The 72,089-nt window shown below is 34.1% G+C and overlaps 5 protein-coding genes across 6 annotated transcripts in view; 4 read left to right on the top strand and 1 right to left on the bottom strand.

The window, feature by feature from the left end:
- The window catches only part of LOC126697377 (uncharacterized), a 16,203-nt gene extending 14,894 nt beyond the window's left edge, over positions 1-1,309 (bottom strand). The window contains exon 1 of the mRNA XM_050394359.1: positions 891-1,309. Within this exon, the coding sequence (XP_050250316.1) occupies positions 891-1,043 (153 nt within the window). The 5' untranslated portion in view covers positions 1,044-1,309. The remainder of the gene's footprint in view (positions 1-890) is intronic.
- Positions 1,310-24,361: 23,052 nt separating this feature from the next.
- On the top strand, positions 24,362-27,932 carry LOC126697376 (chalcone--flavanone isomerase-like). The gene is made up of 4 exons (XM_050394358.1): positions 24,362-24,570; positions 24,975-25,133; positions 26,255-26,478; positions 27,344-27,932. The coding sequence occupies exons 1-4, from the start codon at positions 24,465-24,467 to the stop codon at positions 27,554-27,556; spliced, it is 702 nt and encodes a 233-aa protein (XP_050250315.1). The 5' UTR covers positions 24,362-24,464; the 3' UTR covers positions 27,557-27,932.
- A 7,103-nt stretch (positions 27,933-35,035) lies between these two features.
- Positions 35,036-38,331, top strand: LOC126697375 (receptor-like protein kinase HERK 1). Its single transcript, XM_050394357.1, has one exon. The coding sequence runs from the start codon at positions 35,654-35,656 to the stop codon at positions 38,096-38,098; it is 2,445 nt and encodes an 814-aa protein (XP_050250314.1). The 5' UTR covers positions 35,036-35,653; the 3' UTR covers positions 38,099-38,331.
- A 4,308-nt stretch (positions 38,332-42,639) lies between these two features.
- LOC126697374 (protein RDM16) lies at positions 42,640-48,033 on the top strand. 2 transcript variants are annotated; one of them, XM_050394355.1, is made up of 6 exons: positions 42,640-43,398; positions 44,768-45,052; positions 45,245-45,697; positions 45,790-45,984; positions 46,072-46,232; positions 46,857-48,033. In XM_050394355.1, exons 1-6 carry the CDS (start codon positions 42,748-42,750, stop codon positions 47,728-47,730), a joined length of 2,619 nt encoding a protein of 872 aa, XP_050250312.1. In that variant the 5' UTR covers positions 42,640-42,747; the 3' UTR covers positions 47,731-48,033. The 2 variants fall into 2 exon arrangements, with proteins under 2 accessions (XP_050250312.1, XP_050250313.1); XM_050394356.1 differs by lacking the exon at positions 42,640-43,398 and having other exon boundaries at positions 44,768-44,851; positions 44,934-45,052.
- Positions 48,034-56,613: 8,580 nt separating this feature from the next.
- Positions 56,614-59,367, top strand: LOC126697373 (ABC transporter G family member 6-like). Its single transcript, XM_050394354.1, has one exon. The coding sequence runs from the start codon at positions 56,903-56,905 to the stop codon at positions 59,144-59,146; it is 2,244 nt and encodes a 747-aa protein (XP_050250311.1). The 5' UTR covers positions 56,614-56,902; the 3' UTR covers positions 59,147-59,367.
- The last annotated feature ends 12,722 nt before the right edge of the window (positions 59,368-72,089 follow it).

The following is a 72,089-nucleotide window of genomic DNA, read 5'->3' as shown; positions in this document are numbered from 1 at the left end:
GTTCAAATAGATGGATTTACTTCCACTGTTCTTAGGTTCCCTTTCCTCTTGTACATAATTTTCTGTTTTCTTCTTGCTGCTTGTAAATGTTTTCTTTGCCTACTTCATTATTTGAATGGAGTAGTTTTCTCTTAATACAATTTTTCACACCTATCAAAAAAATAAAGTTCAAATAGTGTAATGCAAATCTTCCTCTTATATCTTCCTTTACAAAATAGTGATCCATGTGGGCTTCCCAAATGACTCGCCTTAGAGTGCATTTGGCACGGTGGATGGAAATGGGAAATGGATTGCTATTTTCACTAGTTTTTTGGAGTATAAAAGTGGAAGAAAGGAAACAAACGAAAGATGATTATTTCTATCCAAACTACCATTTTTCATCTTGCCAAAATGGGAGCAAAATAGGAGAGAAACCGTCTTACATAGGCGACTTGACAGTTTTATCCCTCTAGTTTAATCAAAACAATTCAATACAATATGCTTTGTTTTCTCTTCGCTATTCTATCCCTCCTACCAAACACATATAATGAAAAATCTAATATCTTCTTTCCTTTTTTGTCTTCTCATCCTCGTTACATTTTCCGACAAAATTAGAGATTTCCAGACTGTCAAATTAGATGCCATTTTCAATTAACTTCCTAATTCGGGTTGCCTCCTCTTCAATTTCGACTTAAACAAATATTCAAAACCCTAAATGCAACAACAAAGCAATTCCAGCTATACAGTACGTAACTAAACCAAACAAAGCAGTGACTATTACAAAATTGCAACACTATCAACAACAACAACAACAAATCAAAACCGATACTGTGAAAGTTAGCAGAAATAGAAGAAAGCGAAAAAAAAAAAAAAAAAAAAAAAAAAAGGTGAAAGAGGAAGAGTAATTGTACAATGCGATCTTGAAGGATTTTAGCGCCTTCAGCGACAGCTTGGCCGGCGTGGTGGACGACGGTGTCGGCGTAGTTCTTGACGGTGCGAGTGAGGTTGTTCTTGTTGCCGACCTCGACGGCCTTGCTCACCGCAGATCTTATCCACGACGACATTTTTTTTTTTCGCGATTCACAGGGTTCAAGAGGTTGACTTACTATTTCGAGGAAGACGAAGAGTGTGTGTGCGTGTGTGAGTGACACAGAGTGAGAGTACTGTGGAGAACCTGAAATCGTGCATGCAAGGTGTTTGTTAATTTGTTTTGTGTTTTGGGTTTTTACTTTAGAGATTAGAATTTAGAAATGGGGAATTGGGGGAAGTGTTGTGTTTGGGAGCTGTGTTGGACACAGTTTTGGCGTTTTGGATAGCTGTCTGTGTGCGAGGAATTTTTTATGGATTTGGAAAGTTTTGGAAATGGAGTGGTGTCGTTTTACGGCTAATGGCTAGTCGTTTTACCCGGGACAAAGTACAAACTGCCTACCTGCCAAACTACCAGTCCACTTTAATATATTGGGATTTTTTTTTTTTTTTACCGGAAAAATATTGAACTATATGATGTTTCTGAGTTCTTGTCTTTCACGAGAGTTTGGCATCCATGAAACCATACACTCTTCCTTTGTGTACTTCTTGTTATCTTTTCTTTTCTTTTCTTTCTTTTTTTTTTTCTTTTTTTTTTTTTTTTAATAATAATTGATAATTACTCAGAAGTGGCCTTGAGCTTAGGAAGTATTGGGCCTGGTGGGAAGATTGGCCCATTTCCTCTTGACGAAATGGGGTTACAAGCCCGATAGAAAGGCACACATTAACCAGACTCTAGATAAAAACTTATTTTTTGAAAGATAAATAAATAAATAAAGACTTTTAAGTATAGAGTGATGGTACTGAATTGACGTTTGAAATCAAAACTTTAAGTTTAGAGTCCATAAACTCTAACTTATTTTTTGAAAGAAAAATATATAAATAAAGACTTTTAAGTATAGAGTGATGGTACTGAATTGACGTTTGAAATCAAAACTTTAAGTTTAGAGTCCATAAACTCTAACTTATTTTTTGAAAGAAAAATATATAAATAAAGACTTTTAAGTATAGAGTGATGGTACTGAATTGACGTTTGAAATCAAAACTTTAAGTTTAGAGTCCATAGACTCTATGATGTGACTACTTAGTTCTCAGTAAAGCTGCTTTCTTATTGATGAATCTGTTATGGTAAGATTCTTAGGTGATTTTTTGTTAGGTTGCTTTATTAAATGGATTTTACTAACGTGTGCAAAATTTTGGAAAGGGTCCGGTTAATATGTGCTCTAATAAATTCATTTTTGGATAAGTTTTATTGGAAATTGAAAAAGTTGTCAAAACTTTTTCAATTTCTGATAAAACTTTTCTAAAATTGGTTTACTATTGTGTGTCCTCAGGGCACACACTAAAGAATTTATGAAAATTTATGAGAAAGCTGGGAAGCAGTTCTTAAGAGATCTGAAGTAGGATTTGAATCAGAAATACTTCATTTATGAGAATAGGCCGTTGGCGGATAGAGGAGTAAATATGAATCTAAAGAATTTATGAAAATTTATGAGAAAGTTGGGAAGCATTTGTTAAGAGATCTGAAGTAGGATTTGAATCAAAAAATTTATGAATCTAAAGAATATGAGGTAGAGTCCAAATGAATCTGTTGTGAATGAGGGAGAGAGAGGAGTTTGAAGAGGACTCTGCGTGACAGAGAAGCTTTAGGCATGAATGATAGAAGGATCCGGTTAATGTGTGTCTTAAAGACACATATTAAGTTTTCTATTTTTTTGAAATATTTTTTTGGAAATTGAAAAGGCTATCATTACTTTTTCAATTTTCAAGAAAATTTTTCCAAAAATGGAAATTAAATTCTTAGAGCACACATTAGTAAAATTCACCTTCAAATTGAAACTTTAAATTTCAAACAAAAACAAGAAACAAACAAACAAAAAAAAAATCTACAGCGTACTTCATCTTATTTAATTAAAAAAAATTACTATTTCCAAACAATCCACTCATATGTGATGGTGCCAAACAGCCTTGGTATTTAGAGTGATGAATGACGGAAATTGAGTGACCAAAAAATGGTGGCCAAACAGCCTCTAAGTGCTCTCTCATATTATAAAACCTTAGTGCTCATAGTGCTCTCTCATATTATAAAACCTCACTGAAAGTTCAAAAACGTGTATAAACACCTTTGAACGTTTAGACCCCCAAATTACAATTTAACCAATTCAAACTTTATGTCAAACAATTAGTGTGCGGAAACTTAACATAAGCTATAAACAGAATTGGAAATCAATCTAAGCCAATTATAAATCACATCCATAGCAGAAAATAAAAGGCAAAGATAAAGAGAAGAGAGATGCAAACACAAGGACAACACGCGATGTGTTATCGAAGAGGAAACCGAAGCCCTCGGCGTAAAACCTCTCCGCCGCCCTCCAAGCGGTCAATAATCCACTAGAAAATGTAGTTGGGATACAAGGACAGTAATAGACCCTCCAAGCCTAATCTACCCAGTGCACCTAAGCCCTCCAAGCTTCTTGCTCCAACGAGATTGCGCCGAACCTTTTTATTTTCTAGCTTACCGGATTCCGCTACTAGACCGTAGCATCCGCCATCCTTGGCATCTTCCAATGCTTCCCAAAGCTCCAAAAACACTCAACACTCTGAATGGGTGTGGGTAGTGTTTGGATAGAAATCTCCTCTCAATAGGTATGACAATGAGAGAGGGAATGAGAAGAGACTACAAAGATTTCTCTAGGAATGAGTAGCTCTCTCTAATTGGGTGGGTGTTTTGAAGAAACCTCTCTTAGGGTTTTTCTTTCTGAATGGCCACCCATATCTTGTGGGAGTGAGGGGTATTTATACTGGTGTGAGAATGGAATACGAAGAGTCAGTTTTTCCAAAAACAGGGCTGGCTGGCGACTTGACCTCGCGACTTGACTGAGTCGTGAGTTTAAGTCGCGAGCTAATTTAATGGCCAGTCTGGATTTTTGTCGTGTAGTGCTCCAAGTGGCGTGACTGTTCAGCTCCCCTGCATGCTCTGCACGAGAGCAACTTTTGGCGGCTTGCAAGCCGCGAGCCACCCGCGAGTCCTAGCCGCGAGTCTCTGCTTCACTGCACTGTCTTGAGCATTTCTTCACACTCTCTCACACACTACCCTTACATGATTCCCACCTAAATACAAGGTTTCTAAGTGCTATATTACAAGCAAATTTGTCATGAAATAAAGCCAACACATGGTTGATTAATTTCAACCTTACAATCTTCCCATTTGGCTATTCCATGACAAAACACCCTAAAACAGACTCTAGACTTAAACGTGAGTTTGGAAACAATGGCAAAACTCACTCACACCTAAATCTAGAAACTGTGCAGCTCTTGAATCATATGAACATGAATCTCCTGAAACACAACAATACACCATGATCATTGTAAGCAGAAAATTATAAATGCATATGAAACAGGCAATATGTGATCAAGCAAAGATGGAGTTAAGAAACAAACCATGACTTGATCAACCAAGTGAACACCACAAGGTAGTGATCACAGTGCTCATTCACACTTGGAATGAACACAAGGACATACAAGTTAACAAGCACAAGGCAAGACACTTGTATGCTCAACACTTAACCAATGCATAACACACAAGGCATATGCATCTAGGAACAATCCTGCAAGGGCACAAGAGTGACAGTACATAAACCAAAATACAGAACATTTAGATTAAAGTACTGATTTCAACATAGCATAAAGGCTGCATTAAGCAAGGTACATACCATAAAGCCTACAAACTATGCATAAAACATTAACCCTAAAAACTTACAAAAGCACATGGGTACAAACACATTATATTGAATAAAAACTTAAACAATATAAACTAAAAGTGCTTAAAGTTTCTCCCCTTCAAAATGATGAGAAGTTGTGATTCACTTGGAACATATATACTTGTAACCTGAAATACTTGCACAAAACACATTAGACCCTCAAGATAAAGCAAGTAATAAAAGGACAAGTATAATGTAACAAGTAAATTGCAATCAAGTAAACATGATATGAAACATGTGAGCAACTTGATCATACACCAAAATAGTCATATAGAAATGACTACAATGATCTCATAGCAAAGCAAAAGATCATCTGAACATGCATTCAAAGAAGCACAATAGCATAGGGATATATGCATGTCCAAAGCACAAACATGATGCAATGAGAACACCAAAGCATAACACAAAGCACCATAAAGCCAACAAGAAAACAAACAGAACAAGGTTTTCTAGTTAACATAATGTCTTCTCCCCCTTGGTATATGCATCTCCCCTATGGAATATCTCTCCCTCTACAAATGTGCATGAGAAATAGAATTTCTCCCCCTAAGGATGTGCACAAGAGTCATATAGAAATGACAAAATACTCCGAAACATACTCTAGAGTATACTCTCCCCCTTTTTGTCAGGAATAGACAAAGGGTCAAGAAGAAACGAGGGCAAGAGATGAAGGTATGAACAATGCTAATGATGCATGAGGGGTGCAAGATGAATGAGAAAATGAAGCTCAAACCTAAGACAAAGTAACATGCTACAAAGCATAAGGTAAGCATGACATACTAGGATGAAGAAATAAGGTAAAGACCAAGGCATGACAAGGGTAACAAAAGTGTGTGCAAGAGGTGGCTAAGTGCAATGCATGACCAATGTATGAAAAATGCACATGTGGGGCAAAGAGTGCAAAATACACAACTAATGAACCAAACATGTTCCTAATGAGGAAACATGAGAAACCCCAAAGTTTGGTACTCATCGGAGTCCAAACAAGCGAGAAAATGTCTAAGAGGCATTTTATCAAACACCTAGCATGCACACTATGAACAAAAATGTGAAACAATGCATGAACATCATGAAATCCACCCTTAATACATGTTCTATCTGCCACAAGGGGCCAACATCCAATGCATATCAACAAAAGAAACCAATCCCATGAAGAAAATTGACAAAAAATAAGTTTTCCCAACCCCTATGATGAAAATCCCAACCAAGAGCACAAAACTCTCCAAAACATAATCTAAGGATCAAAATCAATGAAAAGAGTTTATAATTACCTTAGAGATATTAATGGATTGAAAAACCATTCAAATTGGTTGGGTTTTGATGAAAAAAAATTGAAAGAGGGGTTTTAGAGAGGATGGGAGAGGTTTAAAACAAGTTTCCCACGAAAAAACTCTTTAAAAAGCTGATTTTGGGCGACTCGCGACTGGCGAGTCGCGAGCCAAGTCGCGAGTGAGCCGCGAAACCTCTCTGTATGAACTCGCGGCTTAGACTCGCGGCTTGCAAGCCGCCAAACCGAGTAGCCAAAACTGGCAGCTCACGCAAGTAGCCAAAATGAGTGGCCAAAAAATCTGACACTTGTTTTTCAAACCAGAACATGTTTAAACATTGAAAAACAAAGTAAGCACTAAACATAAACACAAAAAGTGATAAAAATCACTTCCAAAAACATATAAAATGATCAAAAATATTTTTGGATTAATCCATACAAGATTGAGCACACGCACATCACATTTAGACAAGTACAATCTAACAAATGAATAAGACATTCATTGAACATTAGGCAAGTGTGTTGTGTGTGTATCAAATGTGGAATAGTCCTTAGTCTAGAGTGAAGTTTCAATGATCAATTCAATCAAGTCATACACAACTAGTGCTAAGTCAAGTGGTCTATCTCAATTATAGAAATGAACATATATGACCTCCCACAAGAAAATGATTACATAAGATTGAAGCTTTTCATTTGGCTTCTTACAATTCATATCATTTGATCATTTTGAATCAATACAACTCATTTTGAGCAATACATCTCATTTTTTAGATTGATGCCTGAAATTTTTGATATTTCAAATTGATGAACAAGCCTTTGGCTTTTTGGGCATCATACATTTTCATATAAGTCGCTTTCCCTTTTTCCTAGTCGAATACTAGTATATGCGACGGCTTTTGCAGCTCATTATCTCTTTTCATTTTGAGATTTACATTTATTGAGCTCTTTAAGCAATAAAAATAAAAGAGTGGGAAGAGATATAAGCACAAGTCTACGCATGTATCAAAACCAACATGACTATTGACAAATCATTCATGACAAGCTTGAAGATCGATTTACAACAATCACACAAAGATGCCAAGATTATTCTCACAAAGATATAAGTGCAAAAATAACAAGCTAAGCTCGTAAATGCACAAAGCCATTTGTACAAAGGTACAAGGCCAAACACACATGTGATATGTGCTCAAACATATACGATCAAATTTTTTGAATTTTTCACTTTTTATGTGGTTTTGGATTTTTTACTCACACAAAGCAGAAACATAAAAGTAAAATCAAGAACAAAACAATGCATACAAAAAAATGCAAGATGCACAAAATGCATGATGATATGACATTTTGATGCATGGAGGGTCCTACAAAGATCGAAAAAATTAGATCAAGGACCAAAAAGAGCACAAGCTCAACCATAGGAACCCTTCCTCATCCAAACGGAATGATTGTTTGGAATGAGTGTCTCATGGGAAGTGAGACGAGGGTTGGAAGAATGAAAACCGGAGATGCACATAGACAAGGAGGTAAGAGCATTAACCACTTTCTTCAACAACTTACCATTTTCCATCCAATCCGGTTTAGCTTTCAAAGCACAACTTCCAAAAAACTCAAGTTTCTCTTTTCTTTTGATTCTCTTAAGAGCTTGAAACTTAGAGCAATGAGGTCTTAGATGACCAAAGGCACCACAATGGTGACAAGCAATGTATTTAGGTCCATTAGGTTTTTTGGGAAAGGATCTAACAACAAAGATTTGTTCTCTTTTTAACTTGAGGCATTGGGGTCTTATGTGACCGATCACATCGCAATGGTGGCAAGTAGGAACAAACTTAGATCCACTCAAATCCCTAGATTGGGACCTAAACAGAGGCTTAGGCTTAAGAGCCTTTCTCTCCACTTTTTTATTTTTTTTGTGTGGAGGAATGTACACCGATTTGTCCTTTGAGGTAGAACATACAGTTGGCACAAAATCGGGTACCACAACATGATTGCAACATATATTATCTTCCATTTTAGTAACATGTTCAGCAATCAAACACTTGGCATGCATCTTAAGAGATTCATTTTCAGATTTAAGATCATCAACAAGTTTGTTAGACAAAACAAGTTTAGCATCCAAGTCTTTATTTAAACATTCAAACTCTTTTAGCTTTTCAAGAGAAATTTCAGCAAGATTCTTTTATTTCTTAACCAATTTGTTGGATTCATTGAGTTTAGCAATCAAATCATCATTTTCACAAACTAACTTGCTCAAATTCTTTTGAAACTTCTTAGCTCCTTTCTTCAAGAGTTTGTTAACAACACCCATAGATTCAAGTAACATGTCATCACAATTATGAGGATTAACACTCATAGAGGCATTTTCATAAACACATGGCATGTTACAATCAACAATATCCATAGAAGCATACAAAGCATTATCCATGGCAAAATACACAAGGGGTCAATGATCACACTTAGGTAATAAAACCAAAACAAGTGTACCCGCTCTGATACCAATTGAAAGTTCAAAAACGTGTATAAACACCTTTGAACGTTTAGACCCCCAAATTACAACTTAACCAATTCAAACTTTATGTCAAACAACTAGTGTGCGGAAACTTAACATAAGCTATAAACAGAATTGGAAATCAATCTAAGCCAATTATAAATCACATCCATAGCAGAAAATAAAAGGCAAAGATAAAGGGAAGAGAGATGCAAACACAAGGACAACACGCGATGTGTTATCGAAGAGGAAACTGAAGCCCTCGGCGTAAAACCTCTCCGCCGCCCTCCAAGCGGTCAATAATCCACTAGAAAATGTAGTTGGAATACAAGGATAGCAATAGACCCTCCAAGCCTAATCTACCCAGTGCACCTAAGCCCTTCAAGCTTCTTGCTCCAACGAGGTTGCGCCGAACCTTTTTCTTTTCTAGCTTACCGGATTCCGCTACTAGATCGTAGCATCCGCCATCCTTGGCATCTTCCAATGCTTCCCAAAGCTCCAAAAACACTCAACACTCTGAATGGGTGTGGGTAGTGTTTGGATAGAAATCTCCTCTCAATAGGTATGACAATGAGAGAGGGAATGAGAAGAGACTACAAAGATTTCTCTAGGAATGAGTAGCTCTCTCTAATTGGGTGGGTGTTTTGAAGAAACCTCTCTTAGGGTTTTTCTTTCTGAATGACCACTCATATCTTGTGGGAATGAGGGGTATTTATACTGGTGTGAGAATGGAATACGAAGAGTCAGTTTTTCCAAAAACAGGGCTGGCTGGCGACTTGACCTCGCGACTTAACTGAGTCACGAGTTTAAGTCGCGAGCTAACTTAATGGCCAGTCTGGATTTTTGTCGTGTAGTGCTCCAGGTGGCGTGACTGTTCAGCTCCCCTGCATGCTCTGCACGTGAGCAACTTTTGGCGGCTTGCAAGCAGCGAGCCACCCGCGAGTCCTAGCCGCAAGTCTCTGCTTCATTGTACTGTCTTGAGCATTTCTTCACACTCTCTCACACACTACCCTTACATGATTCCCACCTAAATACAAGGTTTTTAAGTGCTATATTACAAGCAAATTTGTCATGGAATAAAGCCAACACATGGTTGATTAATTTCAACCTTACACTCACAACGCTCACAGTGCTCTCTTGTATTTTTTGGGTAAAAAAAAAAATGAATACGTGGGGTAAGTTTTGTAGATTGGAGGAGTTTTAAAACTAATAAAAGCGTGATCCTATTTTGTAGAGAGTTAGTGAGTAGAGGTAGGAATTTAAATCAACGTAGAAGTAGGAGTTTATTAGAAGCAAGAAGATATTTCAACGTAGAAGTATAAATTTATTATTTTTATCAATTTACTATTTTAACCCCATTTTTAAGTTTTAGGTAGGGGTATTTTTGAAAGTAAATAAAGCAATAACTAACTTTCTTTTGGCAATTTACTATTTTAACCCCATTTTTAAGTTTTAGGTAGGGGTATTTTTGACAGTAAATAAAGCAATAACTAACTTTCTTTTGCCAATTTACAATTTTAACCCCATTTTTAAGTTGTTGGTTAATTAATTTAGGGGTATTTTTGACATGAAAAAAAGTAATAACTAACTTTCTGAATCCTCTTAATATATACAGATTATTTGAAAATCCTAACCATTTATAGATTTCCATTGAAATATTTGATCATGCCATAATCACATGAAACCTTACAATTAGACATTTTTGAATGTGTTGTATCAATATTCTTTTGTCAAGTCAGTCGATTGGATTCTTCAACAATTCAATTATTCACATGATTCACTTGATTGGAATTTTCAATAATTTAGTACTTGAATTATTTTTTTTTTTTTTGTTAAATTACAAATTATACTCTCTAAATTTGTTTAAAATTCAAATCAATCAGAGAATTTAATTCAATACTAGAATTTTGATTTTGTTCAATTCAATCCTCTAACTTTTAACTTTATTCAATTATTAATTCAGTCCCAAAACGACGTCATTTTGATCTTTTATAATTTTTAAAAAGATTCAAAATTATTAATAAAAAGTCCACCCATTGAATAAACTGTCTCATGGTTCATGGCAATGTGGTATGACTGCACTCATTCTTGGGCCAAGAAAGAGATGAGCTCCCACAAATTTTATTGATGAAATGAGATAGGTCCACCTGATATCCATTGGGCCAGTTTAGCCCAATTAGCTGTTACAAATAGGGCCGATAATACTGGCCCGTGCATTCTAAATGGACTACTCATTCCTCATATGCGTCTCACACAGTCATATGGATCGTATTTTATTAGGCCTAGCCCCGTGAACATAGAACTTTTTCTTCTTCTTTTTTAAATTTGTTTTTTTAATGTCACTAATTTCAAACTCTCGACAATGGAAGGTGGAGAATTTAAACCCCACTTTTCTCGAGGAATGAGAGCATACAAATACAGTGTCAACAACAATAGAAGGGTGAGGTCCCACATGTTTATTCGATAATCACACTTTTAACGCCACGTCACACACCTATTGGGTATTTTATTATTAAAAAAACCTAATCAATGCTTGGATAAATTTATTTTAGTTTCTAGTATTATTACCATTAGTATGTAGTCTCGTGCATATATACGGATACAATTAAAAATAATTATAATTATACAATTAAATTTTTTTTTTTTTAGAAGATGTTTAAATTATACATGGTATTAGCTTATACTTTTTTTTTTTAAATCATATATTTCTAAAATATGTAATGATTTCTCATTTTACATATATATATATATATAATTGGCTTTAGATTCTTTGATTTTTGCACTCAATAATTCATTTGTCACAAAAATTAAAAATTTAGATGAACACGTTGTGGAAAATTGGACTCTAATTAAAATCCAATTTAGAATCTAATTGAAATTGAACTCTTTGATTTTTACACTCAATAATTCACTTGACACAAAATTAAAAATTAAATAGGAAACGTGGCACAAAATTGAAAATCCAATTAAAATCTAATTGGATTTTCTCTAAACTTTGGCTATTAATTTTATATACAGATGCGATGTATGGCTTGATAAAAATTCATATGTAAGTTGTATTGTTTATAATATAATTGAAACAAAATTATTAAATAAGTAGTATAATAAATTATAAAATAAGTAAATATTTTTTGTATAGGCTAAAAACCAAGAAACCCTCTTTGGGCTAGGCCTCTATCCCAAATTATTAATTTGCAAGAGATGAACCTTTGGCTTAACAGTTAAGCAATGAAAATAGACTCAGATAAGGAAAAGAAACTTTGGAATCAGGACAGATTAAGGACAAATAATATCTTGATATTTAGGGCCTGTTTGGTTTTTTTTTTTTTTTCATCACTCCTCACTTAATTTTCGTCACTCATCACTCATTACTTAAAATACCCCAACTTCCTACACCCTACTCGTTTGGCACACGTTTTCAACTTCTTATCACTCAATTTTTTCTACTTTTTGTGGAACCCATACCTGAGCACCATGTCAGGCATTCTTATTAGCCTACCCGCCTTACACCATTTCCTCCAAAAACCAGAGACTTCAACCCAGGCATTCCTTTTTTTTCTTTTTTCTTTTTTTTTTTTCTTTCTTTTTTTTTCCCTTCAGCCCCCAATACCCACAACAACCACTTCAGTTCTGAGCTTGAAGCACAAACCCACAAAATTCATTAGCATCCTTAAAGCACCCAAAAAATTCACAAACCCACAACAACCAATTCATTGCCCCAATCGTTGATTTTTATTTTTTTATGGGTCTAAGATGAGAAAAGCCAAAAGAAAGAAGAAAAAAGAAAGAAAGAAAAATCGGAGCTTTGACAATCTCCACCATCACCAGCGGCAGCACCATTTTATGGGTTATGTGATGAAGAACAAAAAAAAAAAAAAAAAAAAAAAAAAAAAAAAAAAAAAAACACCCAGGAACCCAAACTCACCGAACCTAGAAGAAAAGAAAGAAAGAACTGCAGCGAAGAGTTCATGGGTTCTGTGATGAAGAATAAAAAAATAAATAAATAAAAAAGAGATGAAGAAAGAAAGAATTGAATGGAGTGCAACGTAGACCAGAGAAAGAAGAGAGAAAAAAGAAAATGTTTGTGGAGAAGAGAGCCATTAAAAGACCATCAAAAGCAATGCCTCACGTATGTTGCACTGACAGTGGGTCCATGCATGTGGGTTTAATTACGAAAATGTCATTGGAAACTGAAAACACCTAAAATGTGTTTTCAGTTTCCATAACTCATCACTCAAAAATCAGAGAATTGAGTGATGGAAACAAAACAAAAAACAAATCCAAACAGACTTTTTTTTCGTGGGAGCCACATATTTTGAGTTATGAGTGATGGAAATAGAGTTATGAGTTATGGAAACAACAAATCTAAACACCCCCTTATTAACTCCCCTCGGAATAGCCGATGAGCACTATTACAATGGCATGAATACAAGACAAAATTCCCCCAAGTGTAAACAACGTTCTCTCTTTCTCTTTTATAAATAATTATAAGGTCTTCATGGTGAACAAGTGTTGTGATCTACCATTCTAGTAAAAAACTCTAATCTGTTTAAAATTGTGGAGTTTTAAATAAAAATTGAATACTGAATTATAAATTTTAAATAGGTATGAGTCTTTTACTAGAATAGTGGACAAATGACATGATCCATCACGAGGACCGTATAATTTCTCCTCTCTTAGGCTTGGTAATTCTCAACTCCACTGCATGTGTGATCTTTTCCTATTTATAGTTCTAGTGCTTCCATCTTAGTGGTCCACTTGTAGAGTGGATGACCCTTCAGGTAAGATAGTTGTCTCAGACTTCCCTTTCCCTCATCTTGAGGATGAGTTGAGTAGTTAACAGGCTATTGGGGCACTTTTCAAAATGATCATTCAGTCATTAATGCGGCATGATTAACTAGTATAGTGCATTTAATGTGGAGGAGACAATGACTTCATCAGGAAGCTTACATAAACGAAACAAGAACTTAAATTAGTGTCCATAATTTTTTTTTTTTTTTTATAGTAAACTTCATTTTGCATAATATCTTGCACACAAATTCATAAGCAAAAAACAATAAGTAAAATAAATTTATTAGGTTAAAAAATAAGTGTAAGTTGCATATTGGGAAAAAAAAAGTAAAAAAGAAAAATACAACAACATGGAGTGCATTGTGTGGGATTTAATTATAGGGATGACTTTATTGGTTAAGAGAGATTATATCGAAAAGCCATGACATTATATATGTAATGTGTGTGTGTGTGTGAGAGAGAGAAAATTTTGATAATACACTATTAGTTGGAGTAGAATTTAAATTTCTAAAATGTAGATGATAAAATTTTATCTAAATTAAATTACTGTTAAATCTTTTATCCCTTAGTCAAAAGTCATGTAACTTAATATTCTAATATAATATTAATTTAATAAGATGCAACTTGAGGAAAAAAACAAAACAAAAACATGAGTCGTGTGAGATTTAAGCTTATAAAATTTTGATGGTAGACTTTTAGTTTTATTTAAATCAAATAGTTGTTAAATGTTATCCCTTAATTTGAGAAAATATCATAACAAATAATATAAAATTAATTTACTAATTAGTTGTACTTAAAATATTGATAATAGACTTTTAGTTTGAGTAAAAGTCAAAACATAGGTTTTTTTAGAAAGAAAACATAGGTTATTGTTTGGGATTTAAGTTTATAATTTTTTATAATAGACTTTTAGTTTGAATAGAATTTAAATGATAATGTTTTACCTAATAGGAATGGTAATATACTCAAACCAGCGTGGGACGAGTGGCTGAGTAAAATATGCTCACGTCACACACCACTTATTAAATGGAAGAAGAACAGTATTAATTGCAAGTTGCAACACGTCACATCAAATGAAGAGAAAGCAACAAATAAAAAATTAAAAGGAACAAACACATAAACGTGAGGACGTGTGATCGAAGGAATGAAGTAACTATTCCCACCATCGCACACCCTTGGTGCGATGGTCACTCTATAAGTATAAGTGCTTATGGAGTGTAGGGGGTAAGGGCTGGGGTTCAAGTCTCCAGGAGGGAGTTTCACATATATATATATATACACATAGATTAGATTATAGTAGAATTCTATATTGTATAAAAAAAAAAAAAAAAAAAAAAAAAGTAACTATTCCCCATCTTCCTCCAAGCTTTAATTAATTCAATTTAGTACTTTAGTCTACCAATTTTTTTTTTTTTTTTTTTTTTTTTTTTTTTTTTTTTTGTCAACAAAGAACTATCATTAAACTTAAGAATTTATAAGTCTGTTACAACGAACGCAAGCTTTATTAGCTGCTAACAAACTATCCACCACAGGCGGCGGGTACAAAAAAATTACAAAAGAGTCTAAGCTATTAGCTCCAAGCTTGGCCAACGCATCAGCACATTGGTTAGCTTCCCTATAGATGTGGATTATCTGCTTGTTGGGAATCTCTTTCACCAGGTTCCTGCAATCAGTAAGCAACGGCTCCATTAACAAATTGTTGGTATTGTTATTCATGAGTAGAACAATACTTAAAGCATCTAACTCAATGATGAGGTTGCTTATCCCCATCTCCTTAGCTACTAGGAGACCATCCCTTAAAGCCCACAACTCTGCCATGCAGCGGTTGGTACACCCAAGAGGCCTAGCATAACCTTTCAACCAATTCCCATCATGGTCCCTAATAATGTCGCCACCACTTGCACGACCAGAGGAACCAAAAGCAGCCCCATCTGAGTTAAGCTTAGCCCATCCCATAGGAGGTTTCTCCCACCCTACTGTAATGAGAGTTTTAGCTTTAGGCATCTTAGCATTCAGCCCAACAGAAAAATAGTCTACCATTTTAATTAATTTAATTGAGTCATTTACTCTACTATTTTAATTAATTTAATAGACTATTGACTTTACCAATTTAAATAATGAAGTCTTTGAATTTACTAGATTAAATACATCTATAGAATCTTTGACTCTACCATTTTAAACAAGGGAGCAGTTTGGGCTTTAATTAATTCAATTTAGTACTTTAGTCTACCATTTTAATTAATTTAATAGAGTCATTTACCTACTATTTTAATTAATTTAATAGAGTATTTGACTTTACCAAATTAAATAATGAAGTCTTTGAATCTACTTGATTAAATACATCTGTAGAGTCAAACTCTACCATTTTAAACAATGGAGCAGTTTGGGTCTAGTGCTTCCATTGTACTGGATCCGTTGAGATAATGACATGTGTATGGACACATGTCACAATCCCAATGGGTCTAGTGTCACCGGATACTGGACCTAATCCAAACCCTTTAAACAATAGAGTTATTAACTCTACCAATTTAAACAATTGGGTTTTTGACTCTACCAATTCAAATGCATCAATAAAGTCCTTGACTCCACCAATTAAACAAATAAACGGAGTTCTTGACTCTATCATCATGAATTAATTCAATAGAGTCCTTGACTGAGTTGACTCTAACAATTTAAATATGAGAAATGCTAATGGATGTGTTTAGAGCAATTGTTAACAATCTATTTAAAGAAAGTTTTCATGGGAAAAAAAAAAAACAATTAATATTTTGACAGATTTTTTCATTTCCAATAAAAGTGGTGTCAAAATTTTCCTAAAATGGATTGTTAACCATTACTCTAAGGGCACTCGTTAACATAACCCTTTAAATATTAGAGTACTCTACCAAATCAAATACATCAACAAAGTCATTAACTTTACCATTATGAATTAATTCACTGAAGTCCTTAACCAATAAACACAGGTTAATGGAGTCCCAGACTCCACCAACTAAACAATTTGGAGTTCTTCACTTCACTAATTTAAAATGATACGATTCAATGGAATCCTTGTTGTCCAAATTATTTTTAATGGAGTGGAGTTTCTAATTGCTTCGCATCAATTCAAATGGAGTCCTTGATTCTACCAATTAAATAACTTGGAGTTCTAGATTCCACCAATTTAAAATAATATGATTCAATGGAGTCCTTGACTCTCCAAATTATTTTAAATATAGTGGAGTTTCTAATTCCTTCAAATTAATTCAATGGAGTAATTATTTCCAATATGATTAATTCTTTGGGATTCCTAATTCTTCAACCAAAATTGGAGTTTCTAATTCCCAAAATAAAATGATCATCAAATTGATTTGAGATAAATTTCTAATTCCCAACCTCTAAAGATGTGCATGAATATAAAATTGCTTCAAAAGATTTTTCTTTCTCTTAATTAATTTTAGGGACTTCAATCAAAATATCATTTCTATCTAAAATTCCTACCAAGAAGCAAATGAAAGAAATGGAAATTTGTTTGGACATTAAATTTTTCAAAAAGAGAGTATTTGGTTCAATTTCCATACAAACATGGGCCCTTGACTTATCCTTGAGATTAAAATAAATTATCTCACCCAAAAATAAAATTAATTCAATGCTTAATTAAATAGAAAATATTTTATTTAAATGTTCATCACTTGAAATTGAAAAAATCATATTTGAGGTTTTTAAATCTAAAGCCTCAATTTAAGAACGAATTGGCTTGATCCCCGCCAAGGGTACGTAAGCAACCTGAATGCATTATTAGGTGCAACAACAAATAAATAAAAACTCATACCCCTAAAATGAAAAAAATAAATAAACTTATGTATAAAGACAACGTGGTTGGAATCAAAAGGTCTTCTCTTGAAATAAGGGATTGTAATTAATAGATATGTTATCTTAAATGGGCACTACTCACATTAATAAAACATTTTTTTAGAGAGTTTCAACCTATGACGTTTGCTCCTGATAATAACTCTTTATTATCAGACCAAGACACCAATTAGTTTTTGGTGTAGGCGAAGATTGAACCTTATATCTCTTATACAACTATCAGAGACTTTACCAATTGAACTAACTGAAACCCACCACATCAATAAAACTCATATGCCCAAATATCTATGGATGAAATTATGTGTTGATGGATTTTATTGTATAATAATTTTTGATAAACAATGTTTTTCCATTTTTATTGTAATTTGTTGAGCTAAGGAAGAATGTGTTTAAGTAAAGAATGTGATTTTTTTTCCCTTTTTTTTTTTTTTTTCAAATTACAAGTAAAGAATGTGATGATGAATGAATAAAATTAAAATAATTTTCAACTTTGCCAAAATGTTAACAATATTTTTTTGCCTTACCTAATAATTAAAACTAGGGGTGTTCACTAAATTGCTCAAACTGCACATCCACATCCAAACTGACCAAAACCACTCTTAAAATGGAGTAATCACACCACACCACAAGTGGTAGTGAACCACACCGCATTGTGCAGTGCGGTGTGCGGTTTTATAATAAGAAAACCGCACAAAATCGCACCACACCACACCCATATATATATTATTAATTTAATATTATATGAAATAAGTGGCCAACCTAGCCTTAGTGTGTTCCAATTTCACATTAAAAATGGCTTCATTTTAGTTAAATACAAAATCAAAAGTTCAAAACCTCATTCACTTCTCTATCTCACGCTCTCACTGTTACTCACACAAAATCAAAAGTTCAAAATTTTAATATTATTTTTTCATTTTGTATATATTTGTAGTACTTTTAGTTTACTGTTAATCTGTCATGATTTTTTTTTGGTTGTCTTCTATATATTCGTGTTTCTTTTTTTGTTACACACGTTATATATAAACTTACTGTCGTATTATCATAGTTATTAATAGTAAACTAGTAATTGGCTATGACATCTTCAAAAATATATTATCCTGAAACTGACCAAACCACACCTTGTACACCGCACACATGACCGCAAAACTGAGGTGCAGTAAGGTGATGGTTTTGGCCAAACCGCACCGCAAAGTGCGGTGCTTAAATTGGCCCAAAACCAGACTAAACCGCATCGCAAACACCTCTAATTAGAACCATTACATTCACTAATTCACTTTATATATATATATATATATATATATATATATGTATGCATGTATGTATGTATGTATGCATCACAAAATTCAAAATTATGTTATACTCAAATGTTATATTTGATTTTTTTTTTCAACCACAGTAAAAATATCCAATGTTAGAAATTGAAAAGTATAAGACCTAAATTAGGGTATAAGTAGAATTGTGGAAGTAAAGTACTTCAAATAAATTGTAACTCTTTGACAGTCACAAGTCTCACACACCTCACTAGGTGTAACATACGAAACCCCTACCCAACAAACTTTGCCAATTTTTAATTTTAGTAGCAAAGACTAAAGAGAGATAGACAGAGAGAGTTTTCAAAGGAGAGTAAAAAAAAGAAAAAAAAGAAGGCAAATAGGTGATATTTTACTTTTGTTTACATGACCATAAAAAGGGAAAGTTTCTGATTATCAAAAAAAAAAAGGGGGGAAAGTTTCATTTCATCCAGGTTACATCACATGTATGTATAGTTTTCCTCAGAACAATTGGTTTATCTCATTCTGACGTACGGATGACAATTATTGTGGTAGATGGGGACAAAAAGAATTCAAGGCAGGGCAAAGCAAGGCAATCAAGCCAAAAAGCTAAAGCCAAAGCCAATAATTCTTAAGTACTTACAATAAAACCAAACTAGTGGTACTCTTTCTCATTGGTTCATGCCTTATAAGGTAGAAAGAAGGAAGTCATCTTTCCAATGTGGGACAAAAAGAATTCAAGACAAGGCAAGGCAAGGCAATCAAGCCAAAAAGCCAAAGCCAAAGCCAAAACCAAGAATTCTTGAGTACCTACAGGATATGTTTCTTAAATTAAGGGATAATATTTAACATACAAAAATTTAATTTAGATAATATTTATCATCTAATTAACATTATTATTTTTATTTGTTAGGATATATTTCTTAAATTAGGGGATAATATTTAACATACAAAAATTTAATTTAGATAATATTTATCATCTAAATTTTCAAAATTTTAATATTACTAAATTAATATTATTTTATCAAAATATCAAGCTATAAAACTTGATTATTAAGGGATAAGCACAATCCAAATTCTTCAAGACGTGATTAATATAAATCTATCCCAAGAAATGGTATATATCTCCAATAATTTGATAATCTCTATCTATTCAAAAAAACAATATATATCTCCATTAATTTGATAATTTCTACGTTGATGACATTTAAATATATATATCAGAATTCCTTATAGCTATCAACCACGTTCTCTTTCTCTTTTTTTATTTTTATTAATTTTTTAAAATTTTTAATTTTTATATGTTACGTTATGTTGAATCAACTTTTTTTTTTCTTTTCTTTTTTTTCATTCTATTCATATGACATTTTTTTTAATTCCAATTTTTATGGGATAAAAACAAACACATTTATTATATATCTATAATTTCAATAAGATTTAAATGAATTATATTTCAAATGAAACTCTACCAATATATATATATCCCTCTATATCCTTTTTGGAGTGAAGCTTATTTCAATATATGAATGCCTAAATTTCATGACAATGCAGGTATGCATTTTTTTTTTTCATTATTATTATTTTCATTTTGTTTATCTTCTTTAGTGTTATTATTGGTTTTTTGTCTTCAAGTGATTTTAATTAATGAATTCAAAACATTCGAAAATATTGTCGAGTTTCTAAAGGCTCCTTCTTTGTTTTTGTATTTTGTTTTTATTAAATTGATTAGGTTTTTTGTATTGGTTGCCTTTTGTTTAAACTAATTTTCTTAGCTTTGATCTAATTTATATGCTTAGGGTTAGGGTATTAGAATTAATGATTAAATATGGTTAGAATTAATAAATTAATTTTAACAATTTTCTTATTTGATTTTTATATTACATCAAATTATCAAGATGTTCTACATGGGTATTCTTGAATTATCAACTTCAATTTTAATTTATAATATTACTTTTTTTAAAATAATTATCAATTTAAAATTAAATTTGGAATTATCAATTTAATTTAATTTTAGGAATAAATCTTACCCCTTATTTTAGTGAGATAATTATTTACACTTGATAATTTTTTCTTTTATCTTTATTGAATCTATTAAAATATATAATTATTTATACATTTATTTTATAAGTTTTTTCATAAAACCATGCAACGCACGGGCCTATAACTAATGGCATTTGAAAATTTAACTTTTACCATTTTCCTATGCAAGTGGGGCCCAGCAGCTAGGGATGGCAATGGGGCGGGGCATGGCCGAAGGATGAGATCTTCGTCCTTGTCTCGCCCCGCATGACGGGGAAAACTTTCTCACCTCATCCCTGCCCCTTGGGGCCCCGCGAAGTCCCGTCCCACTCCGTAAAACTCTACCTTTTTGTTAGAGATATATATTAGACATATATTAGCCCAATGTAATAGGCCCAAGCCCACTCCTGCTTATACTAGTAGTCTAGGGTTTAGTCGTCTATATATACTCATGTTAGGGTTCATTGTAACACAGGTTATTGTACTACACTCTCATATAATAAAGATGTAGCCCTTAGGGATTCCTCTGTGGATGTAGGCCGTTAAGGTTGAACCACGTAACCCTCGTGTTCTCAGTGTTCCTATTCTATGCTTCTCCTTCCGCATTCACTCTAGCATACACAACACGGTATAACACATCTCATTGCTAATATTAATATTAATATTTAACATGGTATCAGAGCCAAACTCCGTTCTTGGCATCAAACAAATATCTCTAACAAACAAAAAAGATTCTCACGTGCACACCGCCAACAGAAGTCACACATGCTTGATTGCTGGATCTAGACACCACAGCTTCTTGCAGCCGCCATGGCTCCCTGCTGTGTCTAGATCCTTAAGCCCAAGCAATTCGTGCCTCTCCCTATAAGATCTGCGCAAATCCAAGCCTCGCCTGACAAAGCCAAAACCACAGACGTGCTCCACGACATATCGCGACCAAAACCTAGAAACCCAACCTCCAACGGCAACCGCACGCGCCACCACGCGCGACCAATGGCTCCTGGAACTCTTACACGTGCCGCCGAAGATTCTTGAGTCCCAGCTTGGATCTCAGTCACACGCGCCGCCAAGACAGCCTTGTCGTCCACCGATCCACTTGGCCTGAGAATTTGGTATTCATACGAGGTCACACGTGCCAACACGCGCCGCCTGCGTTTCCGGATCTTTCCCATGCACCGTCACGATTTCCGATTGTGTAGTTCATCCGTTGGCCACACGCGTCGTCCTATCGGCCATGTCGACCACCGATCTGCCTATGGAAGAAATTTGGCTTTCAACCGATGTTGCACGCGCCTCGACGCGCTACTTGGGTTTTTGGCCTCTCCTCCACGTGCCGGTGAACATCGCACGCTCCTACCAATGTCGGAAAACTACTGCTGATGTCATCTGACGTCACTGGATGACGTCATCACTCCACGTCAGCAGCCATGCAAGCACCTCCACATCAGCCCTAGTCCACGTCAGCGACACGTCATCAGCCACGTCAGCAATGTCGTCTCGTCAGCACCACGTCACCTAGCTGACCGTTGACCCGGACCGACCCGACCCGGACCACCCGGATCTGACCCATGAGCACTTTGACTGTTGACTTTGACTTGGACCAGTTGACTTTGACTTTTGCGTTGACCTTTTACCAAAAGTCAAAATTTCCAAAATGGTCTATCTTGCTTAGTTTTTCGCGTAGATTCTGATTTTGGGCTCCGTTTTTGCATTTGAGACTCCGAAATTGGTCAATTGGCACATTCTTCATTGTGATTTCTTCAAAGGCATTCTTCAAGGCATCTCCAAATGATCTTCTAATGCTTATCCAACCTCAAGCCTTCATCGAGCTTCTGCCTTGAGTTTGAGGGAGGGTGTTAGAGATATATATTAGACATATATTAGCCCAATGTAATAGGCCCAAGCCCACTCCTGCTTGTACTAGTAGTCTAGGGTTTAGTCGCCTATATATACTCATGTTAGGGTTCATTGTAACATAGGTTATTGTACTACACTCTCATATAATAAAGATGTAGCCCTTAGGGATTCCTCCGTGGATGTAGGCCGTCAAGGTTGAACCACGTAACCCTCATGTTCTCAGTGTTCCTATTCTATACTTCTCCTTCCGCATTCACTCTAGCATACACAACATGGTATAACACATCTCATTGCTAATATTAATATTAATATTTAACACTTTTGTTAATTTGCCCTTACAACTAATACAATTTTTTTAATGAAACCTATTTCATTAATAATAATATACTTGAAAGTACAACTAAATTTATCCCATTAAATCAAATCAATTTTTAGAAAAAAATTGAATAATATATCTAAGTATTTAACAAAACAATCACCAAAAAAAAAAACTCATAATATAACACATAACAAAATAAAGGCAGAGAACTATGTTGGGTAGAATAAAATAAGCTAATATTGATATATTTGTTTAAATAATAGGGTTTTAAGGTATAAAAAATTTACAATTATAACTCCTTAGTAACACGGGGTGGGGTGGGGATGGGGGGTGGCGGGGCAGGGTTAAAATCTTACCCCATCCTGCTCCACCACCTTTGTGGGATGGGGAAAACCCGCGCGGGGCAAAGCGAGAAGTGGCGGGTTAAGCGGGGCGGGGCAAAATTTCCATCCCTACCAGCAGTTGGGTCTTTAATAGGTGCTGCCCAGCTTTTGTTAACAAAACTGATATAAAATAATATATAGGTTCGGTTAACAGATGTCTTTAGAGCATCATTTAATCATTCATTTAAGGAAATTTTTAATAAAAATTTTAAAAAGCTATCAAAAAATTAGTTACATTTTCACTTTTATATAAATTTTTTCCTAAAATGGTTTATTAATGAATGTCCAGACTCCAAGGACATCTGTTAATAAAACTCATACTAAATAGGTTCCTAATATATGCATTATTTTTTTATTTTTATTGCATTGATGTGATTTCGTTATAAATTAGCTTTTGCACTCTTACTTTGACTACATTAATGTAGTTGTATTAATGAGAAGTTTTGCCAAAGCAGCTACATTTTTGTGTCATACAAAACCAATCTAATCGGTCCAGTTCATTTTCCTAATTTAGCTGGTTAAACCAGCAAACTTTCGGGTTTTTATTTATTTATATAATTTTAAATTTTAGAGAGAACCAATAGGATTTAGACGAAATTCACGTGGCTTGATTTTTTAAAGTCATGGCTATTAGACTTTTTTCATATCACGCATGATAAATTCATACACATGAAACTTGCATATATACGAAAGCCATATGCATATTTGATATTAACTCGTGGGATATATCAAAATTCATTATTTTTATAACTCAATGACATTACTTGATTATTCCAACAAGGAGAACTTGAGCGGTGCCCATACTGGCAAAATTGACTATAATATCTTGACATATGGGTCTCTTATGTAGTAAATATATAGTATAACAATTCCACAAAACACTCCTCTCATCTCATACAAAACGTAGACTCCCCAAACACAACCACAACAATTCAGCCTAATAACGGAAAAAACAAATTGAATATTAGTCAGTAATCATAGAATATCATACATTTGACGCGTTATTCTTTTCTTTATTTATCCTTGTATGAAATGAAACCTTTTGCAATATTGTTCTTCCTAAAAATAATTAAAGACAAAAAAACAAAAAACATAAACAAAAAATTGATCTTACCTAATAAAAATTGAAAATTAAGAGGTGGTCCTCGTTTTCTCACTCATATGAATACTCATATATCATATTAAAGTCTACCAAACAAGGAAGGTGTGGTCATTGGACATTGGATATTATTGCTTGCGACTAATTTGGTAAGCTCTCGTTCGATTCCTTCCTCGCACGTGACCTATCAATCAACACACGTGCACCCATCTACCCATCTACCGCCTTAAATTGTCGTACATTTATTAACGCTATAAAACGACTATCAAACACCGTTCTTCTCACCAGTCAAACGTACACACCGACACAGATTAACAACAAAGAAAAAGAGACACTCTCACTCTCACACTCACAGAGCAAAAAAATGGTCCTAGCAGCGTCTCTTCCAGGAGTTCAGGTCGAACACGTGGCGTTCCCATCCACGGCAAAACCTCCGGGCTCAACCAACACACTGTTCCTCGGCGGCGCAGGTTCTTAAATCTTAATTAAGCTTCACCGCAATTTGTATTCACATTTTTTTTGTGTGTTGTATTTAATTTCTTTCTGTTGGTTAGATTAAATTATTATATTCATCGTTTCCTAATGATGCGTTCTGATAAGAGTTTTGAGTTTTAAAAACGTTTTTTTAGGCTTTCAAAACGTGTAATCCTTAAAGCTGTTGGGTCAATCTATGTTTTTATCACGATATCCTGCCTGCAAAAAAAAAAAAAACTTAGGGCTGTGATGAAAAAATTATTTCACTTGCAAATTCATGGGTTTCAATCTCTTTTTCTATTTTTAAACGGTTGCGGTTGTGACAGTTGATAATTTACTATTTTTTTCTTAATTTTTCATTATATTTAGTACTGTTTGTGGTGTTTGCTAACGTGCGCAGGGGTGAGAGGGTTGGAGATTCAAGGGAAATTCGTGAAGTTCACGGCGATCGGAGTGTACTTGGAGGATAATGCAGTGCCGTCGCTCGCCGTTAAGTGGAGGGGAAAGAGTGCGGAGGAGTTGACTGAATCCGTTGAGTTCTTCAGGGATATCGTTACAGGTAAGGGACTTAACTGTTTATAGTTTTTACAGTTTAATCTGCCCTGGGTTCCTTCAGGATCTTCGTTAATTTGACCTGGTCGTTTATGGGCATTTTGACAACTCATGTTTAAAGTTTGGAGAAAAAAGCTAGTACAAGTTGTATAATTTTTTTTTTTTGTTATGCTAAAAAAGGTTGTACTTTATAAAGTCTAAAAAAATTGACTTGGTATAGTTAAAAAAAGAAAAAAAAAATTAACTTTAAAATGAATGTGATTGACCTTCAATAATAATATTTAAATTGTCTCTATTAATGACACGTCAATCTATAATTTTATTGTAGTGACAGCCTAACAAATTTAAAGGCTTAAGACGATATATTTAAATGAAATATTTTAGTTATCATTTAAATAATATTTAATTAGTGTTTAATATTATAATTTTTTATAACAAAAATTCATTATTTTTATTTTGTAATATGCTTTTTTTTTTTTATATAGAAAATTGCTAAAGTTATAGTAAATTTTACTAAAAAAACTTACAAATAATATTACAATAAATGTGATTAATGACACTTCAAGAAAATAATAAATAAGTATTTGAATGAGTGATATTAGAAATATTATAAATTTTACACTATGAAACTTACAAAGATATATTAACAATCACAAAAATATAATACAAAAATGTATTTAATAGGTTGTTGACTTTCACATATCATATTAATTGTCACATCAATTTGTAAAGATTTTCAAGTAAAATTAATAATATTTCTAGCATTTTCTTATCTGAATTATTTATTGCGATTAGTTCACATATATTTGTAAGACCCATATATTTAAAGTTGTATCATCTCTAACATTAATCAATTTTTTGGAACTTCTTAAAAGTAGAGGAAAAATGTAAAACTAATTTTTTCTCCTATATCTCCAAAGAAATAGATCAATTTTTGTCCCAAAATTTGAAGGCCTTTCTCTACTAGGGGGCCTTAGGCGAGGGTCTAAGTGGCCTAAGCCTAGGGCCAGCTCTAATTGTAATAAAACTTGTAATAGTTATAGCATTAGTCACAAAGTTTTGTAGTAAGATTTTTTTTAAATAGTTATTTTGATGAATAATATGAACTTTATTATCATTCACATGTAGGCCCCTTTGAGAAATTCACACAGGTCACGACGATCTTGCCATTAACCGGCCAACAATACTCGGAGAAGGTGACAGAGAATTGTGTTGCCTTTTGGAAATCTGTTGGACTTTACACAGAGGCAGAAACCAAAGCCGTTGAAAAGTTCCTTGAGGTCTTTAAGGACGAGAATTTCACCCCCGGTTCTTCTATACTTTTTACGCAATCACCCAAGGGATCATTGACGGTCAGTATTTTAAATGATTGATTTTTCAAAAAGCTTAACACTCTCTTTTAATTATTTAACCATAATCCTAACACCCTATTTTAATAAATAAGGCTCAATACATGAAATTTATAACATTTTAAATGGGAGGTAAAGTGAAAAATCAATATCTACTAATTACTTATTATTCTAAAAGTTTAAACGGTTAAAAACTTATAAATTTAATCATTTAGCCATAATTATAATGAGTAAATCGTCAATATCCACGTAGCTAATTTGTAGTTTTCATTTGATAATATGTGTTAAATATTAGCATTGATACACCATGTTGAATATGCTAGTATGGATGCGGAAGCGAAAGCATAAAGTATAGAACACAGTAACACACGAGAGTTACGTGGTTCAGCCTAATAGTTTATATCCACGGAGGAAACCCTAAAATGCTACATCAATAATATATTAGAGTGTAGTACAAATCCTGTGTTACACTGGAATCATAACATGTGTATATATAGTAGACTAAACCCTAGACTAATAGACTTCTTGTACAAGTAGGAGACTTGGCTTGCACACAAAGTAGAATTAGGCTTGGGCCTATGCTAATGGGCTAATATATCTCTAACAATATGAAAGGGTAAACTCTTGTCATTTTAATTCACATCAAGACACATGGTATTTGTATGTGGTGCTGCCTATTTGATACCTAGATTATTTTGTAATTACAAAAATGTCTTTATTGTGATGTCCAATATGTCAAATTTTATCTCTTGACTAGTTCTAAAATTGCTAATTCCACATAGATATATGTTAATCAATGATCCTATTGTTAGTAAGAATGAAAGATAAGTGATAATTTTTACATTTTTCTTCCTTTTTTTTACTATAGATTGGCTTCTCTAAAGACGGGTCAATACCTGAAGTTGGGAAAGCGGTGATAGAGAATAAACTACTATCAGAGGCAGTACTGGAGTCCATTATTGGCAAACATGGTGTTTCTCCTGAAGCGAAGGAGTGTTTGGCTAAGAGGTTATCGGAGTTGCTGAAACAGGATACTGATAAGGTGGCCGAAAATCAACAATGTGAATGTGAAGGTCACTGAGGAGCAGAGTTGGAGGGAAAGGAATAAGTGGAGACAGGAGAGCAATGAAGAATATAGATTAAAATTCTCACTAAGTCCATTTCAAGATAAGTTCATTTTATGGTTCTGATTAAATATTTTTTTGATTTTAAAAGTGTATCGAGAATCACGATCATTTAAAATTTTAATATACACTTTTAAATCCAAGAAAAAAAATATCTGAACTATAAAATGAACACGTTTGTTCCGTGATTTGTATCTTGGTATTCTCTACTTGTATAAGTATGGTTCAAAATAATTGTGTTTATCAATGTAAAAGTCCTTTATTTCCATTCCTGAATAAACCATTTTAATATATATACATATCTGTGAGATGATAAAGATCCTTATTTCCTTACCCTCTTTACAAATAATTCGCTTATAAGTTATAATTACTGATGAAAATAAATTCATTTTCAAAACACATATTCCACTTGATGGTTAATATTGGTTGCTTCCCTTTTTTTCTTTTTCTTTTTGAGATTCATGAGTTGCAGCCTTGAAAGTGCCTTGTTGCTATACAGTCAAGGAATAGGATAGGTTTATGCTGCTTCCAGAGCTGAAGCAAAGCAATACTTACCCAATAACGCGACAGAATGAGAATTTGACATGGTACACACTACACAACAATATGGAGAAGTTGTGGGCCTTTGGGCCTTTGCGTTTGCATATCGGTCCATGGGCTTATTTAGGCATGATCATATATGGACCTGCTGGCCCACACCACTGACAACATTTCTACCTTATTTCTCTTTTCTATTGTGGTCTTCAATCAACCAAGAGGAGAGAGTGTTTTTCATTTTCTTTCCTTTTTTCTATTTTTATTCTAAACAACTCTATCTTCAAAAAGTTGAAAAAAAAAAAAAAATGTACCAAACTGATATTTGATTAGGGCAGACTATCATGATTTGAGAGAGTGAACTTCAGAAGGTAGTGCATGCATTACTAACATGATATGACTTGCATGAAAAATGGTAGAGGGATACAGCAAAAGAAACATATATTGAATGTAAACAAAGACAGGAAATGACTAGAGCATTCACGTCAAAGATGAAAATAGCTAAAATGTCATTTTATAACTCAAAACACTAAAATAGGCTCTACATTAAAGCTGTCATATTTTATAAATACATTAGTAGTTTACTATTGCTAAAACTCACAATTTAAAAAAAAAAAAAAATTTATTGTGGCAACGTGCATACCCTCTCCTCTCTTTTCTCTTTTTAGTTTTTTATGGTGTTTATTATGTAGGATATATTATTTTATTATGTTGTTTATATTATTTTAATATATTGTATGCTAAAATATAATCTTTGATGTTTGGGCCTGGTTTGGATAGCGTTGCGTTTCTGCGTTTTGCGTTTCTACGTTTTCCTTTTTTTTTTTTTTTTTTTTTTTCCACGCGTTTTTCCCACAAGCGGCTACTGTTCATGCAACAGTAGCCGCAACTTTTGACTGGTCAGCTATGAACAGTGCACGAATGCACTGTTCATGGACCCACAAATTTCATTTTTTATCAATTTTTTCATTAAAAACGGGTCCCACAGCACTATTCACACATTTAAAAATTATTTTGCTACAGTGTTTTCAGTTTTCAGTTTTCAGTTTCAGCAAAATAAGTTCTATCCAAACACACCCTTGGTGTATTGTAAAGTGAATTGTTAAAATAGATAAAATGACTTTTTGAATTGCTAAAAGCTATTTTTTTTTTATAGATATTTTGATGTGAATGCTCTAAGATAGACATCGTGTGTTAAACTTAAAGACTTGAGTGACAGAAGGTGGAGTCCAAAAGTAGAGCTATAGAAATAACTACCAGGGCTTGTAACTTATTGCCCAAATGAATGATAGGAACACAATTTTTTTTACCATTTTGACAAAGCATTTTTTACTATTGTTAACTTGGTTTGTTTTGATCAAAGTAATATCACTGTTACTTGGGTTGATTACTAAGCGCTACTTTTATTATGTATCAATCATAGTAAGTTATGCTAGTCATTGTGGAATAAAAATGTCAATAATATTGTATCCCTAGACTTATTGTATTTGGACCAATGATCAAACTTATCAATGAACAAAATAAATATCCTATTTTTTGAAAAATATAGAACTTTATATATATATTTTACAATATTACTATTGTTGAACAATAAATGTCAGTCACGTGAATATTAAGTAACCTTTTAATGCTAGAAAACCTAAAATATAATATGTCTTTTATATTAGGGATGACAATTTTTTCCCGCCCCTTCTTGCTTCACCTCGCGTGAGTTTTCCCTGCCCCGCAAAAGTGGTGGGGTGGGGATGGGGATGGGGTAAGATTTTAGTCCCGCACCACAGGGCGGGGATGGGTTTAGACTTTTTAGACCCACCCCGCCCTGCCTCTCCCAGTCCCCACTTCGCCTCGTGTTGTTAAAGGTTATAATTGTAAATTTTTCATACCCTAAAACCCAACTATTTAAACAAACATATCAATATTAGTTTATTTTATTCTACCCAATGTGGTTCTTTGCCTTTATTTTGTTATGTGTTATATACTATAAGATTTTTTTTATGATTGTCTTGTTAAACACTTAGATAGATTATTCAATTTTTTCTAAAAATTGATTTGATTTGATGGGATAAATTTAGTTGTAATTTCAAGTATATTTTTATTAATGAAATAGATTTCATTAAAAAAATTATACTAGTTGTAGGGCAAATTAATAAAAAGTAGAGTTTTACGGGGTGAGGTGGAGCTTCACAGGGCCCGAAGGGGCGGGGATAGGGTGAAAAAGTTTTTCCTGTCATGCGGGGTGAGGCGGGGATGAGGCAAGACAAAACCATACGAGGCGGGGATGAAGACCTCATCCTTCGGCCCCGCCCCATTGCCATCCCTATTTTATATTATGGTTATTATTTAGGATTTTTTTTCACCCTATATTTGTATAAGTCTTTTGTACTATGTTAATTTCACTTATCATTATCATGGAGTGGTTTTTAGTAACTAGATCAAATCATCATATAGTAACAAATTGTGCATCTAAAGTTGTAGAATTTAACTAAAAAACAATATTGAATTGCGAAACTTATTATATATATAATTATTAACAAATTTTATCACTTATAATTTATAAACTAATTTTTATGAGGTACAATAAGTTACTAGGTAATGTCTAAAGTTGCAACAAATTTCACAACTATGACATGTTGTGATTGGTATACAATAATAATGATGTCAATATTACTCCTATTTGGAAATAATGTTACACTAATCATAATCTATCACTTCAACAATTATGAAATTTATTGTGTTGTAGTATTGTTAATAAGTTAATGGATATAAAAAGTTGTTAACGCTTTTGAAATGTAATAGTATTTGATTTCTCACTCCCTTATGTGTGTTTGTTTGTTTGTTTTTTTTTTTTTTTTTAAATTGATACTTCTTTAATGTTATCAATTGAAACTTTTACTTCTTTAATTTTGATAAAAATAGGAATTTTTTTCAGTTAAAGATAAAAAAATTTCTTTCTATTTTAAAAATAAAGTTTATATTATGAAATATATATATATATATATATATATACACACACCCATGGTTCACAAATCTTTAAAAAAAAAAATGGTGCACAAATCTTAAGCCATATATTGAACGTTGAGTCACACGACACATGCCCATAATGTTGCCTTTTTATCTCCATTAATTCCTCCAAGCTATTCTCGTGATGTTGCCTGTATATTATAGTCTAAAGAGCCTCCATATCCTATCAAAAAACAAATAAACAAAAAAGAGCCTTCATATTCAGCGATGATGATCTATTCTATTTCTAGTGACAAGACTTGCACCATATTCAAGTTCAACAACACGAGGGCCATCACAATTCACACAAAGGTCAACAAAGGTGGGCGGCACCAAAGTCTTTGAAATTCAAAAAGAGCAAGGTTTAGGTGACATTCTAATATTTTATGTCTATCTATAAAACCGCAAACTTTCCCACCTGTACTGTAACCGTGATAGAATTTTCCACAGGGTCAGACTTGGATTCTTCCTCTCATTTATCGCTTTTTTTTTTTTTTTTTTTGGGCTTGAATTGGACTTAATGTGATACCTCATTTTGATTAATTGTGTGATTTGTGTAAGTATGTGATAAGTTCCATATCGAGCACATATTGGGTTAAATTGAGTTTTATTAACAATTACAAGAAGTCTTAATTGTAATTAGTCCTCTTGAGGTATAACGCAAAAGTGACTAACATTTTTTTTTAGATTTTTACATATGATATTAGAACCGGCCTGATAACCTCGTGTGGAGCCCTAACAAGGACATTAGTGATTTAAGTGAGGGAGATTGTGATGTGTGTGGGTAGTTACACTTAACCCAAAGCAGAATATCAACTTTGAAAGAATATCAACTTTGAAAGCCAATAAGAGGAGGAGAATCCTTAGAAAACAGATTTGAACATTCCTCTTCCTATTTCAATAACTTTTCTTTAAGTTATGTGGAAAAGTTGTTAAGTGCTTAATACTCTTTCTTAGGTTGTTTCTTTCAACATTCCATATTAATATTAGTTATAGTGTTACAATCAACAAAGATATGAATTTTGGATTTAAATAACCTGTTCCTATTTATTGATATTGAGAATTCATATGAAAAAAGGTCAATACACTTGCGGAATGCACAAGAAATGTTGAAAAAGTTGATAAAAATAAAAATATTCTTCAGACTAATAATGCACTAATCCCATTCAACTAAAAAACCAACAACTTAAATAGATTTATGGGTTCTAACTTCTACCTACTTAACTAAATCGTAGGTTTAAATTTTATCTTGTCTTAATTTTTTTTTTTAAATGCAAACTAAACAAACAACATGTGCATTAACACTTCACCTTATTGAAGTTTCTATTCTTTTCTTCCCATTGATTTTTTTTTTTAGAGGGTGCATTGATTTTTTTTTTTTAATCGAGATCCGGTGTACTGCACCAACCATCGAGTGAAATATATATATATATAGCCAAAGCTGAGAGAAAATCAAAAATTCAATTAAAGTCTAATTTTGTACAATATGTCTTATTTAATATAAGGTTTTAAATTTTTGTGCCAAGTGAGTTAATTTAATGTAAAAATTGGATTTTAATTTTCTTTTTTAGAATACTAAGTATTTTTAACACACACGCACGGGGAGAGGGGAGAAGGTGTTTGGATACACATCACATGCTTTATTGGATTTTAATTAAAATTTAATTTTATGCCACGTGTCCCATCTATTTTTTTTTTTTAGAATCAAAATTAGACTTTTCCTTTGTTAGCTTTTCATACAAATTTAATTATTTATATTTTTGCTATTATTTTGTTTTTTATAAATTAATGAATATATTTTTTCCTATTTAGATATTATGCATGTGAAGATTTTGAACATAATAAACTATAATTGTGTTAAATAATCCCATGTACCTATCCTCATTCAATTTAAGGAATATTATTGAACCAATTTATTCTTTTATTTTATGTTGTATTTAGTAGAAATTTCATGGATAGTGATAGTGAATTGATATTGTATATGTAGTTTCTAATAGTGATTTTTAAAATTATATACATAATAGTAGTGTAATAAGAAACTTGACATAATCAATATCATTAAAATTGTAAAGAAAAATCATATTAGTACCTTTAAATGTCCTAATCTATCTAATTTTCTATATATTTGATAACTCAAACTAATATCAATAACATCATTACAATTCATCATTCTTGTGCATAAACACGAGTTACATACTAGTTATATCTAATGGTCGATACAAAAGGTTTATTATTTAATTACCCTCTTATTTTGACATTTTCACATTAGCCATTGGATAGATACAAAAAGTTTTAACTATTTTATTTATATAAAACTTTTTAATATAACGACTGATAAAATTAGTAATAATTATAATTACACCCAATATAATATAATATCCCTTGATCTCAATATTCCTAGTAGTGGCTGTAAAGAACATTCCAGTTTTCAGAATTGGCAATTGAGCCCACTTGGATTAGACCAGGGGACAGCCACCAGTACTATACCCACTATATGCCCCTAAGCACTAGCCCGGAGGCCTAGCAACCCACTCTTGGCTTTATTGTTGAAAAGGTCTCTCCTACCGCCGGACGTCTAAGACCAATATTTCATTGATATGTGCGTCTCACATAACTATAATATTTTTTTTTCCCACATCATTCAATTTCATTGGTCCATGCTACTCGCTACAAAAAGTCTAATACGTTCGGACATTTTGACAAAACTTAGACACGAGTGATTAAATCACTTTTTATTAACAAATTTACAGGTTAGTGTATTACAAACCATGTGTTAAATGTTAATAGGAGAATTGCTACTCACTATCACTATCCATCATTAGCACACAGTGTTGAGTGGTTGTGGGGAAAACGCGTTTTCCCCACCTGACACGACTGAAAGGGCATAATAGTTTCTGCCATTATTATCGAGAAAAAAAACAGAGAGATCAGCATAACGCTGCCTTGTCCCTTTGATTGATCTTTTGTTTGTATATAGAAAGAGAGTGAGAAGGTTCGTGTAATACTTCTGAATATGAATATTTCAAATCTAAAGTATAACAATATAAAATAAATAAGTTTAGGGTATCATTTTTTTAATAAAAAATTAAGTTTTCTGTCCATGAAACGGTCCAAAAACCTTATACATGATATAGATTGAGACTAGTATCTCTCAAGATCAATGCACCATAATTTTTTATATAAAAAAAAGAGAGTGAGAAGGTTCGTGTAATACTTCTGAATTCTTTTTAGAAAGTGGATAAATGGTGGCCAAATGTGATTATAACTTGATAACATTGACCATAAGCTAATTAAGTGCATTGAATTTCTAGGTCAGGCATTTCCGCAAACACTTTGCGTACAGATAATTTGACAAGATAAACTTAGGCATGACCCATTATTTTATGGGTCATGAGTGAACTTAGACTAAATTTGGCGGATATAGGTTTTGATTTTCAGACACAATAACTTAGAAAAAAAAATGACATGTAGAATCATCCAATACTTCTGAATTCTGATAGGAATATTTCGGTGCTAAATTATAACAATATAAAATAAAAATAAAAGTTTAGGATACCATATTGTTTTTATAATTTTTTTTAAATAAAAAATTATTGTTGTTGTCGATGAAATAGTCCAAAAACCTTGAACATGATAGATTGAGACTAGTACCTTTCAAGCTCAATGCACCATGCATTATTGTTGAAGTAGCCGATGTTGCACACTTGCACATTCACAATTTTTGTGAAACATATTGTAAAAAGAGTTATGTCCTTGCTATTATTGAAAAGGAAAAAAAAACAAAAGCAAAAGAAAATCTTGGAACCTAATCTTTAACAACTCTTATAGAGGCCACACGTAGAAAGGTCATGACTCATGACCCATCCATAGATAGATAAAGCTGTCCTCGACTTTATTAACATAAATACCTGGCAGAAAATCAAAAGCTTTTGACTTCCTTATCCTCGTCCTCCTCTATGATTTTACATTCTTGTAACTTTACACTTGTTTTCATGAATTCGTCAAAACCAAAAAAAAAGTTGAACACTTGTATTGTACGGTCATTGTGAATTTTGTCAGTGGTGGTCTATTAACGTTTGGTACGTTACATTTTATATTGTTGTACAAATAAACCCATGGTGTACCTGTTGATTGTTTTTTAACTACTAGTTTGAACAAGTTTGGGAGCTCATTGCAGTGAGATCTTTCTAGTTCAGATGTTCCTTTCATCTTGGGTTTTTGATAAAAGAACCTGGATTTTCCTCTTCATCCATTTCCAGGTGATCTTTAACCTTGACCCCTTTTGTCTATTCATTCATATATGTTCTTGATTTTGTGTACTGTGTCACTGATACATTAGTGGTGAAGATTTTTGTAATATCCTAGTATTCTCACACCTCTAGTTCTGCAACTTTTGTAGCAACTTTCCATTATCATCTCAGCTTTGCTACTTCTATTTCAATCCGCTTTGCTTCAAGATCCTACCCCACTCTGTATCTCTCTCTCTCTCTCTCTCAGTTGAGTGTGTTGTTTAACTAAGAATGAGTACTAAAAATTTTGACTTGCTCATGTGGGTTTCATCTATTTTGTGTTTGATATGTGTTTCATATGGGTTTGTTCCTATGGACAATTATTTGATAGACTGTGGATCCCGCACCAATGAATCGGTGGGTGATCGCATATTTGTGGGTGATAACTCTGATTCCAGTATTCTTTCAACCCCACAAAAGATTCTTGCAAACACAACCCTGGAAATTACTTCATCTCCTTATAATTCAACTCTGTTCCAAACTGCAAGAATACTAGATGGACCCTCTAGTTACAAATTTCCAATTAAGAAACATGGGAGGCATTGGATTCGCCTATATTTCTTCCCTTTCATTTATCAAAACTACAATCTGAGCACAGCAAAATTCTCAGTATCAGCTCAAAATATCACCCTTCTCAAAGAATTCCAAATAGAAAGTGGTCCTCAGGTAAAGGAATACTCTTTGAACATAACTCAAAGCAATCTGACTCTTACTTTTACCCCTAGTTCCAATTCCTTCGCCTTCATAAATGCCTTGGAAGTTTTTTCGCTTCCTGATGAGCTCATTCCTAAGAGTGCGCAAGCAATTGTAACAGACAACAATTACAGTTTGTCGAATAAGGCATTAGAGACAGTTGAAAGGGTAGATATGGGTAACAAAAGTGTGTATCCCCAAGATGATACCCTATGGCGTCTTTGGGTCTCTGATGATACGTATCTGATTCACAATAATCTTGCAAAGTTTGTGTCAAACACTACAGCTGTCAATTTCACGACAGACTGGGTAACAGATAATATCGCTCCCTCTTCTGTCTATGGCACTGCCACTCAGTTGGACTCAGAATCTGATCCTAATACCAAAGCAAATGTGACATGGCGTTTTGATGTTGATCCTGGCTTTGAGTATTTGGTCCGGTTTCACTTTTGTGACATTGGGAGTATGTCTTCATCTAGTATAAGCTTCAACGTTTATATCAACTCAATGCTTGTTGTTAGAAATTTTGATCTTAGCAGTCAATCAGGCTTGGGTGTGCCTTATTATAGGGATGTCATCACAAGGTCAAGCGATAGCCTTAAGCTGAATGTCAGTGTTGGCCCTTCTGATATTGGTAATTCTTATCCAAATGCCATTCTTAATGGCCTGGAGATCATGAAAATAAGCAATTCCAAGGGCAGCCTTGTCTTGGAGTCTGATTTGAAAAAAAGTTCTAAGATGAAAGTTGGTTTGATAGTGGGATTGGCCAGTGGAATGTTCATAGCTGTTATTTTCGCTATCATTCTCTTCGTGCTCTGCAGAAGAAGAAGACGAAGATATGCACATGTCAGCCATTCAAAGGCAGTAGAAAATTTTGCCCCAAATGAAATGGAGAATAACTCACCCAATAGGGCTGCTATCTTTTCTAGCTCGAAATTTGGGTATCGCTTTCCTTTTTTGGCAATTCAAGAGGCTACTGATAATTTCAGCGAAAGTTTAGTTATTGGTGTAGGTGGCTTTGGGAAGGTTTACAAGGGAATGTTGAGAGATGAAACAAAAGTGGCAGTGAAGAGGGGGTTTTCTCATTCACAACAGGGTTTTGCAGAATTCCAGACTGAAATAGAAATGTTATCTCAGTTTCGTCACCGCCATCTGGTATCTCTGATTGGTTACTGTGATGAGCAAAATGAGATGATCATAATTTATGAGTACATGGAAAATGGGACCCTAAAGAACCATCTGTATGGCTCTGATCTCCCCAGCTTAAGCTGGCAGCAAAGGCTTGAGATATGCATTGGATCAGCAAGAGGACTTCACTATCTTCACACTGGCTCTGCCAAGGCAATTATTCATCGTGATGTCAAGTCTGCAAATATACTACTAGATGAGAATTTCATGGCCAAGGTTGCTGATTTTGGGCTTTCAAAGACTGGTCCTGAGATTGATAAGACGCATGTCACTACTGCAGTAAAAGGAAGCTTTGGGTATCTTGATCCTGAGTATTTGACAAGGCAACAACTGACAGAAAAATCAGATGTGTACTCTTTTGGGGTAGTCATGTTGGAAGTTCTTTGTGGGAGACCTGTCATTGATCCATCCCTTCCAAGGGAAAAGGTGAATTTAGTTGATTGGGCAAGTAAATCACTGAAAAGAGAGCAATTGGAGGAAGTTGTAGATCCTCGTCTCGCAGGTCAAATTAAACCAGATTCATTAATGAAGTTTGGAGAAATAGCAGAGAAATGCTTGGCAGAATGTGGTGTTGATCGACCTTCAATGGGAGATGTGTTATGGAATTTGGAGTGTGCACTTCAACTTCAAGGTAATGAACGAAGATCCAGTTGTGCTGGTGATCTGTCTTCACAAGTTAGTCATGTCAATCACTTGGAGATCAGTGTATCCACTGCACAATTCAGTGTGGGTGACATTGCTGGTATTTCAATGAGTAAGGTCTTTGCCCAAATGGTGAAAGAGGATACGAGGTAGATGATGGTGAAGCAATGTACTAAGCCAAAAAGACTTTTATTTTTATTTTTATTTTTTGATTTGCAAAAAGACTTATATTGAGCTCAACGAAATGAGTATTGGATATTGTACATTAGGGGTGTGCCTCGAATTCCTTAAGATGAATTAGCTTGATTTTGTGTTCCATTAAATGTGTAAATTCCTACCTAGAAGTACACCAATATAGCATTTGCAGTACTAGATCTGATTGGTTATGTGCGGCTCTTCTTCATTTATGGTTTTAATTGCTATGCTTATACTGCGTATATTATCATTATGCTTTCAACATCTCTTTTTACTTGGTCTATATTTGGGATGGATGAAATTTGCCAGTGTATTTTACTATTTAGCTTATTTTTGTTATTATTTATGGACTCCACTGCACTTTTTGGAACTATTCATGAGTCTCACCGTATTATTTCAACTAACTTTTACTTTTATTTACAGTACTTTTAGCAAAAAGTTTTCAGTTTTAACAAAATAAGCGGATTCCAAACAGACCATTATGGTAACAAAACAACAAGAAACGTACTTGTCATCTTATGTATTTTGTGTTGGTGTGAGTGTGTTTATCAAACACTTTTATTATTATTTATTTTCTAGCCGTTGGAAATTTATGAGTAAAATAGCCGTTGGACAATTATGAGAAATATAACTGTTAGGCAATAATTGATAATTATAGTCATTAAACTTTTATGGGTTATTAGTAACCAATAACTATAGACTATTGTTTCATAAGTAACCTATATAATACTCATCATAACACATTTTCTAAAGGGTCTTTTTACTACTCTTTATTTAGAATATACATAATTCTATTATATTTCTCTCCCATATATATTTATTCTAAGGAAAGGCAATAGAGGATTGTTCTTGAACCTTCGTAAGTGGAAGTGCGTCCATTACGAAGGTTGACGTTATAGTTTAATCCTGGAGGATTGTTTGGCCAAGAGAACTAGTTGCACTTAGTTTTACTCTGAATGGCATAAATTAACATTTAAAGACAACGTTTTCGCAGCGTGATTCTATAGCATTTTGAAATTGTTCTAAACTCCTTTTTATTTTATATCTTTGCTAATTATTGAGGATATTATTTGTTGTATCAAAACTTGTTTATTCACTAAAATATTTCCAACATTTTGTAGAAAAGCATTATAGTGAATGACTAAGGTAAACAAAAGAGGCATGCACAGACACACACACAGCCACAGGCCTAAACTTGTTCTTTAGCCAAGCTCCCAAGAATCATGAACCCTGGTACCTTATTTCATAAACAACATGTGGAACGTAACTGAACAAACTGTATGTTTTGGGCACCAAAATTTTGTGCCCCCAACTAAAAACCTCTACTCTCTACTGCTTAGTGCTTACAGGATGTGTTTGGAGGCCACTTTAGCAAACAATGACTTGCATTACAAATATGTTCTTGTGATTCATGGAATGCAATCATGTCATTTTGTAGGAGGTTAAAAAAGAATATGAGTTTAAATACTGCTTTAAGTACGTATTTCCTCTTTACTATTAAACTTTAATAGCACTATCAAGAAAAGAAACTTTACACATAAAACACATACATGAAGCAAGGGACAGAATATACCTTAGAGTATCTCTAGCAGCTTATCTAAATTTTTGTACTATTTGGACAGTGAACAATGATATTTAACTTTTACCTTCCTACTTTTTCAAATATACTTTCCAATAGATTCTTTATCATTTTCTCTATCTCATTTAAATATTATTTCTTCATTTATTCTTTATTCATTATTTATTCTTTCTTTAACAACTACATATCTTTCAACATTTTTTTATTCAATAGTTGATTATTATAATAGAAAAAAACATTTGAAGTGTGAACAGTAAACACTACAATGTTCTCTACTTGTAGAGAAGCATTGTAGCAATTCTAATCTAAAAAATGGAGATGAAGAAGTTGTTGAAGTGGATTTTTGGGGTGTTTTCTATCTAAAATTGGTTTTAAAGAAACTATTGGAGATACTCTTATATCCCAAAGTTATACACTATTTCTATTTCACATGAAAACCCGCAAATCACTTATCACAGTGGTCTCTAAAACCACACCATCACCTACTAGTCCTGGATTTCTTAGAGAGGACCCATTTGTAATTAACTTGATCCATACCTGTACGTTTTGGGCCATTGGGAATCAATATCAATCCCAAAACAGAAAAGAAGTCGAAGTCCTTATGGAAACATGCATCGACAAGCTTTGGTATAAGCCCAACTAGTTGAACCTCATATGGAATGAAAACCAGCCTATTTCTGTGAAGCTAGGGTCATCAAATACCCAATAGAAACATAATTTTCCATAGCAGTTGATGCTTATGGCAAATGACCACATTGTTGCAATTAGAGCTTTTACTAATCCAGTTACCTTGAAACACCCGTGTGTGTTTTCACCATTTCTAATGGGCCAAAAAGATCCCTTCAAGAATATGGGCTACCCCATCTCCAGCCCAATCTACTATATGCTAAGCCTACCGAGATACTTGCACTTTAGAACATTAACCTAACCCATGCTCCCGAATCATTCTATATAAGCTTTCCAAACCAACTTGGCAATAGAATCTTCTCAACAACAACAACAACAACAACCAAAAAAAAACCTTGGCCATAGAAAGATATTTCTTGCTCTCTTAGCGTGGAAACCAAGTCCCCCAAGTTCTTTTGGTTTAGTCACATTTTACTGATAAAAAAGTTTGGCTATAAACTTAAATTCCATAGAAAACATTCCTGGCATCCATAATATTAAAAAGGGAAAGCTACATACATGCACACATATTGCATTAAATAACTTGGAACAGCCTTTGTACAGGAGCAGCGCGATGTGTTGGTGAGAGTGGTCACATGACCACCCTAACCTGAAAAAAAATTATAACAACACAAATTTATACCCTAAATTTTTTTGTATTTAAAAAAAATTACCTGGTTGTTGACCACCTTGAAAAAAAAAATTGAGTCCATTAAAAATAAATTTTGATTTCCCCAAATTTATAACAACACAAATCAACCCACAAAATTTAACAAAAAATAAAATAAAATAATATCCATCCCCAAATTCATTCCAATTTGAAGGAAATATTTAACCCATAGTTTTTAGGGGGTCAACTCCTCAAAATACCCTCAAACAAGTGATTAAAGACAAAATTATACACTAAAACTCTTGGTACCCTCATCGATTTCTTAATGGCCACCCTAAAAATAATTTCTAGAGCCACCTTTGTAATTGGTGTCTAGTTGCATTGATCCAAACATGTAATTTAGCTAGACATGATTCTGATCAAAGCTTAGGAGAACACTAAATTTGGAAAAATTGTGGAAGAGTTTTGTAAATTTATGATTTGTATTTTTTGAGTTTTGAACTTGGATTTTGGGCTACAAGCTTAGTCAAGCTAAGTATTAAAATATCAAGTTTTTTCTTTTGGTTTTATGTTGAACGTGAGCTGAGCTCGAGTTCATTACCAAACACGATTATATATTTAAGCTTCAACCATTTTTTTATTGAACAAACTTGATCTTGTTCACTAGCTAGTTACTAGTTACTTAATAACTTATTCTTTTCCATATATAATAAAACCAGGACTCTAAATTTTTACTAACATAAATGGATTTTTATATATCAATAAATGAAAAAATAAATAATTTGATATCGTATGGACCTATATACAACCTAACATAATCCTATCTCAAGAGTGTGAGTATAGACAAATATACATATACAAATATAATTTTTTTATTATAAAAAATGTTTTTTATTTTTTATTTTTTTTTATAATTTAATCAAGCCTTATGTTTACAAGCACATTATTATGTTTTAGTTTAACTCATTTAATAATTGAGTCTAAACTAGGGCATGAGTTCGACTTGTTTGTTAAACAAATGAAAACAAACATTTTCACAAGTCAAGTCCAAGCTGTTAATAAATAGCTTGGTTTACAACCTAATACAGAATTGTAATTTGTGAAATGTGAAATTGTTTACGTGAAAGAGAAGGAGTGTTGAAGAGGGAGGATATGTTGAAGAAAATAAGAAAGGTGAGGGAAGAGATAGAATTTATTTATTCTTGGAGAGAAAACAAAAATTACTAAAATGCTATATAAATAAAAACAATAAATAAAGAAAGTTGCATATGTGAATAATAAATTAGGTAAAACAATACAAAAAAAGAAGAAGAAGAAGGAAGATTTCTTATTAGAATTTAAATAAAGCTTTTCTATGCTCCATGAGCTATAGTTAGCTCAAATAAAGTTTTTTTGTCATTGAATAGGACTATAAAGAATTTATCAAAAATTAATTGGTGATCAATTATTTTAATGCGGAATTTTTTAGTTCAATTATATCAAAAAAAGAAAAAGAAAATATTTATTCATGAAGTGCAGAGGTAGTAGTAGGAATAGGATTGTGTCACAGAAATGAAAATATCAATAAAACCCGGTTCAGCTCCAGCCAACCCGTAAAGGAACCGGGTTATAGATTAAAATCTGAGCCGTTATCTGCTCAGAATTTTGCATCAATCATTCATAGACAGACCCTCAAAAAAAAAAAAAAAGAGGGGAAGAGACACTCAGAGGAAAGAGCGAGAGAGAGAGTGATCTGCAAAACTAAACCCTAGCATGGACCGCCTCTCGGAGAGAGACAGAAGAAGCAAGCGCACCAGAGACGATAGAGACGATCGCGACCGAGACCACAAGCACCGATCGTCCAGAGACGACAAGCACCGCGAGCGCGAGCGGGACCGCGATTCCTCCGATCACCACCACTACTCTTCTTCTCATCGCCACCGATCTGGTCGAGAGCGCTCTCACGAGGATCGAGAAGGGAGCAGAGACCGCGATTCGAAGCGCGAGAACGAGAGGGAAGGGAGCAGAGAGAGGGATAGGACTAAGCATCGCGACGCGAAACGCGAGCTGTCCGATGATGAGGAGCTCGAGCGACTGTACGATAGGGACGGGTCCGTGGAGAGGCGGCATTCTTCATCGCACAAGAGGAAAGAGAGAGGCGCGAGCGAGGAGAGAGGCGATGGAGTTGATAAAAGAGCTAGGGTTTCGGAGAGAAAGGAAGCAGAGAATGGAGAAGGGAGGAAGGAAAAGAAGGAGCGAAGGAAGTTTGGAGATAGAGTAAAGGAAGAAGAGGAAATTGAGGTTGATAGGGGCTTTGAAGATGAGAAGCGAGTGAATTTCATTGATTCTAAGGCCAAGGAAGAGGTGAGTGATGAGCTTTTTGACAATGGCCGGAGCCGCCGTGGCACCGCCTCTGCCAGTAATGTAAGTTTTTTGTTTACTGACCTTTTTCTATTTACAATTCTTGTTTTTGATGTTGTAGATGATTTGTAGTTCAAATTTATGGTTTTGCACATATCCAAACATGTAGCTGAAACTATAGGTTAGTGAAGCCATTGTGGCTTGTGATGATATGTTCAAATTGTTACAAGGAGTATGTTAAAAGTGCTTGATTTTGCAGTTGAAAAGTTGGTTGCCGATATCGTGTATCTAATTAAGGATTCAGTCCTTAATTAAGGTTTTTGGGACATTGTGGTAGTTTATCATGTATCAAATTAGGTGGTCCTAAGTTTGAATCCTATCTCCGAATTGATGAGGTCCCTATACAAGTGTATGACTGTTTTGTGGAGCGTCTTGGCTACTTTCTTTTCTAGTGTTTAATAGTTTATAGACCTTATGAATCTGAGATTGTAATTCTTTACGAGTTGGTCAACTATTTGTTTGGTCTATTTCTCATTTGAATAAAAATTACATCTCTTATAAAAAGAACTTTGGTTCTTGCTTAAATGGGGTGCTCACGCTGAAGTTTAACCTTTGAAGTTTGGAGGTTTGAGAAATTGAAGTCTTTGAGAGTGTTGAAGTTAGGGCTGTTAGCGTCTGAATGGATTGTGTTAGGAAGGGTACATGTTTGGTCTAATCTTGGCCAGGTTAGGGTAATGAAAGTGATTGTCAATCTATTCTATTGAGTTGAACGTGACATGAATTTAGATACATCTTTATGGTCTTGTTGAACTCTAATCTAGGTGGCTCAGGTATAATTTATACATAGATGTTTCTTAACAGTTCCATATAGGATTAGTGTTTGTTATATTTTAGTACATGAGGTTCATTTTGATAATATACTACCCACACATTTCAACTGCTTGCCTGTTCAAAGTGTTTATATGGGGGACAGATTAATTTCAAGCTTTGCTGTGAAAATGCGAAGTTTTCCAACGTAGTTTGATTATACTGGTTTAGCATAATGCAAACCATCAACCTTATTAGTCTATTGTACTGTACAGTTCGTCATGAAAAAATACGATATTTTGTGACTTTATTGCATTGATTGAAGTGTGAGTGTAGTTTCAATTGGGGGATGAACATGAGTGTTGTTGGTTAAATTAGTGAGTACAAATGCTATAAGTTAACTGCTATATAGCAAAAATGCATTCATGAGGCAAGGACATTATGGGCTTAAAAAAAAAAAAAAAACTGAATATAATAAAACAGTATCTTAACCTTGGAGGCAGTTTTCCAGTGGCTGAGGAAAGTTGTGCGCACCTCCTTCATGCTTCTTGTAATTTGTTTTTCATTTCTATTATCTAGCTTTGAGGGGCTAGTGGATGAACTTATGGTTTATTTTTTGACACAGGGTGCTGCTCTGGAATCACTCACCATGGAATCCAGCAGCGTGCATGAGATGTCTTTGCCCCCTGGTCATCCCCTTCCTACAAAGGTATCTTCAATTTCTACCACAAATGAAAATAAGGGAGTTACTGTTACCAGATCTCATGAGGTTCCTGGAAAATCTAGTACAGATGGGACATCTTCAGCTGCTGGAAAAAGTGGAAGTCTATCTCTTGATGCTTTAGCTAAAGCTAAGAAAGCTTTACAAATGCAGAAAGAATTGTCAGAGAAGCTGAAGAAAATTCCCCTTGTAAGTCATTCATCTTAGAATACATCCACACTATGTTCTGTGTAGCCATTACAGTGATTTTTTTTTTTTGGTGCTTTAACCTCTCTATCCCTCTTTCATTTAAAGTTGTGTGCAGATTTTTTTTTTGTTGGGATTCTTTTCTTGATTGTAGGTGTTCTTCAGTATGTATTAACTAAAATCTTGAACATGTAGTTGAACAAGGGTGCTAGCACAAGTTCAGAGGGCAGGTCAAACTTAGGATTGAATGAGGAACCAAAAGCACAATCTGTTTCTACTGGAACAGGGAAAGGGCCGGTTCTGTTAACTGCCCCTGCATCTGTTTCAGCAGGGGTGATATCAAGCTCATCAGCCTTACCTGTTGCATCTGCTGCAGCTGATCCTGGTGCTTCTGCAGGCCTCACAGCTGTACCCAATTTTGAAGCAGTAAAACGTGCACAGGAACTTGCTGCCAGGATGGGTTTTCGGCAGGACCCAGAGTTTGCTCCTCTCATAAACTTGTTTCCAGGTCAGGTGGCAACAGATGTTGCTGTCCCACAAAAGCCAACCAAGGCCCCTGTTCTTCGTCTTGATGCGCTTGGTAGGGAGATAGATGAACATGGAAATGTGGTGAATGTGACTAAACCAAGCAACCTTAGCACTCTAAAGGTTTGTGAGTATTTTAATCTGTTCAGACATGTATAGATAATTTTTGAGGTATATTTTGCGAGTGCTTTAATCCTGTCTTCTAAATTTTCCAGGTCAACATCAATAAACAGAAAAAGGATGCATTTCAGATTCTGAAACCTGAATTAGATGTTGATCCAGACTCAAATCCTCATTTTGATGAAAGGATGGGTATTAACAAAACTAAGCTTTTGAGGCCTAAGAGGATGAATTTCCAGTTTGTTGAAGAAGGCAAATGGTCAAAAGATGCTGAGCATATTAAACTGAAGGTATTTGTTGTTGCCGTTATGTTTCCTTTATAACTTCTACCAATTCAACACATGTATTTTTTACTTGTAGACATTTTGGTTTTGCAGAGTAAATTTGGAGAAGCACAAGCAAAAGAGCAGAAGGCAAAACAGGCACAGTTGGCTAAGGCAAAGGCAGCACCTGATATTAATCCAAATTTAATAGAGGTAGCAGAGAGAGTTATCACCAAAGAAAAACCTAAGGACCCAATTCCTGATGTTGAGTGGTGGTAAGTTGATATTGAATTCTTATTACATGGTTTATACTGAATCATTTCCATTTATTTGAGGCATTTTATTAGTCTGATTGGCATGATTTGGGGGAATGAATATGTTATAAAGGCTATATTGGTAATGCTAAATCTGATTATCATTCTCTTTTACTGCCGAACTAAGGGCTGAAAAACTAAGTCTAGGTGGGGCGTTATGTTAGAGATTTATTTGATTGCAGAGAAAGCTGTTGTTTGAGAGTCACATCTGATTCTTTACTGTTCTGTGAATACCCATGAATTCTGAAAAAGCATGATTGGATTTGTTTGTATGTTTTCTGATTTTGAAACGGCTGAGGGTTGAACTATAACTATTGGCATTTAACTGTAAGGGTTAACATTGTCTTGTCACACTGTTGACCACTAAAAAGAGCACATGAACCTATAAAAAACTATTGGGCTTACTGTAGGTGATGAAGCAGAAAGGACCAATCCATTTCCTTGTCCTCCGTTTGCTTCTTCTTCTTCTTCTTCTTATTATTATTATTATTTTTAATAGTCTTTAAGAACTTTAGCTTAGCCATCTGTCCTTATTTTTTTGGGTGTAAGTTTTATTTTATCGATTATGTTTACTGGAATCATCAGGGATGTGCCTCTCTTGCAAACTGGTACTTATGGTGACATTACTGATAAAGCCATGGATAATATAAAGTTGGAGAAGATCACTATCTATGTTGAACATCCTCGTCCAATTGAGCCCCCTGCTGAGCCAGCTCCTCCACCACCTCAACCCTTGAAGTTAACCAAGAAGGAGCAGAAGAAACTCCGTACTCAGCGACGTTTGGCTAGGGAGAAAGATAAGCAGGAATTGATAAGACAAGGCCTGATTGAGCCTCCAAAACCAAAAGTGAAAATGAGCAATCTGATGAAAGTCCTTGGCTCTGAAGCAACCCAAGATCCAACTAGGCTTGAAAAGGAAATCAGGAGTGCAGCAGCTGAACGTGAGCAAGCTCACATAGACAGGAATATTGCTCGTAAACTCACTCCTGCTGAGCGCCGGGAAAAAAAAGAGCGGAAGCTCTTTGATGAGTCAAATACACCGGAGGCCATTGTATCAGTTTACAAGATCAATGACCTGTCACACCCTCAGACACGCTTCAAAGTTGATGTTAATGCCCAAGAGAACCGCTTGAGTGGATGTGCTGTGATTTGTGATGGTATTAGTGTTGTGGTTGTTGAAGGTGGAAACAAGTCCATAAAGAGGTATGGCAAGCTTATGCTTAAACGCATAAATTGGGCTTCTGCTGTAAAAGAGGAGGATGAAGATGAAGATGAAAGTGATGATAAACCTCCTAACAAATGCGTCTTAGTTTGGCAAGGGAATGTTGCCAAACCGAATTTCAACAGATTTTCAGTTCATGAGTGCATGACAGAAGCTGCTGCCCGGAAATTTTTTGCTGATGCTGGTGTTGGTAATTACTGGGATCTAGCTGTTAACTATACAGATGATCAAACATAATTGGAGAAAACTGCTTTGATGGAAGGATTCCCTATTTCTTGGATTATTTTGATCATCTGTAGCAAGAAATTGCATCATTTGGATGAAGTTTTATATGCAAGTTGCTGTAGTTGCACTGAATGAAATTGCCTTGTGTTGGCATATGCTTACAGTCATACATGACACAATGTTCGACAGTCTTTGGTAACGAACTGAAATTATGGTCAATTAATTCCATTTTGATAATCAGTTCAGAAGAGAATAATATTTTATCTTTATTCGCGGACATCTTAATATTTCAATCCATGGATATATGATTTCTCAGTGTTGTAACTTTTGTTATATTTACCTTCCTGATTTTTCAGTAAATGAGTCATGATAACTAGCTAGCATCGTGCTCCAGATTGGCATGCTAAACTTGTTAGAACTTCATTGAGATTGTCATGTTAAGAGAATTAACAGGTCCTATCAAAAAAAAAAAAAAAAAAAATCAGATTGGCAGAGAAGACATGTGGCCTACGATTGTTTGGTCTGGATTACTAGTCTAGACCTGTACAAGGATCGGCTGGCCCGCCTGAAAAGAATGTATTTTTGGTATCAATACTAATCAAAATCCATGGGAGACGCACAAAATAAACCTCGGGTCCAGTAACACCTTTGAGATTAGTTGTAGAATGTTGATATGGTTCTTTTGTATGTGTCTTAATTATTAAATTTTGATATGACTGATGTAATATCATTTTATATTACATACTTTTTCTTCACGGAGCTTGCATTCATTGAAAGCGGGCTTGGGCTTAAGGCTCTATAGGCCTAGATGGGGGTAAGTTGTAAACCTGTTTAAATTTTTGGGCCACGTATGGTCTAGGTACAAAATAACAAATAGTCCCATTTAAAAAAAAAAAAAATTTATTTACTTTTGTTTGGCTTAAATGTTACTTGCAATTTCAGTTTATAGCTTGAGAACTTGGGAGGGGAAAAAAATAAAGGGAGCCCAAGGACAGGTTATTATGCAATATTCACCTTGACTTCAAAGTTGTTAAAAGATAGTTGAATGTTTTGAGTTTCGTAATCTTGAATTAGACTACTATTATATTTATTCAGCAAAAAAAAAAAAAAAGACTACTATTATATTTAGTCATTTATTGGGCTTGAGCCTAGGAACTTTTTGGGCCAGGCTCAGGAACTCAATTGAGGCCCAAGGTCGAAGCAAGGCCTGGGCCCTACAGATTTTATCTTAATGTTTGCATTCCCTGCTTGGTCCATGAACAGATCTAATTATGACTCTCTTCAGTATCTTTTAACATAAATGTAAAAAGCACTCTTGTCTGTTCTTTAACATGCAAAATTTAATCTGTAAAGGACTGGCTGTTTCAGTTTCACTTTCAAGGAGGCTTATGGCTGTCCCTTTATTGACAAATGAAGTTTTGTTCATCAATTTTGTTACAAAGAAATGGCCTCAATTTATGAAATTTTAACTTGTTAGAAATTTACTCATAAATGGAGTTCGCATTATTCTTCCAGATCATCCTACGGGATGAGTTATTACTTACTAGGTTGGTGGGCATGTAGTAAATCCCCTTGCTTTTGATTTGACCACGTAGTGTCGGCGATTTAAATTCTGCCACCATATTCTACTTTGTATTAGGGGGCCTCGGTATCAAAGTCCAAAAAACACTACACGTTAATTTGGACCAGAAAATTTCGCTCTCATGACTCTGTATTACGTAGTATTTATTGCTCATATTTATTAGATGTGGTTGTTAAGCATGTGAACCACTTCTTCCCCATCCATATATTTGTCTACAACAGCGACCACTGCTTCTCTCTTGTCAGTTGTCAATGCTGCCAAATTTCGAGTCCCAGAATTGAGACTAGCTACTAAGTACTGGTAGACAGGGAAGTTGAAAGAAGTGTTCTTGATGTCCCAATGCTAAAGATATGGTGATCGTTCGATGGTGTAGAGTCCGACCCAAAAAAATAGGAAAAAAATTTAAAAATAAAATGAGAGAGATAGAGTCCCTATTCATTGAGTATCAGCCGACGAGAGGGCCATTTCGTGACAAACCAAAGTGTTTTTAATATGGGAGAGCCTACATGATGAGTATGACAGTCCAATAAGTGAAATCACAAGATATTTTTGCACTAGTGAGCTATGAGTGTTGCCCAAGCAAGCACATTATACACATGTAGACCGAGGGATGGCCCCCAAACTTTTAGAAATTTATTTATAAAAATAAATAAATTTCAACGGTTGCCTTTTTTTTTCTTTTTCTTTATTTTTTATAAAAAAGTTTTTATAAATATTTTCTAAACTAACACCTTTAAAGCATCCGTTAACTTTTTCCTTTATTTATTTACCCATATGTTAGTTAGAGAGAGAGAGAGAGAGAGAGAGAGAGATTTCAATTATTAATTATTTATATATATAATTTATTTTTTCATACATTTTTTTAAAATTTATAATTAACATTTTTATATATTCTATAATTTCTATTGTGGGTACCTAAGCATGCTTAGGCATGTTTGGCAATGTCCTAGGCATTCAAGCAACGTCCTTGGCCATCCTCGGCATGCTTTGCAACGTCCTCGGCATGCTTAGGTAGAAAGTGGGGGGGGGGGGTTTCTTTTGATGTGGGACGCCTAGGTTGCAAAGCATGCCGAGGTGAACCAAGGACGTTGCAAGAATGCCGAGGACGTTGCAAAGCATGCCGAGGATGGCCAAGGACGTTGCTTGAATGCCTAGGACGTTGCCAAGCATGCCTAAGCATGCTTAGGTACCCACAATAAAAGGGCCCTTTTTGGTGTGTGTTCCTTGGATGGACGGATCTCTAGGCCAAGGGCTTTTTTGCCTTGTAGCCTTTTTGCACCGCATCCTTTGGAATCCCACATCGAAAGAAAACCCTCCCACTTTCTGTCTTATAAACTGTGAAGCAAAGGGAGTAGTGTACCACCAAGTATCTCTGTGATCACAAGAGACTTGGTGGTACACTACTCCCTTTACTTCACAGCTTATAAGGCAGAAAGTGGGAGAGTTTTCTTTCGATGTGGGACGCCTAGGTTGCAAAGCATGCCGAGGTGAACCAAGGACGTTGCAAGCATGCCGAGGACGTTGCAAAGTATACCGAGGATGGCCAAGGACGTTGCTTGAATGCCTAGGACGTTGCCAAGCATGCCTAAGCATGCTTAGGTACCCACATCTATTATTATCCATAAAACACTACTTTCTCTTTTTTGGTACTTTCTCTACTACTCACTATCTTACTTTTTCATATCTACCTCATTAATGGCAAAACTATTTAATTAGGATGGCAAAATACCTCTAATCCACAATGTTGGCTCAACCCCTAGGCAATTTCCTAAATTGCCTATGGTTACGAATAACAATAATTCCTCATAATTTTACCCCTAAAGTATAATGCTATACTTGTGTAACAACCTAAAATAAGTTATAATTCATACCTATTTATTTTTTCTTTTGAAAAAAATAATTTAGCTAAAAATTAAAAACTTCATGTATATTTTTCTCTCTATCTCATTTAGAAAAGTCTTTCATCATTTACTCAAGAAAAAGAAAAAAAAGATCTTTCAATCTTACCATAAAAAAAATTTAAATAATTGAAATATAAATATGCAAAAATATTTCACTTATAAAAGCAATCACCTCAAGCCTCAAGTCTTTTGAAATGGCCCTACGAACTTGCTCCAAACCTAATGTGTCCCGCTTGCCTCCCAAGCAGGTTTCCTCCCATCTGCATCAAGGATTAGGCACCCTTAATTAATCCAGCCTAGTCCCATCTTATCTTGTTGTCATCGCTTAATTGCCGGGCATTGAACCCAATGCTTTTGCCTTTTAAGTGAGCATTAGCATCTGGGGATGCAATAAAAAAAAAACCTAGCTATTTTGTATCATCAAACGTTACTTTATCTATTTTACTAACTCATTTTACAATTCACTCTACATCCCAGTTTTTATTTTTATATACAATCCAATAAAATAGTATAAACTACCTAATAATATAAAGTATTGTTCTCTCTTTTTTTCCTCCCACTTACTTTTTCTCTTCACACACAACCACAAGATTAAAATAATATATATATATATATATATATATATATATTTTTTTACAAATTATGAATAGTAAGGTTGCATATATGCAACTTTACTGTTCATAGGTTGCAAATTTTTTTAAATTTACAAACCTGAATGAAGTGAATTTCGGGTGGCTTGAGTTCTAAAATAGCAACTAAGAGTGTTTACACCCCAATGCTAGTGCTCTCACTATTCTATAACAATTCAAGGCATAAATTTAGCCTTTAATTAGTAATTTCTTCTCATGCCCTACTTCTAGCATGGGTTCATTAAATTACACTTTTCAGAACTTTTGGAGGCTACATGACTCGCATAAGATATATGACATGCCCCACTTCTCGCATGGGTTAGTCACACATTTGACATGCAGTAAGTGTTGCTAAAAGGAATGATGGGCACTGGCACATAAGAGAATGATGAACGGGCTAGGGATGGACAAGTTTTTTAATAGGGTTTGTCAACTTTTCATGACCCTACAGATGACATGGGTATATCATAAGGGGTGACGATTGTGTTGGGTCAGATTTGGCTTGAACCTGAAGTAACTTTATCTTTCACAAACTGAGTTCTTCTTTTTTGTGGTGTAAAAGTTTAGATGATTGCCGTATCATGTATGGGCATACGTTGAAGATTGAAGGTTGAGTTTGTGGAACTCTTTTTCTTGCCCATGTTAAAAAAGCTAGAGTCCTAAGACCAAGGAGTCAAGGACTGGTAATGCAGTTACCACCTTTTGCAAAAAGTGTGGTAGAACAGGTAGTTTGACTAAGAGTTTCGTATGAAAATTCAATGGGCCATATATATCATGTTCATATGTTCCATGCTCATGCACATGGATACGCTAGCACCCATGTTTCTGTTTTGACTTGGGAAACTTTTGCAGCACCTTTGATATTTATAGGTGTGTGTTAGCTTGTAATTCGGTAAGGGGCGGTGGCCTATCTACATTAGCTACCAGACTAGCTTGTACGTATATAAAATAAAAAGTTACTATCAAATAATCAAAATGTGCTCTTTCTGTCTTTTAACTCACCCTTTTTTACAAGGCAAATGTCGTGTGTTAATAAAATGGGTATTTTGATGTCTAATATATAGATTAATTTTAGTAAGACCCTTTTATTTATCTCCACTATCAAACATGAATTTTCAATAAGCTTACCCGTTTTTTAGAAGGCAAGTGATGTGTGTTAATAAAATGGGTACTTTAATGTGTAATATATATAGATTATAGTATAACCTTTCTATTTATCTCCACTGTCAAACATGAATTTTCAATAACTTACCCTATTTTACAAGGCAAATGAGTGTATATTAATAAATGGATACTTTTTTTTCTAGAATCTAATAAATAAATACTTTAATGTCTAATATATAGATTATAATATAACCCTTTTATTTATCTCGATTCTCAAACATGAAATTTCAATAAACTTACCATGTTTTAGATGGTAAATGATGTGTGTTAATAAAATGGGCACTTTAATATGTCATATATAGATTATAGTAAACCCTTTTATTTATCTCAATTGTCAAATATATAGATTATGGCATTTTATGTGTGTTTGTTTATAAAATAAAAACAGTCAAATATGAATTTTCAATAACTTACCCTATTTTTACAAGGCAAATGGCGTGTGTTGATAAATAGATATTTTAATGTCTAATATAATGATTATAGTATATCCCTTTTATTTATCACGGTTGTCAAACATGATTTCTTCCTTTTTATGAAGTACATATTCTTTTCTTCCTCGATTTATGAATTCTGATTATTGACTATTAATATATCTTTTGTCAGGACTTAAGAAAAGACAATCCATCAATTTGTGTCAAAGTCAGGTGAAATTATTCATTGGATCCGGTGCATTACATATTCCTGTCAAAGCCTACACAAATTTATCAAAATCAAACCTGCATCCCCACTATTTTCTTTCTAGTTTTTCAACCAAACGATAAAAATAACTGTTTATAATTTTTACTTAGAGTTTGCTTAGATATCATTTATTTTATTAAAATTAAAAATACCATAAATGAAGGTAAAAATTAACTGAAATAATACAAAGACTCATAAATAATGTCAAAAAGTACTGTAAGACTTATAAATAATAACAGAAATAAGTTGAATAGTAAAATAATTTATAATTTTAATCGATGTTCAAACGCGCACTTAATGTGGAAGCAGAAGTCTCATAGTGACAAATTGACAATCCATGCATACGTTTGAATCAAGGAGCACTGTGGTAACTAAAACTTGACCAACTCAGGGTTATTATCATAGGTTCTACTATTCAGATATAAAATTACAGCAATCCCCTGTAGATTAATTATAGGTTTGCTAAGGAATAGTATCTTGTATTGCATTTGTAGTTTTGCTCACGTTGCCCATCTAACTTTCCAATAATTACTCAATTACAAGCAGTTTGAAACTTTGAATGGGTCAGACCATCTTAACATTCCTTTGTCCTCTTCTTCGTGTGCTCATAATAAGTTGTGAGTCTTTGGTTATAGGTAGAGCAAGGACTTTATGCTAGTGTACGTGACTGCATATTCTTTAATGGTATATCAGTATAATGTATCTAAAAAGTTGAGATTGCAAAAACAGACAAAACTCTCAAAAGATTGGCTCTGACCAAACAAAGAGTCCTTATACAGCAAGACATGCCAAGAAAGTCAATGAAACATTCATTGAAGGATTTAAAATTACAATCAATGGTGAATTAATCTTTTAAAACTTAACTAGCTAGTTTACATGTATTATATACTTAACTATTTGGTTCAGCAGTTTGAGATTACAGACTAAGATTTCTCTTAAGAAGGGATATAAAAAAGGCTTCTGGGAATCCCAATTCTTGGAGTTTAATGGATTAAAAATCTGTCTCTTCTTAGAGTTTGTACCAATCCGATGGAACACTTTGTTGTTGTGAATTATGAACAAAGTGTCAAGAAGGTGCAAGCTGGATTGCTTTGCATTTAAGAAATCCTTTTGGGGGTATACCAGTGCAAGACTTATCACTTCAAACGAAAACCCACACCGGAAAGAAATTAAATGTATGCTTAAAGGAAGGACACCTCTTAAATTATTGACTCAAAGAATAGTCATACAACTACAATAATTACATCCAAAAGTCAAAAATGGAAGAACTGTAGTTTCTGCTCACTTGTTAAACCTAACACTAAGTTGCTTAGCGAAAGAAAAAAAAGAAAGCACAAAGTTTGGACAATGGGCCATGCATGCATTAATGCATTATTATAGATCGACCAATCTAGTCTGCCAACTTTGAGATACAACTAATAGAAAATTAAGTTCCTTAAATTCTTTAATTAAAGAGATAGTAATTGAATTCCTTAAGCATATCTCTAGGCCAAAAAAAAAAAAAAAAAAACGAAGTCAATCAAATTAGATTAGTTCCAAATACATTGTTTTATGTGGACTTTATTGCATACTTAACTTGGGAAATTTGTACACTTCTACACTTTTTATTTAATTTGAGTACTCGACTTTTTACATTTTCTTAAGTACATAGATTTCAATTATTGTTCAAGTAATACACAAGTCACACATTTTAAGGATTGCAATGGGAAGAATTAGAGTTAGATCATGAGTGTCCTACACATGGTGGGAGCACGAGGTGATGAGTTGAAGGAATTTTTCTTTCCCAATAAAATGAACACAACACTGACAAGAGTAAAGAGAGTATTAAGAAATTAAATTACATATGTATATATACATATGACACATTGGATGAGGTAAGGCAAGACATGAAAAATCTCATAACCTCATCCTTTGTTTCTTACTTACGAGGAAAGAAGATGCTAAAATTTAATCCAATAATCATATACAATTTCATCTCTTTTTTCTTTTCTTTTTTTTTTTCTTTTTTTTTGAGGAAACAATTTCATCTATTTGAAAGTACTTATGAAAGTTTTATGCCAATATTTATTTATTCTCTCTTTCTCTCTCTAATGGGAATCGGATTCAGTATCAAATCACCTTCTACATTTAATATACACAAAGTTACTATTAGTACATACGATGAGAACCAATTAACTAATATCTTTTTAGTATCTGACTAATCAATTATAACTCCTTTTATACGATAGTATTTCATTTGTTGATGCTAGTTGGAATATTAATATCATGATGCATTAAATTTTAAGCTCCAGAAGTTATATGACTGTCATGCAACTACCTCCATCAAGATTTGTGAATGATCATTTCCAATTGGATGATACCAATTGAAAATATCTTTTATGTTACTAGAAGCCAATAATCTTAATGACTTATCATTTTCATAAATTTACACTATTTTTTTTTTTAAATTTTTTTATTAAATAATACAAATGTGGATAAACCAAATTGAAACTCAGTAAATACATAATACTATATAATAATTAATCAAAATCACAATTGCACAACCGTAGGCTGTGGCATTAAGCTGCAGTCATAGCCCACAAATTAGGCTTTCCCAGATGACCAAATTGAATTTAGCTTACGCAATGGTTGATGAACATCCAACCTAATTTCCTGTACCCCGTAACAAATGTAAAGCGTAAGCAACAGCATTTGACCCTTCTCTTAAATACCCATTAAGCCACGTGTCAATTAACCCACGAACTATATCTCACCACGTATTTTTTTTTCTCTCTCTGCTTCTCTCCAAGAAAATCTAGACGTATAGACAACTGATTAGGCGTTGTTGGTCACCTTTCTCTCACCTCCCTCTGTCAAAATAGAAAAAACCCCAAAAATAATTTTAAAAAACATATAAATCCCAATACATAGTTCATACGATCTCAATTTCAAACATATATATTATACGCTTGGGTTATAAGAACACAGAACCCAAACCAAAAACACACCCCAAAACCAAAAAAGTGTCTTTGCTTCTTTCTTCTTCTGTAAGCATTAAGCAGAAAGCACGAAATCACATTTTTCACTTTCCAAAAACAGCTTCCATAACGCATGTTTCTAAAACCAAAACTCCACGCCAAACACGCCGTTAAACTCACCCATCTCTAACCGAGGAACTCTCTCTCTCTCTCTCTCTTACTCACTCTTATTCACTCACACTACTACTATATATAAATACCAGCAAACCCAGAATGTCGTCTCGTATCGCAGCGGAGAATTTCTCGCCGGCGAGAGACACTTTCCCGATTTTCTCTTCTCAAATGGAGCTCAGCGATTCCTCGATCGCCAACACCAGCGCGTCACCCACACTCGCTCACTTCCTCAAGCAAGTCGGCGACGTTCGGAAAGAGGCCACCGGCGACGGCAATGAAACTCCGGTGCACCAGGTCCTAGATCTCAGCGACACGAGCATCGAGTCTCGTCCGTTACCGTTCGTGCTTTCCTTCAGCAACTTGACTTACAGCGTCAAAGTCCGCCGGAAGATGAGCTTGCCGTCGCTGATCTCTGGCCGGAGAATGTCCGAACCTGAAGTTGGAGACGGCTTCTTCAGTAGCACGAAGACGCTGCTCAACGACATTTCCGGCGAAGCTCGCGACGGCGAAATCCTCGCCGTGCTAGGCGCTAGCGGCTCGGGAAAGTCGACTCTGATCGACGCTTTGGCGAACCGAATCGCTAAGGGAAGCTTGAAAGGAACCCTAACTTTGAACGGCGAGACTTTGGAGTCGCGGCTCTTGAAGGTGATTTCGGCTTACGTGATGCAAGACGATCTGTTATTCCCAATGTTAACCGTCGAAGAAACCCTATTGTTCGCAGCCGAGTTTCGCTTGCCTCGAACTCTCTCAAAATCCAAGAAGAAACTGCGAGTTCAGGCTTTGATCGACCAGCTAGGTCTCCGAAACACCGCGAAGACCATCATCGGAGACGAAGGTCACCGAGGAGTTTCCGGCGGAGAGCGCCGCCGAGTGTCGATCGGTATCGATATCATTCACGATCCGATTCTCTTATTCCTCGACGAGCCAACCTCAGGGCTCGACTCCACGAGCGCGTACATGGTGGTGAAGGTTCTACAGAGAATCGCTCAGAGTGGAAGCATAGTGATCATGTCGGTTCACCAGCCGAGTTACCGAATTCTCGGATTGCTCGACCGGTTGCTTTTCCTATCTCGTGGACAAACCGTTTACAGTGGCTCTCCGATGAACCTGCCGCAATATTTCTCCGATTTCGGGCATCCGATACCGGACACTGAGAACCGGACCGAGTTCGCACTTGACCTAATTCGCGAGCTCGAAGGATCTCCTGGCGGAACAAAAAGCTTGGTGGAGTTCAACAAGTCATGGCAGAACATGAAGAAGCACAACGTCGCAAGCAACTCCGAAGCTTCAGATCGACACGGTTTGTCGATGAAAGAAGCAATCAGTGCAAGCATTTCACGAGGAAAATTAGTCTCAGGCGCCACAAACAACGGTACCAGTCCTTCTTCAATGGTGCCAAGGTTCGCGAACTCGTTATGGATCGAAATGGTGGTGCTGGCCAAGCGTTCGATGATGAACTCTCGTCGAATGCCGGAGCTCTTCGGTATCAGATTGGGCGCTGTGATGGTCACCGGTTTTATCTTAGCCACCATGTTTTGGCAGCTCGACGAATCTCCAAAAGGCGTTCAAGAGCGATTAGGGTTTTTCGCCTTCGCGATGTCAACAACGTACTACACTTGTGCCGATGCATTGCCAGTTTTTCTTCAAGAACGGTACATTTTCATGAGAGAAACAGCTTACAACGCGTATCGAAGATCGTCCTACGTGCTTTCCCACTCATTCGTGTCGATTCCATCGTTGATTTTCCTCGCCTTGGCGTTTTCCGCCACGACGTTTTGGGCGGTAGGCCTAGACGGAGGGCTTTCCGGGTTCTTGTTCTACTTTCTGATCATTTTCGCTTCGTTCTGGGCCGGAAACTCTTTCGTCACGTTCCTATCTGGCATTGTGCCGCACGTAATGCTCGGGTACACAATTGTGGTTGCGATCTTGGCCTATTTCCTCCTCTTCAGTGGCTTTTTCATCAACCGCGATCGAATCCCGAGTTATTGGATTTGGTTCCATTACATTTCTCTGGTGAAATACCCCTACGAAGGTGTTTTGCAAAACGAGTTCAGTAACCCCACGAAGTGTTTTGTTAAGGGAGTTCAGATTTTTGACAACACGCCTCTTGGGTCGGTCCCAAATGCCATGAAATTGAAGCTTTTGAGTAGCATGAGCAACACGCTAGGGGTGGAACTCACGAGCTCAACGTGTTTGACAACTGGCGCAGATATTTTGCAGCAACAAGGGGTCACTGATTTGAGCAAATGGAATTGCTTGTGGGTCACTGTGGCTTGGGGATTCTTGTTCAGGATTTTGTTTTACTTTGCCTTGTTACTGGGAAGCAAGAACAAGAGGAGGTAAAAAAATGAACTTCTTAAGGCCTTGTTTGGCTTGAGGGGTTGTTTTAATTTTTCATGCTTTTGTTGTTTGTTGTTATTTTGAATATGATTTGGGGACTTGACCGTTGGTACATAGTGGTGAGCTTTGAGCTCTCTGGTGTACGTATAAAAACTGTTTCATATAGAGTAATGCTGTTTTTACTTTTACTCTCACAAATATAAACCTATTTTGTATTCAGTGAACATTCGGTTTGAATTCGTTTCTTTATTATTTTATTACTTTTCTATGCATGGCAGATTGACTTTTTGGAACTAGATATTGGTTATGGATATAGTAAGTTGGTGTTAGGAGGTCAGAAAACCTAACATTTTGTTAGGGGTTTGGTGGATTAGCATATAGAATGATAATGACATGCATATTTAGCTTCCTGGAGACTCGGCGAGGGCACTTGGGATGAGAATATGAGAATGATATGGTTATACCAACTTAACGCATTGCCAAATTAAGAATAATAGTAAGTTGTTTTCTATTATCTTAATTCAAAAAAAGAAAGAAAGATTAATATGTGGTTCCTATACTTACCATTAATAGTTTACACTGAAAACTAAAGAATTCCGAAAGCACTCAATTCAAGTCTGAATGCAAAATTTAAGTTGTTTAAGCTTTTTTTTCTTCTTCTTTATGGATGTGGTAATCAAGGGATTTCAACATAATTTTTCTATTGGGGAGGGGAGAAACTAGACAATATCATGGAGCCACGAGCTATTTGGTATTATATATGCATGAAATACGATTCTATCTTAAGCAAAATTAGAAGAACTTTTTGGGGATAGTACGTCTCAAGTTTTTTTTTTTTTTTTTTTTTTTTTTTTTTAAGTATTACGTCCACAATATTTTCATAGTAAATCATAGATGGTTAGTTAATATTGGTTATAATTGAATCTATCACTAAAATTACTTTTTTGCCCCATCAATAATAACTTGTAACAACTTGCTACTTAGGATTTATTATGAAAATGTTGTGAACATAGCTTTTCGCATTATGTTTTGAATGGAGTATATTCACTTTTTGTTTTTTTGGTTTTTTGAGAATCCAAGTATATTCACTTCTAAAAAGTGACTTTTGTTATTTCAGATAAATTTTCTCTTTCATATATCAAATCCCTTTAAAATAGGTTTTAGTAGCTCAATTGATGAAATTTCTTATATTCGAATTTATCTAAAGAAAAAAAATCCCTTTAAAATAGGTTTCGGTGGCTCAATTGAGAAATTTCTTGTATTTGAATTTATCTAGAGGAAAAAAATCTCTTTAAAATAAAGTTCTTAATTTTTATTTTTATTTTTTAAAAATGTTTGGCTTCAACCACCAATAAAAAGATAATATATATCTTGTCATGTACAACGTAGGTGACTTATTTGGTCATATGCATTGCAAATGACAATAACAAATATCACTTTCCTATTGGTCGTTGGAGCCTAAAACTCCGAATTTAAAAAAAAAAAAAAAAGATTACAAGCATTTACAAAATTCGGAGACTATAATAAAGTCAGTATTCACTATGCAGTACGTATTTATCTAAAATCTATAGTCTAGCTATATGCTAGCTAACTAGTCACTCGTACATAATAACTATGGTCACCCAAAGTCCCAATCAACAAAATGTTGTTACCTGTTACTTGTTAGTCCTCTAATAAAGGAGGCCGACTAGCGTAAGTGAAGAGAAATCTAATCTACAACAGTTCTATTCTCAATGTACTTAAAATTAAAAGTAGGTAGTTATTAAATGTTTAACAACATGACAAATAATATTGGGGGGAGGAAAACAGTCCCATCCCATGAATTGCATTGAATTGAATTGAATACCTTTTAATTATGGTTGCCTTTTCTTCCACTAAATCCTCCCGCAAGTTTTGCCTAGGGTTGCTGATGAGCACAGGTGCTGTTGTTCAACAATAATGGCAACCATTCAATAATATTAGAATACAATTTTCGCAATACCCACCAAAAGAGAACAATGGCTGTATAACTTTATAAAGGATGGCACTATAATACCAAACCTGAATTATAGCATGAAATGGTTCAGTGCATTAAAACTAGACATTGCTGGCAAAATAGGGTAGCTCATTTTGTCTAACATTTGGTCAGCTGGTAGGTTGAGGCTTCAGTGGAATCAATGAACGAAATAGCTAAGTACGAATCACCAAGAAGGGCAAAAAAAAATTTACAGGGAATGGTTGCCAGTTGTTGTGGCTTTTTCACATTGTTGTTTTTTTTTTTTTTCAAATTTCGAATTGAACTCGTTTAGATCACATTTCAGTTCAAAGAAGTTCTATAACCATATTTAACTTAAATATATGTTCAGGACTAAATCATTCAAAATTCATGGCTAAAATTTCATCAAGTTGGGGGAGAGTATTATAGAATGAAAAAGTTTCTCTCCAAAATAATTTGGAGTAGTTTAGAGAGAAATCCTTCAAATCACTTTAAAATGGTAACACGTGTTCTTTCAACTTGACCCAACTAAATCCCACACTACCTATGGTTAAATTGGGTTTTATTTTAAAAAATAAAAAATAAAAATCAAACCATATATGTATGGAGTGGGATTCCAGTTCAAGATAAATTTTGTTCATTATGAAATGACTTGTAAGTTAAAAAACTTATAATAACCTGTTTGATATGTTTATATAGATCAATTATCTTGGTTTTGTTTTAATTTTTATTTATTTTGTTTACACAATCCTTGATCTCATGCTTCAAAATCAAGAGTCCTTAAATAAGCCTTTTGTTCTGTCATCCTTCTAACATTTTTGTAAGGCTATAAATATATAAATCAAGATGTTCATAAATAATTTGAACTTGTTTTTAAGAAAATAAAAACTCGTTTATATTTGTATATTTAGCAAATGATAAAATCAAGTTTAAATTTAGATTTGGCTATTAAACAAGTCATCAAACTCAAATAATATAAGATATTCTATGTTTATATGTTTACACGTTTACACATGTATAAAAATATATATTTATAAAGACTTAAGATAGCATTGTGTAATTAAGTTCGTAAATAAGCTCATCATAAGGTTGCAAATGTAATTTATTGATAATATAAATAGTCTATTTTATAGTAAAGATTATGTATATTTTTTAAATACAAGAGATTAGTGAATCTATTTTTTATATGTTCATAATTAAAAACCAGTTTATCTAATTAACTCAAATATTATAATTACAATTATAATTTAATTATTAATTAGTAGTAGTATAGATTTGTGAAGTGCTAAAAAAATTAGTTACGACGTTTAAGTAAAATTTATATTAAGTTGCCATAGGATCTAAATTAGTAGAGGCATCCCTTATAATGAAATTAGACCGAAGAAAATAGTTGCATAAATGTATTTATTATCACTGAAAGCAGTAGTTACCCCCAACTGATTCATCAATGTCTCTTAGACCTTTAGTTGTGGTTACAAAAACGCGGCTATAGGCCTATTGTTGCGTTGTTTAGGCCGTGGTTGTAAACGCGGTTATAGGAAACGCGGCTCTATCCTATAGACCCTTTTTTTTTTGTAGCGATTCCATATATGGTGTAAAGGATAATGATGAAAATAATATTTTTCAGCTTAGTGATACTGATGCCTTTTGTTTTTTTTCTAATACCTTATCAATCAAATAATATAATGAATAACGAGTAGAAAAAGAATTATCAGCCAATTCTTTTGCCTATAATTTGGCAACTTGGACTGATAGTTCCTCTTGGGTCCACTCCCATTTCTCTATATCTTATTTAAGATGGATTGGTCCCCCTTCTTAGACTTTGATCTCTCTTGTTCATTAACATTATTGTTTATTTATTCAGCAAAAAGGAGAATCATGAAAACGAAGAAACTCCTGTTTTTGGTTTAAATTTTGGTTAATATTGTCAACTCCCCCAGTTTCTTCTCTTTTGGGGCAATTTCTTTTTTCCAATTTTACCTACAAAATTAAACCCATGAATTCATGTGCGCTTACTTTTGCTGCATACAAGGTTATGTGACAGCAAAAATAGAGGGATAAGTGTTTAACGCTTCACCTAGTCATGTGCATTGACATGACCATTGGACACATTGTTTTCTTTTTGTTACCACATTACTCCTGCATGCAGCAATTGCTACATACAAGTATGTAGCAAAACATTTCCTCTAATTATAATTATTTAAAAGTTTTTTTAGAATGTAATAACACCAAAACTAATTAATGGGATCCAATCTTGGCCAAAATGAAAGGCAAACTCAGACCTCAAAGTGTTTCATTTCATCAAAAAAGCAGCCCTTTATTATAGGAGTCCAAATCTTCTGTATCATATATTATGCTCCACTCCATGTTTCTAAAACCTTTGCTCTAATTATAACTATTTAAATTTTTTTTTTTAAAGTGTAATAACACCAAAATTAATTAATGGGATCCAACCATGGCCAAAATGTAAGGCAAACTCAGACCTCAAAAGAGCAACCCTCTATTATTGGGCGTGTCATTATGACATTCCACATATGGTATACCCTCTGACGACAATCCATGTGATCCTGTGGTCATGAAATTGTATACATCTCATTTTATTTTTATGACTTGTTTCTATGCTTTGCTAGCTTGTTTGAGTTTCACACTGTCATATATGCATGACAATGTAATGTGCGGCTCTCATTATTTCAAGCCCCACAAGAAATCATATCACACGGACAAATATAAAGACCTAAAGGATACGTACAGTCCCAAACAGTCCCTGGGTTCACAACTTCATATTATTCAGCAAACCAAAGAATAAGAACGACACAATTGATAAAGTTTGATATTTTTGGATTGTACTAAAAAGAGTTTAAGAGAAGGGGAAAATTCACCTCTTAGTATACATAGTAATCTAATCAATATCTACTAAACTAAAAGAATTAAACCTAAAAAATACATCAAGGAAAAATAATTAAACCTAGGGAAAGTTAAAAGCTTCTTGATTGGTGACACTTCAAACTTTTTCCATAGGGAAGGTTTAATTCGAAGCCAGAGGACGAAGTCCCTTTGACTCATTGTAAAAGGAGGAATAATACATTTAAAAGACATTTTTATAGGATTGACTATTGAGAACTGCTAGAAAGTACAAACACGACATTTTTCATAATTATTCCATTATGATTAGAGTAATATTGTTTTTATTTAAGTTAATTATTGACATCAATTTTATTATATACTAATTTACAATAAACCATATCAACAATTGTATAAAATATTGTTCCTAAACCTACTATCAAAAGATCTCAACAAAAACTAACAACTCAAGCTATGGGTGCAACCCATAAGGCTTTATAGGTTAGCTTGGCCACAACCTCAACCCTAACTAGTACGTCAATTAATTCAAAAGTTTGAACACTAGCCAGAAGGCAGAATGTTTGCAATGAATTAGGCTCTATATTAGGAGAAACTTGTATGAGACATGTGTATATCTATAAGGTCCACGTGTTAATCTCAGAAAAAATGCTTGCTAGATATTTTCCCCTATACTAGAAAATATGCCAAAAAGTTTGAACACTAACCAAAAAATAAAATGGTTGCAATGAATTAGGGTTTATATTAGATAGTATGCCAGGTCATGAGGTTAATATTTTCGTAATTTTCGATAGTTTATTTGTTGAAGGTGAAACAAAAAGACAAAAGTTAGCTTATTTAAAAAACAAACAGATAATGTTTTCGGCCTTCACATTTTACTTTTTTCTTGTCGGAGAAGGAAACAAACAATTGCGTTTTCATACTTCATACTTAATTGACATAACAATGACAATATAAAGTCGTTCTCCTTCCCACCGTATTCCCTTGTTACTTCGCGCATAAGCTTTAAGTCAATTATTATGTACCTTCTTTTTTGATAAGCTTTTTATGTACATTCTTAGTAACATGAAAGCGTGCACTTATTATAGTTTGACAAATTCATTTCCATGTACAGTCTTGAATGTCACATCAATTTTGTTCGCTGTATGAAAATTTCAATTTTTAATGAGTTGCCAACTGCCAAGTAGTTCAGAGCCATGCACATGAAGTTACAGTGCTTGGAGTTGGGAGTTGGGAGTTGGGAGATAGCGATTGACAAAAGGAGTAATAGGATTAGAGGTAAACACACTTAGATCGGTTGCTATTTTACAATCCAAGACAGCCAAAACCCACTCTATTTAGGTTTGTATATTTAAAAAAATTTGCAACCTATGAATACTAAGGTTGCATATATGCAACCTTTAGAGCACTAGCATCCGGGGGTGCAAAAAAAAACTTATATTGCATTTTCAAACACTACTTTATCTATTTTACAAACTCATTTTACAACTCATCCTACATTCCAGTTTTTATTTTTACATATAACCCAATAAAATAATATAAACTATCTAATAAAATAATAAAAAGTATCATTCTCTCTCTTTCCTCCCACTATCTTAATTTCTCTTGTCACACACAACGTCAATTCTTTATGAATGGTAAAGTTGCATATATGCAATCTTACTATTCATAAGTTGCAAATTTTTTTAAGTATACAAACCCGGATAAAGGGGGTTTTTATTGTCTTGGGTTGTAAAATTGCCATTGGGGGTATATATACCCCCCAATGCTAGCGCTATAGGTTGTAAAAAAATAATATTTAATTTTGTAGTTGTGTGTAAAGAGAAAAAGATAGAGGAAGGAAAGAGAGAAAATAACATTTTTTATTATTTTATTAGGTGGTTTATATTATTTTATTGAGTTGTATATAAAAATAAAAACTGGGATGTAGGATGAGTTGTAAAATAAGTTGGTAAAATAAATAAAATAATGTTTAAGGATGCAAAATAAGTCTTTTTTTTGCCTCCACGGATGCTAGTGTTTACAAAGTAAATGAATTAAGCTTAGTTTTCATGATTCTATCCATAGATGGTTTATGGGTATCCCTAGCTCCCAAACATAATGTTTGGAACTATTAATATTAATCACAAAAGCGACATATGATGAAAACTTGTGTCCCTCAAATTTGTAAGGTGTGCTTCTCAACCCACCCACACACAAGGTAGGATCAGGACCTATATAGTTTAGTTGTTTTCAATTCAAGTTTTCCTTGGACCTTGATGGCTAAGTTTGATGCATTTTTCACGGTTTAATTTTTAAGTTTGAGATTACAGTACACAACACGAAATGCTAATAATTAGTAGTATTTGACATATTTGTCATTCAGTCAATTAAAACTGTGGGTGTCGAGAATTTGATGGTGTATAGGGACTCGCATGTCGGCTTTGTCCAATGAGCATTTCAGTCTTCTTGGAAACTCCAGACTCTGTTGAGAAGATGTCACATCACAAATATGATATATTTGCTAAGCTTTTCCAATTTGTATGTACATTTGGGTTTGGAAGATCTATTAATGTTGCAGCCTACAATTTAGTTAAATGGGCTCTTAAAATTAGTTTTTTGGGCTATATTTCCTGCGCTTGTTATCCTGTACATAGATGACTCTGCATACAGTGTCCTCTTGAATTTTTTTAGGATATTTCTTAAGAGTATAAATTATATCATTTAATAAAAAAAAATTCATATATTGAAAAAAAAAAAAAAACAAATATTTAAAATTTACAATTGACTTCTACAAGTTTTTATATTTTGAAATCGTTACATGATAGTCTCATTATCAATGCTACAAATTACATTTCTTTTAATGTATAAAACCAAGCAATCATTCATCCGCTGCATGTAGAACAAATTATGGAGCAAAATTTAATTTTATTGGCATAAAAAAAATTGAGAGTGACCTTAAGGTGGCGCCGCCCCTATCTGCATAGGGCAAAAATGGCAGCACCTGTGGTAAAATATTTAGCAATTTATTATCGTTTACCAAATATTTAATAATCTACCACTATTTTGTAACTCAAATCTTACATGGAACTCGAGTTTATAACAATCGAGCGAGGTTTTTAAGCTCAAGTTCTTTAAAAAAATGGAACAAAATGCATGTCCTTACCTACATTGCTTATGATTACTACAACCAAAGTGGTCAGAGAACAAAAAATGACAACGGTATAATGGTTGGAGAAGTGATCTGCATGAGAGAGTAAGAACGGTGACCCAAAAGCAATTCCTTGAAACAAAGAAAAAGAGCAAATGAATTTTTGTTATATTTTCAGAGAAATCAATCTGTGTTGTGGTACAGTATATAGTAAAGATGAACTCTTGGAAGTGGGGGGAGAGTCGATCTGTGTAGATTGAAGGGGCGAGGGTGTCGATCAGAGTTTACACGGGGCAGACTCTTGGAAGAGGAAGAGTGAAAAAGTGACATGGCCGAAAGGCCTTTTCTCCTTATTCACTTCAACCTTTTCTTCTTTACTTTATTTTTCTTTAGCTGATCTTGCACGCACAAGGAAGAGACAAACAAAACAAAAGGGTAGGTCTGGGTCTCTCCTTTTTCTTTCTTTAGTCAAGGTCACGTGAGAGCTTATCTTCCGCTTATTCCTGAGGCCATGGGTTAATCTTCTTTGACCGGATCTGGCATCTTTCTTTTGTAGTTTCTTTTGTAGTTATCTAAGAGCATTCACAGCAGTAAATCTAAATTTTTAGCTTTTTAGCTACACAAAAAGTCACTTTATCTATTTTACCTACACACATGCTGCAGCGGTGGATTTATTTTAATTTTCAACACAATAAAATAATATAACCACTACAATAAAATAATAAATCTCACTATCCAAAAAAACCTCCATAGCACCATCCACAACCACCTCTACCATCAGCCACACCCACAACCACCACCACCACCGGCCACTAGTCCACAGCAAGAAAAAAAAAAACCAACCCAAATCGAACCCACAAATCCACAACCACCTCTACCACCAGCCACACCCACAACCACCACCACCGGCCACCAGTCCACAGCAGGAAAAAAAAAAAAAAAAAAAAAAAAAAAAAAAAAAAAACCCAAATCGAACCCACAACCACAAATCACAAATCGGACCCAGCCATCACAAATTGAACCCACACCGATACGACCCACCACTACCACTATCTCCACCGTGACCCCTGAAATCCAGCAACCCAAACGCCGAAAACGTCGAAACCACACACTGATCTCAACCCCGATACCAATGCACACCGGAGCACAACCACGACCCAGCGGCCGGAGCACAACGTTGAGAGAGTGAGGTTGAGAGAGATACCGGAGTTGAGAAAGTTGAGATTGAGAGAGATGAGATGAGAGTGAATGAGAGAGAGGCACGGTGAGAGTGAATGAGAGAGAGAGAGAGAGAGAGAGAGAGGCATTTTTTTAATAAAAAACTGGAATAAAATAATGTTTTTTTTTTTTTAGCTCTCATGAACAGTGCACATCTATAAATAGATGTGCACTGTTCATGTGGAGCTAAAAAAAATGGATATAGCTCCACTGCTGGAGCACCATTTTAGTATTAGTGTAGGTAAAATATAGTATTATAGCATTTTACCTACACTGCTGCAAATGCTCTAAATACTTTTAGTGAGATAAGTCAACAATGGTGAAAAGGCAAAGAAATTGTTTGAAACACACTCAAGAAGTTTTTTATATCACTAGAAATTCGAGTTCCAAGTAGACTTTTTATTAGAAAATGCCAGATGAGCGAGTGTCACCATGGCACATTTTTAAGGAACTCGATTTTCATAAACTTGAGTTCCATGTAAAACTCGAGTTCCACGAATTCGAATTACAAAACTGTGGTAGATTACTACTAAATATTTTGCAAATAGTGATAAATTGCTAAATATTTTGTCAAATTGTGCCATTAGGCCATTTTCGCCTCTCTGCATACATGACTCTTAACTTTTCATGCCTGTAAAATTATTTCTTTTCTCAGCGATTTTTTTTTTCAGCAATAGATTTTATAGAGCTAGAGAGTATAATGAGACTATTTTTGTCTCCCAAGTGAGCCGGATACCCATTGCTCATTCACAGGGCCGGCTCAAGGCCTAGGCAAGTTAGGCCTAGGCCTAAGGCCCCACTAAAAAATAAAATTTTTCTTGAAAAAAAAAGCCCCATTTTTTATAGTTAAAGGCCCAAATTTTTATAAAATTATATATATTTTTTAAAGGTTGTACTTTTTTTTATTAGTGATGTACAAATTTTATTATTAGTTTACAAATTGTCATCTTATTAATCATAAAAAAATGTGATATAAACATTCATTAGTTAAATTGATGAAGTTCATCAATGAGAAACAATATCACATTATATTTTGAACATTTTATAGTACTTTTAATTAGCGCATTTTTCTTTTTCATTTCTATTAAGACTCTCAAAGTATGAGACAACCTTAACTCAATTGAAACCCTAAAATATTTCAAAAAGATGTTGCAAATGTGTTAAATCATCAATTATAGATTAATTTCCCCCAATAGTTTGAGACTTTGATTTTTGTAAACTAATATCTTACAAAACCATACACCAAATAATATATATATATATATATATATATCTCTCTCTCTCTCTCTCTCTTAAAATCAAAATATAAAATTAAAAATTAGATTACAACTTTATTTAACTATGCATAGTCTTATATCCAAAATAAAGTATATTTTTCAATCGCAATATATTTTTATTTCTTTTTATTAATATTTATAATTCAACTATGATTTTCAATTCTCTATATGAAACTAACATTAGTCTAGTTGGTATTATTTATGTATTTAATGTATCAAATTAACCTTAATTTAATTAGTATTAAATAATTTTTTAATTAATATTTACATATTAAAGGCCCCGCATAAATTTTTCGCCTTAGGCCCCAAATTATGTTGGGCCGCCCCTGCTCATTCATAGATATTTTGCTTAGCCCAATTGCTCATCTATAGCTAGAAGACGAAAAGCCCATTAAATCCTTTAAGTGAGTTTTCAACTATTTGGATCCAAACTTGTAAGATTAACATCCTACTTCCAAGGATTTTGACCAACCTAAAGGGTTGATATGAGGCACTTGAAGACTAAGTTAGTTCATAGGGTTGATACGAGGCACTATGAAGTCTAAGAAGAATTGTTCTTATAAACATACCTCTCTTCCTAATTGTAGGTGTTTACACAGGTTTTCTTAGGGGTTAATAGCCAATTTGCTTATTTGCCCATGAAGTGGGGAATTCTGATAACAAACCATTCCTTTAAGTCAGTTGAGAATGGGTTAATAGGATGCTTGCCCCAAAGATATGCAATTGGGTACTGCCACTATACATTTAGTGTAAACAATTGTTCACCACCTCCAATGCACTTCTTCTGATCACTACCCTTTATTAATTAATTTGCTAGGATAAGAAACACCACCACGAAAAAGAATTTTCAGGTTCAAAGAGATATGGCTATTAGATGAGCGATGTGCTGAAAAGGTGGAGGCTTCATGGTCCTCTTATTCTCATGGGTATAGTGATGGCAGTATATATTAAGAAGATTCAAAAAGTTAGTTACTGCTTTTTTTTTCTGTCAAAAATATCTTTAAATTAATTAACCAACAACTTAAAAATGAGGTTAAAATAGTAAATTGGCAAAATAAAATTAGTTATTACTTTTTTTACTGTCAAAAATACCCATACCTAAAATTTAAAAATTGGATTAAAATAGTAAATTAACAAAAATAATAAATTCTTATTTCTCGTTGAAATGTCTTCCTGCTTTTAATTAACTCCTACTTTTACATTGATTTAAATTCTTACTTCTACTCATTAACTTCCTACAAAATAGGATCACCTTCTTAATCTATTGGAAAATTATACTACTATTTAAGGGGCTACACCTGTTTGGACCGGATTTTTTTTTCCAATAAATACCCCTGCAACCTAAATTTAAGTAGATATAAATCTTGAGGATAACATAGCAAAAATACATCTTTAACTCTCACCTATGACCTTGCCTACGAAATAGGCAATATTTAATATTCACGTTTAACTCCAAGCATTACTCACACCGGGAGAGGGGATAAGATTTTTTTAAAGAAACTTACCGTGTTAAAAATTCTAAAAAAAAAAAAAAAAAACTCCTGCTCCACGTTTTCACTTTTCTTTCTTTAGTTTTTTTTTCTTCCTTTATCAAGACTGATATTTTTTTTCTTTGCATTAAAAAAAAAAAAAAAAAAAAAAAACTTAACTTTTTTTTTTCAATAATTGGTTTCCTCAATCTGATCTCACGTTTGTTTTTTTTTCCTTAAATCTCTTTTTTTTTTCCCAACAAAAAAATACTAAAAAATTCTCCCTAAAAAATTCTCAAAAAAAAAAATTCGACTTTTCCCTAAAAAATTCTCAAAAAATAAAAAATAAAAAATTTTCCCTAAAAAAAACCCACTTTCAAATTTATCCCCAAAAAAAACCCTACTTTCAAATATTTAACAAAACTTTCAGATAACTACGGCTGGTCACAAAAAAAAAAAAAAAAAAAAAAAAAAATCTAGAATTTTGATGTGTATTATGTGTTTAACTCCCAGCATTACTCCATGTTTTCACTTTTCTTTCTTCAGTTCAGTTTAGTTTTTTTTTTTCTCAAGAGATACAGGGTAGACTTGGTGGAATTTCTTGACCCCACGAGAAAGCTGATTAGTTTTTACTTCTATCATTACTTTTGAGAAAATTTATTAGGGAAAGAAAGAAACTGACAATGAACAAGAGAGAAACTGATGTTAAGAGAGAGAGAGAGATTGATTGAGGCTTTTCAAAGAAGGTTCGGTCTTTTCAAAAAAGCCTAAAAGTTTAGGTTGCAGAAGATAGACATTAGTGACAAGCACAAGTGAGAATCTCAGTCTGATTGAATTGTTTTTTTTTTTTTTAATAAAATAAGTGAACTGTAAAGTTTAACATAAAACCAAAAAGAGTAAACATTAGGTCCGGAGTCCGGAGCTGGTGTAATGCAGCTCTTTTATGCCACCAATAATAATGTGCCACGTCATCCAATAACTTTAAACTTAATAAACCTTATTACACAATTATGACCCA

The sequence above is a fragment of the Quercus robur genome, chromosome 8, assembly GCF_932294415.1.
Source record: "Quercus robur chromosome 8, dhQueRobu3.1, whole genome shotgun sequence".
Lineage (NCBI taxonomy): Eukaryota > Viridiplantae > Streptophyta > Magnoliopsida > Fagales > Fagaceae > Quercus > Quercus robur.
The sequence above is the reverse complement of the archived record's forward strand: the minus strand, read 5'-3'. Positions and strand labels throughout refer to the sequence as shown.

Excerpts from the sequence above, each read along its gene's own strand:
- LOC126697373 (XM_050394354.1), top strand. The coding sequence starts at position 56,903 with ATGTCGTCTCGTATCGCAGCGGAGAATTTCTCGCCGGCGAGAGACACT.
- LOC126697376 (XM_050394358.1), top strand. The coding sequence starts at position 24,465 with ATGGTCCTAGCAGCGTCTCTTCCAGGAGTTCAGGTCGAACACGTGGCG. Across the intron at positions 24,571-24,974 it reads ACTGTTCCTCGGCGGCGCAG|GGGTGAGAGGGTTGGAGATT; the intron begins GTTCTTAAATCT and ends TAACGTGCGCAG. Across the intron at positions 25,134-26,254 it reads CTTCAGGGATATCGTTACAG|GCCCCTTTGAGAAATTCACA; the intron begins GTAAGGGACTTA and ends ATTCACATGTAG.
- LOC126697375 (XM_050394357.1), top strand. The coding sequence starts at position 35,654 with ATGAGTACTAAAAATTTTGACTTGCTCATGTGGGTTTCATCTATTTTG.
- LOC126697374 (XM_050394355.1), top strand. The coding sequence starts at position 42,748 with ATGGACCGCCTCTCGGAGAGAGACAGAAGAAGCAAGCGCACCAGAGAC. Across the intron at positions 45,698-45,789 it reads GCAACCTTAGCACTCTAAAG|GTCAACATCAATAAACAGAA; the intron begins GTTTGTGAGTAT and ends TAAATTTTCCAG. Across the intron at positions 45,985-46,071 it reads CTGAGCATATTAAACTGAAG|AGTAAATTTGGAGAAGCACA; the intron begins GTATTTGTTGTT and ends TTGGTTTTGCAG.